Below are 72089 nucleotides of genomic sequence, written 5' to 3'. Positions count from 1 at the left end.
ACGGTTTTGTTTGAAGGATCTTGGAACCTTGAACTATTTTTTGGGTGTTGAAGTTTGTTATGACTCATGTGATATTGTGTTGAGTCAGCGAAAGTATATTACTGATTTGTTACAACACAGTGGTTTTGTTGGGGCTAGGAGTCTTCCTACTCCAATGGTGTCGAGTTGTAAGCTGTCGAGTAAGGGTGGATCCAACTTTGAAGATACAGCTTACTACAGAAGTGTTGTTGGTGCATTACAGTATGTTGTCGTTACTCGTCCTTATGTTGCATTTGCAGTTAATCGAGTATGTCAATTTATGCAAGAACCACTACTCATTTTCAGGCAGTGAAGCGAATTCTACACTATCTGAAGGGTATCATTGACTTTTGTTTGTGGTTTTCACCTTCCTCCAAATTAATGCTGACTGGATTTGCTGATGCCAACTGCGGATCGGATTGGATGATAGGCGTTCTACATCTGGTTATTGCATTTACTTTTCTGGAAACTTGGTTTCATAGAGCTCTCGTAAACAACAGGTGGTAGCTAGATCTACTGCTGAGGCTGAATATCGAAGTGTTGCCTGTGCTGCAGCTGACATGAGATGGCTTCTATCCTTACTTTCTGAGCTGCATGTTGTTTTGCATGGTACACCTACCTTATGGTGTGATAATTCAAGTGTTGTTGTTGTATGTTCCAATCCAGTTCTTCATTCTAAATTTAAACATGTGGAATTGGATTTGTTATTTGTTTGAGAAATGGTTACTGCTGGAAGACTGTAGGTTCATGAAGTCCCAACTATTGAGCAAGTTGCTGATGTTTTCACAAAGCCACTGTCTGCTCCTTTGTTTCTATAGCATAGACTATAGTTGCTAATTGTTCAACTCAAAGATAAGTCAATGATTCCTTCATTGTGCAGTAAAACCATGATTGAGGATGTTGATGAATGAAGATTTTGATATGATGGTTATGAGCTTTAAAGAGCTATCAAGTAGGGTGAATGTTGAAATATGAAATGCATTGCTAAGTTTCTTGTTGCATTGCTACGTTGTTGTTGCTTGTTGTGCATGAGTTTGTTAAGTAGCTGTTAAAAGTTTGTTATGAGTTTGCTTACGTGGCTTTGCTTACATTGCGTGCTAAGTTGGTAAAAGAGTCAGTTAGAATTGTTATTCAGCTTAGTATATAAGCACCTCATGCTCAATGTAAATGTAGTTCTTCTGTTTTTAATAAAATGAATAAGAAGTTTTCTTTTCCTCTTCTTTTTCTTTGCATTATATGATAGTTTGGTTACTATCATAACACAGGGGACGAAGGCAGCAGATTAAAAGAGGATAAGGAGATGTCGCTAGCTTGAGTTATAAAAAAGGGTACTCTTACAAAGCGGAGCCCTTCGTCACGAGCTGGACTCGAACCAGCACCTCTGGGTAAAAAAATACCTAGCCGAACTACCTTTCATCTGATCGTGACTTAAAAAATAGAAAAGAGAAAGAACTGCAAGTTGGCGCCTACATAACGAATTGCTTGCTAACCAAGCCATTCTGGCTTTCCACTCACTCGATCGAGACTGTTGGGGTATTTGATCTGTGCCCAGGGAGCAGCTTCACATTCGCTTTCTCTCCTTCCTAGGCAGGATTATAGGTTGGTTATATTAGCCTCCCTCACAATTAGGGATGGGCATCTAACCCGAACCCGACGGGTTCCAACCCGACCCGATTAGGTCGGATTTTTTTTTTAAAATTCAGGTTCGGGTCGGGTCGGGTTTTTTTTATGCGGTGTTCGGGTCCGGTCGGGTTCGGGTTTAGGGTGAAAAAAATCCGACCCGACCCGAAAAATATAAAATTTTACCCTATATATTTAGGAATAATTACAATAATACCCCTCCATATATTATTTTTTCAATTTTGTCATTGTTTTTATTGAATAAAAATATTTTTTTTATTTCGGATCGGGTTTTTTAAACTATCTATCGGGTCGGGTGAAAAATTAATTTCGTCGGGTTGGGTCGGGTCACGGGTGGAGGTCCCCTTCTTCTCGGGTCTGGTCGGATGGACCAAAAATCCGACCCAACCCGACCCATGCCCATCCCTACCCACAATGTATTGACAGTTTGGAGTAGTAGGATACAATAATCACTCTGAATGCCGAGTTGCATTGAATATTATACCAACTAAACAAGAATAAGTCAAAAGAGAAAATGAAAGGCTTTCCTAATTAATTTTTTTTGAAATATCTAATTGTGCTTACACATTTGAAAATGATACAAAAGAAAATATATAAAAAGAGAAAAAGTATTTGCATGTAGTACTGAAAAGTATATGATACCAACTACCCGATAAGGAAGCAGATATTGAACAAATAAAGAAAAATATAAGATAACGAATTGGATAAGTCTGCACAAAATAATTGAAGAGAGTAAACGGCTTAGTTTTTAATTAATTTTTCGTAGCACCAAATCTGAATACATATATAATGACAACATTGATATTTTATTAATTGTTTCCGAATAATATTTTTTTAGTGTCTAATATATAATAATATTTATGTTTCATTTTCAACAAACATTTTTGAACTTATTGTCTTGTATCTGTTCTGTAACGTGGGCATATGTATGCACTACAAATCCGCTACAAATCCATTGAGTGCATAATATATTTTTTGTTCCCACCCGTTTTAAGGTTTTGCTCTGATTAATCTTGATCAATCTGGATTATACATAGTTTTAGTAGATGAATCTCTTAGTAGAGAATTTTTATATACATAAAAACTCGAATTTAAGACTTTATTTAAATTATATCAAATTATTTACTACGTGAACCGACCCTTAATTAAGTGCATAACTTTTGCCAAGTATGAGATCAAATGAGATGATCAAATATCACCACAGTAATTGGAGAGAAGGATTTTAATACATTATTTTATGAGTTCATCATTTATATATAATGATAGATTATTATGTGCAGCGGCGGTTCCAGATCTCCTTTAAAGATGGATAGCTGCATATTTTGAAATTTATTTATTTTAATGATGATGTCTATCGTAAAATATTATTTTTTATTAATCCCATTAAAAAATTATGTTATTAATATAATAACATCTGTGTACCTACTATAAAAATATTTTTGGATACATAATTAATTAAATGACAAGCACTAGTCGATGAGATCTTCCGTCTTAACACGATTGGTGTTGTCTCGCTTGACAACAAATGTTCGGATGGAGGAATTTTGAGAGACAATCATGGGGACATCTTCAACAAATTCTTTAGATATTCTTTTGTTTTGGAAGTCGAAATATGAGGCATTTTTTAAGGCTTAACTTAGTATGACACTATAATTTCGAGCGTGTCGTAGTGCAATCCAACAACAGTGATGTTACCAAATTATCATCTTCACCATTCTTAATCAGTATTTTCTCCCAAGTTAAACCAAATTTCGAGCGTGTCGTAGTGCAATCCTTTGTTTTTTTTAATTTTTATTTATTTCGTTGTTTTGAGCACAACTCAGATTTTATTAGGGTTTTTTAATGATGTGTGTAGACAATTATTTTCGTCTGACCATTTGCATATATTATTATTATATTACATTTATATTTATATGGTATATCATACACATTATATTGTGTAGTACGCATGATATTACACTATATAGTATTTATATTATATAATACCTATATTATATTAGATTAAAACTTTTTTATTTTTTATTTTATGCTAGGCTCCACCACTAAAAAACTACTACTCCACCACTAGTCCAACAACCCACCACCCCACCTACCTTTTTTTTCCTACGTACATCTCACAGCTTCACTTTCTCTGTCTCCATTTCCGTCTTCAAAAATGGGTTCCCAGAATCAGAACAACTTTCCATTTTTTCAGCATAACACTACTCTCACAACTACTTCCACTACCACCACAATCCCTTTTAAAAAGACGTACATGGCTGATGTGATGAGGGGGTATCTACACCGAACATCAACGGTACACACTACCACAACCACAAAACACATACCGAACAACAAAAATACCAACCAAGCACAAAACATCATACCAATCGAACCCAAAAAAAACATTACAAATACCAACAAGGACGAAAAAGTCGGGGCCTTTTCTCGTCAAAAGGAGCGAGGGATAGCATCAGAGGAGAAGCGCTGGAGAACGAAGCTTTTTCCCCCAAAAAGAATATGTTTTCAAATGGATCAAAGGTAAGTAATGCGAATTGGGTAATTTTAATTTTAATTTTAATTTCAAATTTTCGCAATTAAAGACAACCGACAAATTAATTGATACCAAAAGGGCAGTTCAAGGGTTTTAATCCTTCCTTGACAGTAACCGACTCCCGAACCCGACATATTTCTGGTAAAACGCAGATCATGTAAGATGGTGTCCGACCCGCCTAAATTCGTTTTAAAATGGTCGGTGGCGACTCTAACCCAATTATCCAAGTCGAAGCCGAATTCCGGGCCCAACCGAAAGACGGTTCTGACAGCTTGCCGAATCTGCAGGGGACAGGTAAGTGAGTCAGACCGAAATTAGTTTTCGGTTGCCTTTTTATGCGAAAATAATAAATTTAAATTTATTTATTCGATTCCAATTGTTTACCTTTGATTATTTTTCAAGTAAATAGTTGTACTGACATTTTTCTCAATGATTTCAGATTTTCAAAATTCTCATTCTCAAACTCTATACCCGAGCTTCAAACCCTATTTAAGTGGGGGTGAAAGTGATGCCTTCGTGTGAATTTATTCACCGCACAGACCTAGCAAGTAGCCTTCGGGATTCAAATACCTTATGTCTTCATGTGAATTTATTCACCGTACAGACATAAGGGAATGTTTCCTCTCGAGTTTAACTTAGTCCACACAAGCTTGTAATGGGCTTAGGACTAAGGGTATGGCAAGCCCAAGGGGCACCAGCAAGGAGAACGCGGGTACCCCTTTTTTTAGAACCTAAACTGGGAGACTATGGAGAATTAGAGCCCACCCCAAAACCTCATTTCAAACCCTATGATGCCTGAATTATTCCCTGCTTTACTTTCTGTTCAAAGCATGCGAACTAGACAAATATGCGGTTAGGATTTGTTTGAAATTAGCATGCGGGATAGAGATCATGTCCAGGTAGAAATAATAAGCATGTGGGGTAGATATCATGTGGGATAAGATTTTTCATTTTTATTATTGTTTTGATTTACCTCACTAACTCTTTTTATTTTTGTTCTCTTTTATTTTTTTTTCATCATTTGTATCATTTAAAAGAGGTGTTGATCCACCAAAAACGTGTTTGTTAAACATGAATAATCTTCATTAATGGGCAAAGGGGTTATAATACAAGAGATAGAAAGCTCAGAAGTATAGCTATGGTTAGAGAATACTCAGGATAGACCGTGATTTACATTATGCACATCAAAAGTCAACTTTTTGAGCTGATAAAGGTTGCAGGGGCAAGACGAGGAAAACGTTACTGACCCGGATGGTCCTTTCAAAAACTACGAGAACAAGATGGTGAAACCCTAGCTAAGCTGGAGACCATTATTGACGAATTCAAGAAACAAGCCGATAAACTTCGGATAGAGGGCTCCAATGGCACTTTCGTTAGAAACAAGCTCGACAGAGAGTGAAAGTCGAAGATGCAGTCATTCGAGACATTTTTTTGGGGCAAACAGCTCGTCACTTGCACAAGTTTAGCCAAAGGAGCCGGAACGGTTCGACAGGATATTCAACCGGTGACAAAAAGACGGAAGATGAATCAACTTGTCAGGGGTTGTTCGGGGTCTATACTTTTAAAATGTTTTTGTCTCTTAAGACGTAACATTTTTGTCCCTAATAAGGATTATTTACAATAACAAACACATTTTTTGGATCAATGGCTCAAACATTTCATGAATCGTACATTCTTGCATATTTCACATTATTTTTTTCTTTTATGTACTTTTCTTTTTTAATTACATTAACTAACAAGAGATGTCTCATGTAAAGGGATGAAAACAAGAACACTCCTGAAGAAGAAATTTGTGTGTCTGAGAGTACATCAAAAGGAGACCCGACAAGTGAAACAGTTGAAAAATGGGGAGCAAGTGCGGATGAAGGCCCTAATCCTCGACATTCTGGAAATAATGGGTATCCTAATAAGGCTTTATTCCATTTTGCAACGTCCTGTTTGGACTTTTTTTAAGCTTCTCATAGTTCTTTTTTGTTTTTGAACTTTGACATATTTCTTTTTATGAGGACATTTCAATGAATTTGTGCTGAGTATTGAGTTAAATTTACAACTTGCAATTCTTTGAATATCAGCTGAATTAAAAAACTATATAAATGATTCAGAGTTACAAATCTTTGACAAAGTAACACGATTAAAAGCCGATAAAATCAAGGACTTGGACCTTACCCAGAATATACACTCAAACACCGTACCATGCTCTTGCAATTAACCAATATAACCTTTTCCTTTCATAAGGTGCAGACAACATGAGGCATCCTTTTGCATATGACATTACTATGATTTTTATTTAAGATTTTCAATGATGATAATGATCTTCACAGATGGAATAGTAGAGTAGTTCTATTTAGGTCAGTTGCTTGGAAATTGAACTCTAAAGATGAGATTCCTTGACTTCCAACAACACATAGACTATAACAGGTTCTTCTTGAAAATCTTAAGAAATTAAATCCGTAAAGCTGAGCTATTCCACTATGGCAATTGGTTATAGAGGAAACTTGAAAGCCCTGTCCTTATGAATAGATTACATTCAAACCATGACATTGCTCGAACACTTGGCAATTCGATGCTTACTCCACTGTTATTATCCGGCCGAAGACTTTGTGATGAGATGAACCCTTCAGTTAACTTGATAAAAGTGATTATAATGTTAAGTTGTCCCTCTAAAGCAATTGGTTAAACGCCCGGCTTTATGGATTCAGCTAGCCAGATAACGGCAAATTAAATCAAATTTATCTAAGCAAGAAATTTTCAGTAATGATGGACTAAGGGAGTTAAGAAACACCTGTTATAGTCAAATTCACACGAGCACTAAAGAATTTTATTTTTAGACTGATATTTATGCACTACCTTTGTCAGAGGAGCTTACAAAACTTGAACAAATAGAGGATTTTAGAGAATCGAAATAGAGGGTCTAGTAATTGATAATGCTAGTTATGTCATATTGTCCGCATCCAATTAAAATATCAAACCAAAGAAAAACATGTTGCAATGACCGAAAAAATGACATTTTTATGGCTGAAACCTTAGATCAACCTAAAGCCAACTCATACACTTGAATATTTGTCAAAGAGCTATAACTCCGAAAACATTAAAAGAGCTATTGATTACTTTGATATTCTTTGAACTCATGTTCATAATATGATTCGAGTTGATTGTGAGCCTAAATTAAGGGGCAATGTTTTACAAAATTCTTCTATTTTCATTTCCTTTTTTTCCCTCCTAAATAAGAGAAAGGAAAAAACATTTTCAAACAGGACAGTCTCAAGTGTGAAAAGTCCTGGAAGCTATTAAGGCTCATTTTGGCTCTTTTGAAGAAATAATGAACAATGCCAAATTTTGAGCATTTCATAAAACAATCAGTTCGAGAGACTAGATAGAATTTGTGACGTCAACCTGAGAAGAAAAGGGGGCATGGTCGATTCCAAGGATAAGACCAGCAGACATGAGGCTCCATCCAAGAATTAATTCATGTTGTATGCATCTTAGATATACTTAAGAGCATCACATTTATCATATTTAGCATACATAATTTTTTACAGCTTTTAGAGTCAAGTTTCAACTTCAAGATGAAAGATACTCGATTCAAAAGAACATTCAAAAGTTGATGGTGGTTGCTCGATCTCAAAGCGAAGGGGCGACCGTCTGACGACAAAACAATTTTCTGAGTCTCATTCAGAGTCAATTTCAACTTCACAGCGAAGGATATTGAACTCGAAGCGACACAATTTACTCGATATTGGATTTCAACTTCACGATGAAGGATATCCAATTCAAGGCTCAACTTCACAGCGAAGGGGCCATCCACAATTTCAACTTCACTACGAATGATATCGTTCTCACAAGCAACATTGGATTTCAACTTCACAACTAAGGATATCCAATTCAAAGCTCAACTTCACGGCGAAGGGGCTTCCTAGTTTTATTCAAAACCAATTTCAACTTCACGGCGAAGGATATTGGACTCGAAACAATACAAGCTTGGATTTCAACTTCAATACGAAGGATATTCAAGTCAAGGCTCAACTTCACAATAAAGGGGCCATCCACGATTTCAACTTCACAACGAAGGATATCATGCCAACTCTAGATTGGATTTCAACTTCATGACAAAGGATATCCAATTCAAAGCTCAACTTCACGACGAAGGGGCTTCTCAGTTTCACTCAGAGCCAATTTCAACTTCACGGCGAATGATATTGGACTCGAAGCAACATTCATCTTTAGATTGGATTTCAACTTCACGAAGAAGGATATCAAATTCCCGGCTCAACTTCACAACGAAGAGGCCATCCACGGTTTCAACTTCACGACGAAGGGAATCGTGCTCAACAGTAACATTCATCTTTAGATTAGATTTCAACTTCACGACGGAGGATATCCAATTCAAGGCTCAACTTCACAACGAATGAGCCATTCATGGTTTTAACTTTACAACGAAGGGAAACGTGCTCACCAGCAACATTCATCTTCATATTGGATTTCAACTTCACGACGAAGGATATCGTGTTCATTTGCAACATAGCTCAAGGCAAGAAGGGCTATTTGCCAACAAAAGACCTTCGAGTTCGACTACACTCAGCTTCGAGGGAACATCATTTATAACATAACTCAAGGCTAGAAGGGTTATCTGTCAACAAAGACCTTTGAGTTCGACTATGCTCAGCTCCAATGCACATCATTTCCAACATAGCTCAAGGTTATAAGGGCTATTTGCTAACAAAGACCTTGAGTTCGACTACGTTTAGCTCCAAGGCACATTATTTGCAGCATAGCTCAAGGCTAGAAGGGCTATCTGCCACCAAAATACCTTCGAGTTCGATTTCATTCAACTCAAGGGCATGTCAACTTCACAGTATAGCTCAAGGCGATGAGGGCTATCTGTCAATAAGATTGTCGAGTTTGGTTCTATTCAGCTCGATGACACATCAATCTCACTACTTTTCGGTTACAGTCGGGGTTTCCAAGTCGAGAAGAAGACCGAAGTTGACTACAATTTGGCAACGAGAAGCCATATTCCAATTCCGAACTACGGCTTCAATTCCAGATCATTTCAAGATTGACTCGACTTCACGAATGAGAAGTCATCCGCAACTCAGGGGTTATTCTTAATTGAAATATCAGAATTAATTTTCAACTCCCCCGAACGAAAATTTGTGTCCTTTATTATATTATTATTATATTACATTTATATTTATATGGTATATCATAGACATTATATTGTGTAGTACGCATGATATTACACTATATAATATTTATATTATATAATACCTATATTATATTATATTAAAACTTTATTCTTTTTTGTTTTGTGCTAGGCCCCACCACTAAAAACTACTATTCCACCACTAGTCCAACAACCCACCATTATCACCTCTAATAACCCACCACCCCACCTATCTTTTTTTCCCACGCACATCTCACAGCTTCACTTTCTCTCTCTCCATTTTTGTCTTCAAAAATGGGTTCCCAGAATCAGAACAACTCTCCATTTTTTCAGTATAACACTACTCTCACAACTACTTCCACTACCACCACAATCCCTTTTAAAAAGACGTACATGGCTGATGCGATGAGGGGGCTCTACACCGAACATCAACGGTACACACTACCACAACCACAAAACAGAGATCAAACAAAAAAATACCAACCAAGCACAAAACATCATACCAATCGAACCCAAAAAAAACATTACAAATACCAACAAGGACGAAAAAGTCGGGGCCTTTTCTCGACAAAAGGAGCGGGGGATAGCATCGGAGGAGAAACGCTGGAGAACGAAGCTCCCCCCCCCCAAAAAAAAGGGTATGTTTTCAAATGGATCAAAGGTAAGCAATGCAAATTGGGTAATTTTAATTTTATTTTCAAATTTTCGCAATTAAAGACAACCGATAAATTAATTGGTACCGAAAGGGCGGTTCAAGGGTGTTAATCATTCCTTGATAGTAACCGACTCCCGAACCCGGCGTATTTATGGTAAAACGTAGATCAGGTAAGATGGTGTCCAACCTGCCTAAATTCGTTTTAAAATGGTCGGTGGCGACTCTAACCCAATTATCCAAGTCGAACCCCAATTCTGGGCCCAACCGAAAGATGGTTCCGATAATGTGTTAAGATACTAAGCTTGGAATTCTCAACTGGGTATTCTTTTCCCTCCTCTTTGGGTTTGTTCTTTTTTGGGTTGTCTTTTCTTTCGATTTCTAATGTTTGAAACTTGAAAAAAAATTGTGTTTTTCTTTTGTTCCATTGCTGATTATGTTTTGATTAATCCAAATGGGAAAGTTGGTTTTTGGAAAAACTTGGTTTGACATTGTATCAAAAAAAGAGGAAAACTTTGTTGGATTTTGACATTGGGTTTGGGAGAGTTGTTTTCTTTCACTTTTCCCTGTCTCATTTTCTGGCTGTCTAGAAGATATAAAATTTGAAGATTTTGATTTTCCTTGGTTTGTAGATCCAATTCAAAATCGTGTATTTGATCCTAATTGGAGGAAGTTTTGTTCTGTATGTTATTCTTGTCTCGTATATTGGTTTCTTTTGGTGTTCATTTTGCATAAAAAGATTAAAGATAGTTCTTTCCTGCATTATTCAGCTTTATATTTAATTGAAATAGGTAGTATAGGAATGTTTCTTGCTTTCTGAGGTGAGGTAGTTTTTAGCAAACCTGGGCTCTATTTGATTTGTGTCCCTTCCTTTTGTTTCCTTAAAGATAACAAATATTGTTATAATGGCGTTCCTCCAAGGAATTAGCAAATTGTGTTATAAGCGCATTCATTGAAGGAATTCGATTTTAATGCATGTATGTTCTTGTTGTGCATGGTGTCTGAACTGTTTGTTTGGTGGAAGATTGATCCATTTTATTATGCATTTGCTTCTTGTTTTTCTGCAGGATGAAAATGTCCAACATGGAAATCATTTGATCTTGTTTTCGTAGGATATACTCCCCCGTGTTGGAATTCAGAACAGGAAAGATTGAAAACAGTTATTTTGTATTAGGACGTTGCTTGTCATCTGTTCTGGCTGTTTATATATTAGTTTAACTGATTGCAGTTTAGGAGGAATCTAAACTTTGTTTTCATCTTTTGGAAATTTGAAGATCAAGACATAATAAATAGGAAGAAGGCTTCTTACATGAACATTGAGGTGTTGTAGGTGGAACATTTATATCCTATCATTTCCATGGATATTGAGTGGCCCCGGTGGGATATAATAAGATTTTTTCATTGACAGAGTACAATTGAAAACGATACCTGATAATTTTTTGGTTTTTATTGCAATACGAAGAACGATGTTAGGAACCCTTCATGGAGTTTAGCCACCAATAAAAGAATCTATTTGGATCTGGTTATCAAAATACTTGTTTTGCGCCTTGCTTGACTTATTTTCTCCTGGATGTTCTACTGCATATGATTCAGGAATATGCTTTCAGAGTGATATGTTTAAAATAGGTTGTCCTTCCTGTTGACATCTAACTTTTATCCTGTATGACAGGGAAATAGAGAGCGAAGCCACTTAAAAGTAGATAAATATAAAATAATTGCAGCAGTTGTCGTTTCGAGTAGCAATGGCTTCTAGAGGCAGTGCTTGCAAAGATGGTGTTGAATCTCATTCCCCTGTTGCAGATTATGGCATTGCTTCCACAAAATCTGAGAATAATAATACAACGATGAAAAATGCTGTTAGTTATGTTGAAAAAAATGGAATTCATTCAAACAATGATGTTTACGAGCTCCTTGAGTGTCCTGTATGTACAAATTTGATGTATCCACCAATTCACCAGGTTTGTTCTCCTTGCATAACACTTCTTTGGCAATCCTGTAAAGATATAGTTTTGTAGTAGCATTTTGTTTTTCCATTCAAAATTTTGATATGTTGCAATCAATCTTCTATTTCAGTGTCCAAATGGACACACAATCTGTTCCAACTGTTGCCCCACTTGCCGGTACGATCTTGGAAATATAAGGTGTAGCTCTGGAGAAAGTTGCAGAATCCTTGGAACTCCCTTGTAAATACCAGAATCTAGATTGCCACGATATCTTCCCCTATTACAGCAAGCTTAAGCAAGAGCAACATTGTCGATTCCGTCCCTACAATTGCCCTTATGCTGGGTCTGAGTGCTCTGTCACTGGTGACATACCCAGGGCCGGCTCAGGGCAGGGGCAAGAGTGGCACCCGCCCAGGGCTCATAATTTTAATTTATATTAATTTATTATATTTTAATAGACTAAATTAAAAATAGGACTCATAAATATTAATATACTATTTTCTTATATTAATGCAAGTGTCGAAACGATTTTTAAACGAGGGGAGGCGAGATTTGGAAAAATCGCATCATTTTTAATTATTCTCTTTATGTTTGATTTTTAATTAAAAACAATGTAATTTTAGAAAATCTCTCGTTTCAAAAATTTGGAAATTCCTTTACAATAAAAACATATGGTTCGAGGAGTCGCCACCAATCTTTGATTAGAGTGTGATTGGGCACCCAAAAACATTGTCATTTTATAAAAAAAATAATTTTAATTAAAACGACAAATTTGCGGTCTACATTACCAAAATCCGGGTTCGGGAGTCGGTTACGTGTGGGGAAGGATTAGCACCCCCACAACGCCCTAAATCGGTACCTCATCAATTAATTAATGTCTTTGCAATGAAATTTACAAATTCGAATTTAATTTGGTTTATGATCCCCGACAAAACAACAACGAATTTTACGACATTCAAAAACACCAAAATAGATTAAATTAAAATTACCAGACCTTTAGAAAGATAAAGAATATTCGATTATTTACAAGTATCGAGACCAGATCTTAGATAAGTTCTAACTATCTTTTCTCGATAAGTTTAAATAGCCGAATATTTCTTTTTCTTCCGTTCCCAAATTTTAAAAGCGATAAATTAATTTCTTAGGTGTCACTGATAGAATATACTTTTAATTTAAAATCATCAAAAGCGGATATCTAATCAGTTAAGACAACCCACTTAAAATAATTTTAAATTAAAAAGATATTACCTTTAATTAAATTATGTAAATACATTGAGTTTATGCACGTGAGGCTAACATGCAAATCATACTAAAATGATGTCACGTAAAAATTAATTAAACCAATATTTTAAAATATCATGCAATGTGACATTTCCATAAAAATTATATACACATTTTATAACTAAAAATATATACTATATACATAGTTATATTTAATGAACAAATATGACCTAAACAAAACAAACGAAAACATAATACAACAAATTATAATTTTCAGAAAATAAATATATTTATTAAAACGAGGACTAAATGATATCAAATAAAACTTTAATAACCTAATTATAAATAAAATACGAATTAAGGTATAAATGCTAGTATTATACCATATTAAATACTAAGAACTGAAATGAAACTATTCCTATTGCAGGGGACTAAAAACAGAATAAATCCCAACATACTCATGACTAAAGTGCAACATGCAAAAATATGAAGGTCAAATATCTAAACAACAGAAAATAAACAAATCAACACTAGGACGAAAATTAAATGAACCATAAAATAAATAGACAGAATTAGAAACCTGCAAACTTCGACCTAGGGACTAAAATGAAACATGTGAAAATTAACAGTTCAATGTATAAAGAACAGAAGCAAAATACAATACCACTCAGGACTAAAATTGAATACGCGTAAAATATGGAGACGAAATCAGAAACACAAAAACACCTATTTAAGGACTAAAATGTATTAAGCTGCAAATGAAAATGACTCATATGGAGAATGACCCAAGCGCAAAACATGAACCTTAAGGATTAAAATGGTAAAAACAGAAAATAAAAGGTTAAAATAAAATAACAGAAATTAAAGTGTCAAAATCAGGAAAGATACAAAGATAACCGTCCGAATGTATTTTCTTTGATCTGCCGTCATCCACCGTCCGATCGTCCTGATTTTTCAATAGTTTGTTCGTGTTGGCATCACACAACTTTTCACCATTCGGAATATTGATCGAAGATTCCGATCACCAGCAAGAGGCTAAAAATCGTCCGGATATGTTTTCTCCGATCCGTCACCGTCCACCGTCCGATCGTCTTGAATTTTCAATATGTTGTTCGTGATGGCCTTCCGCAACTTTTGACCGTTCGGAATGTTGATCAGAGATCCCGATCTCCGGCGAGAATCCGACAGATTACAAGAAGTGTTGTTTTCTATTTTTTTCTTTTCTCCCCTCTCACACGTTTTGGCCTCCCAGTATGTCTATGGTCTCCTCCAGTGTTTTCAATCTTTTTTTTTTCCCCTGAAAAACCGAGCCCCTCTCCATTTTATCAATACTTTCTTTACCGAATACTTTGTCTGCATGTTGATTTTCTCTGTGTTTGGTGATATTTGGTTGAGCAAGTATTGACTTTTATGCAATTTTTGGTGACTAATTAATTTTTCCTTGATTCCGTGCATTATTGACTTTGTGCAGAATATGGACACTTAACAAAACATGGGTGGCCAGCAAATATTAGTGGTGGCAGTATAATAGAGTTAGTGCTCCATTAATAGACTGCTAGTGCAGAAACAACATGGTGTGGGCTGGCGTGAGGTACTGTGCGGCCACATGTGCTGATGAGTGCTTGTCTCCTAGCTGGAACATGTTTTTCCAACGTGTATATGTCTCCATGTTCATAAAAAATCTGTTCCCAACGTGTATATTGTGCAAAGTAAAAACAATTTTTTGTTGAAATTCGTAAATCCCGTATTCAGCTTGCACAGTCTTTATCTATCTGAGTGTATCTCGAGCTACCGTTATCGGATTGATGCGATTCAAAGTGCGTTGGAAATCTAAGAGATAATGGAATAATTGTTAAGAAGACTTCAACATCCAAATATGTTTGGAACATGTTCAAAATTGGCGATACATCTGAATGTCGTGATCTGCCCACTGGACAATTTCCAGCCTGAACTGTCTTCATTAATTTAACCATATCTCGAGCTCCAAATATCGGATTGATGCGGTTAAAAGTACGTTGGAAAGATAAGAGATAATTGAATAACTGTTACGAAGACTTCAGAAACCGAAGATGCTTAGAACATGTTCAAAATTGGCAATCTCCATGGCTGTCGTGCACTGTTTGTAATTTGGGACCTGAATTGTGCTTGGCTTACCTTGGCCTGCAAAATGATAACATAAACAACTTTAACATTATTATTAATAATAAAATAATATAATAATAATAATAATGATAGTATCCTGGACAAAACGGGTGTCTACAGCTGCCCCTCTTTGTTCATCCTTGTGTTAACAAGGATAGGGCAAAGATAAAAAGACAACGCGTTTTTGTCCAAATTCATCTTCGCTTTGAAACTTGATAAGGGATTTGTCCCATTCCTCCTTCAAGGTAAGTGAGACTTGAAAAATCTTCTGCAAACGGGTTCGCTCTCTTTTTCTTCAGGGAGTATAGAACTCGAACAATCTTCTTTTTACGGGTTCGCTCTCTATTTCTTCAGGGAGTAGAACTCGAACGATAATCTTCCTACGAGACTGCCCAATTTTCTTCAGGGACTAGAACTCGAACAATAATCTTCCTACGGGTCTGTCCAATTTTCTTCAGGGACTAGAACTCGAACAATAATCTTCCTACGAGACTGCCCAATTTTCTTCAGGGACTAGAACTCGAACAATAATCTTCCTACGAGACTGTCCAATTTTCTTCAGGGACTAGAACTTGAAAAATAATCTTCCTACGGGTCTGCCCAATTTTCTTCAAGGACTAGAACTCGAACAATAATCTTCCTACGGGTCTGCCCAATTTTCTTCAGGGACTATAACTCGAACAATAATCTTCCTACGAGACTGCCCAATTTTCTTCAGGGACTAGAACTCGAACAATAATCTTCCTACGGGTCTGCCCAATTTCTTCAGGGACTAGAACTCGAACAATAACTTCCTACGAGACTGCCCAATTTTCTTTAGGGACTAGAACTCGAACAATAATCTTCCTACGGGTCTGCCCAATTTTCTTCAGGGACTAGAACTCGAAAAATAATCTTCCTACGGGTCTGCCCAATTTTCTTCAAGGACTAGAACTCGAACAATAATCTTCCTACGGGTCTGCCCAATTTTCTTCAGGGACTAGAACTCGAACAATAATCTTCCTACGAGAATGCCCAATTTTCTTCAGGGACTAGAACTCGAACAATAATCTTCCTACGGGTCTGCCCAATTTTCTTCAGGGACTAGAACTCGAACAATAATCTCCAACGATCGCGTCTGCCCCCTATTTCTTCAGAGAGTATAAGACTCGAACAATCTTCAACAATCGCGTCTGCCCCCTATTTATTCAGAGAGTATAAGACTCGAACAATCTTCAACGATCGCGTCTGCCCCCTATTTCTTCAGAGAGTATAAGATCCACAATCTTCATCAATCGCGTCTGCCCCCTATTTCTTCAGAGAGTATAAGACTCGAATAATCTTCAACGATCGCGTCGGCCCCCCTATTTCTTCAGAGAGTATAAGACTCGAACAATCTTCTTTTGCTTCACTACTTTTTGTGAAGGCTTTAGTTTGGTTTGTTTCAAAGGTCGAACCTGAAAATCAAACATTATCAATCATTAATGTATGTTTGAAAATATTATACTCGAACATTCTGAGTTCGAGAAAATTTCTGAAAATTCATCTTCATCGCGAAAACTCGTCAGAAAGCCCTTAGATACATGGATCTATTCTGGCTCAATTGTTGTCACCATTCTTTTTAGGAGTTCAAAACTAGTCATCATCATCTTGATGCTTCAATATATTCAATCTTCCACTATCATTGGGAAACCTGTAGACATTTAAGTCACCATGCAATGTCATGATCCTATTCATGCCTAAAATGTATGCGATTACGCAATTCAACACATTTTTTCTTCGAAGGAACATCATCTTCTTTGATTCTGATGAACCTCAATTTCGTCTTGGGCACCGACATTTGACCAATTCACCCCAGTTAACAATCTCAATGTCATATCTCTCAACTTGACGGGACTTTGACTTCTTTCTTTCTTGAAACCCGCCAGTACCCATGACCATCCTGATGAATGACAATCTCTTTGGGTCATATATTAATGGTTGGAATTTTATATGAATACCATGATTTCTGCTTCCCGCAGCCATACAAACATACATGCTAAAACCAACGTTAGCTTCAGAATACTTTCCTTTTCAACATCTTTTGCATAACAATACAAAATGATCTAATGTACCACAAGCTAAGCTATATGTTTTAACTTTTTCAAAATCAAATGCTTGTAAAAGGGGAATTGGAAAGGAAAAATATCTCTTTATTTATAAATGCAAAGAATTTTTAGCAACTATATGAAAAACTTTTAACTGAAAAAAGAACAAAAGGATAGGCATATTCAAATATCAATAACACAAATGCTTTTGAACTGGCACGCCGTTAGAATGACCCGAGCATAACTTCTGTCAAAAGGAATTCCAAAATTGTGATGACACCTAAGAGTGCAAAGCTACTTCTGAACCCTAAAATCTCCCATTATTGGATGCCGTAAACCAGTATTGAATCTCATGTGCATTCAATTTCTCCTCTGGTTGCTTTCATAGAGACTCGTTAATCTTTAGTCTCAATCCTGATCACCAACTATCATTGACACTACTCATGTCATGAGCTCTTTCCACTTCCAAAAATAATTCAGAACCTCCACCATGCACGAATTCTGAATTTAACTCAAGTCGCCCTCTGCGGGTTTTCAACTTGATCTCATTTGGTTTCAAAATGCCCTTTTCGAGTTTGCATCTTGAACCCCCCTTTTATTTTTTTTGTTTTTTTTCTTCTTCTTTTTTTCTTCTTTTTTTTTATTTTTTCCATTTTTTCTATTTCATTTTTTCATTTTTTTTCATTTTTTTCATTTTTCATTTTTTTATCTTTAAGCAAAACCCCTCTTAGTTGCGTCGGATTTCACTGGATAAGGTAATTCGGACTCATCCATCTCAATCAAGACTAGAGCTCCCCAAAAAAGGCTTTCTTGACAACATAGGATATTTCCCACTTGGGCATTCAATTCCCTCGGAAATCTTTTGGAACGAGCAATATCTTCCTGAGCATCAGATCCCCTTCATGGACTTCTCGAGGGAGAACTTTCTTACCATGTGCTCGTATCATCCGCTTCTGGTATATCTGACCATGACAAATAGCTTTCAATCTATTTTCTTCAATTAAATTCAGTTGGTCATATCTGGCCTGTACCCATTCTGCCTCCTTTAGCTTCACCTCTGACAAGATCCGAAGTGAAGGAAATTCACCTCAATAGGTAGGACAATTTTCATCCCATAAACCAAAGAAAACAGTTGCCCAGTTAACGTCTGCACAGAAGTACGATAGACAAACAGAGCAAATGACAACTTCTCGTGCCAATCTTTATAAGTTTCAGTCATCTTCTCAATAAGCCTCTTAATGTTCTCATTAGCTGTCTATACTGCCTCAATCATCTCCGGGCGATAAGTAGGGGAATTATGATGCTCTCTTTTGAATTGCTCATAGACAGACTTCATCATCTTGACGTTTAAATTCTATGCATTGTCAGAAGTAATCCTCTCCGGTAAGCCATATCTACAGATGATTTTCTTCTTCAAGAACTTACATACCGTTGACTGGGTAACACTCCCATAGGAAGCTGCGTCTTCCCACTTGGTGAGGTAATCAATTGCTACCAGAATAAAGCGATGATCATTTGACGCTTTCGGCAAAATAACATCCATGCCCCCACATAGAAAACGGCAACGGGGCTGTCATCACATGCAACTAATGAGGAGGGGTGTGCATTCTATCTCCGTAATTCCATTAGCATGGGTGCCATATACTCCTTCATGTACTTCAAGAACGGTCTTGGCATCTTCAATGTCCACACACTTTAATAGGACTTGATTCAAGTTTTTCTCGTATAGGGTCTCCTCATTGGGCACATATCCCGCTGTCATTCTTGGTCGCCTACTCAGGATAACTTTGATACCTTATATATTGCAAGATACCCTAGTACCAAGGCCTTCTATCTTCTTCTTCTTCTTCTTCTTCTTCTTCAATACTAAAGCAGTGGGGTGAACACTCATAAGCTTTTATCTCAATAGGCATCATATTTGCATGCTCGTTCATCTTAAAGGCTGCTGCCAGAGGAGCCAATGCATCTGCCACTTGATTTTCTTCTCTGGGGAGGTAATTGAAAGTCACTTCTTCAAATTCTTCAATAAGTTCCAAGACTAATTTACGATATTCCACCAGTTTGGGATCTTTTGTTTCCCATTCTCTTCTGAGTTGGTAGATTACGAGAGCTGAATCGCCATATACCTTGGGCATTTTCACCTTGAGTTCAATAGCAGCTCTAAGACCCATGACACAAGCTTCCTACTCGGCCATATTGTTTGTACAATCAAAATTGAGCCGACTGGTAAAATGATAATGCTCTTCATCTGGTGAGACCAAGATTGCCCCAATTTCATGCCCCAAGGCATTTGAAGCGCCATCAAAGTTCATCTTCCAGTATTTCCTAGTGGATACAATTGTTTCTTCCATCGAGATAGCCATTAAATCATCATCTGGGAAATCAAAATTCAACGGTTCATATTGTTCGGAAGCCCTACTTACAATGAATTCTGCTATGGCACTCCTTTTAACCGTTTTCTGGTTTACAAACTGGATATCAAATTCAGGCAACAGGATTTGCCAACGGGCTAATCTTCCATACAATGCAGGTGCCCCCATTAGTGACAAACGTCATTTTCTTTATATCTTCAAAGTGCATTTTAATTTGATTGTAGCTAGGGAGACCACCCACAAATGAGAATAAAGAATTTCCAACGGTATCATCCTTATGTGGCAAAGGAAAATTATCCTTTGGACTCGCTCTGCTGAGATCTCTGTCGTTGATACACATTCGAACTTTCTCATCCCTCCTTGGCACTGGGACAATATTCGCCACCCACTCAGGATATTTGGCCACTGCGAGAAAACTGACATCAAATTGTTTCTTCACTTCTTTAATTTTGAGCAGCATCTCAGGTCTCATTCTTCTCAGTTTCTGTTGTACGGGCTTACCATTAGGCATTATCGGTAATTTATAGACAACCAGTCTTGTATCCAGACCTGGCATATCTTCGTATGACCAAGCAAATACATCTTTAAATTCTTGAAGAAACTCCATCAAGCTATGTCTTCCTTCTAGCAGACAGGGTGGTACCAATCTTTACTTCTTTCTTTCCTCATTTGTACCCAGATTCAAGATCTCTGTAAGCTCTTCGTGAGGCAGAATTTGTTTATCTTCCTGTTCCACCATCTTTAGTAATTCCAAAGGTAGTTCACATCCCTCATTGTCATCACAACCTTTGACTTCCCCTTGACATATGGGCATCTCGAAATCAATCTCCGGGTCAGAATCATTAGCATTTGTATCATTGATATCTGAGTTCCTGAAAGAATACCGGAAGAGAATATACATACATATATATATATGGGAGAATCTTTTCCCATATAAGTAAGTAGAAAGAAATAATATATACATTATACAACCAAAAATGAAATGCATGGGAGAATGTTTGCCATTTTGGACCAATGGAATGCATCATTTATTAAAAGCAAGTAAAAACACACAGCTTAACCCTTTATATCAGATCACCTATTGCCCCAGGGTATGGACAATAGAAAAAAGTTATAGCGCGCTCCTCTACAAAATATTTATAAACTACAGGCAGCTTCTCCACAGTCCGATTGTTCAATACAAAACTCATCCTTTTCCTTCAGCGATTGCGTTAATTCCAGTTCCTGCATGGTTTGGCAATGGATTTTGGGATATACTTGGTTGTCCACTGTCACCAAAATTTATAACATTCCTCCTTCTCAAAGCTTGGACGACCCTTTTGAATGCAGTGCAATTTTCAATAGAATGTCCGGGATTCCCACCATGGTAATCACACTTAACATTAGCATCGTACCATTTTGGATAAGGAGGTTGTATGGGTACCACATGATAAGGAGAGACTAGATGTCAATCGTATAAATCACGAAATAACTCCTTATAAGTCATAGGAATTGGATCAAATTGAGGCCTCCCTCTCCTCGGGTCCCTTGCCCCTTGTCTATTGTCATTTTGAGGTGGTGCTACCGTTCAATGAGATTGGGACATTGTGATGTTATTGGAATTGTACTGGCTCACGTTGGTGACTTCATTTTCCTTTTCCCTCTTTAGCGGCTTGTTGCTGGACTCTCCTCCCTCGAGCTTCCCGCTTTTAATTGCCATTTCGATCATTTCTCCTGTCGTAACTACATCAGAAAAACTTCGGGAAGGATTACCGATAAGGTGAGAGATAAAAGGAGCCTTCAAAGTACTAATGAAAAGCATATTCGTTTCCTCCTCTTCTAATGGTGGGTGCACTTGCACTGCTACCTCCCTCCATCTCTGAGCATATTGTCTGAAACTTTCACTGTGCTTCTTCTTCATTCCTTGCAACACCAATCTGTTAGGCCTGACATCTTTCACATGTTCATACTGGTCGAGAAAGGATTTAGCAAGGTTTTTCCATGACCTAATATCAGCTCTTTTTAGTTGGTTATACCATCGTAAAGCTGAGCCTGTCAAGCTTTCTTGGAAACAGTGGATCAAAAGCTGATCGTCCCCTATGTACCCAGTCATTTTTCTGCAGAACATTGTAATATGGGCAGAAGGGTATCTAGTACCGTCAAATTTCTCGAAGTCGGGAGTTTTGAATTTTGGAGGCAGGACCAAATCAGGAACTAAACTAAACTCTTTAGCGTCCATTCGATACATACTGGTGCATTCCTTCATAATCTGGACTTCACTTGCTAATTGTTCGAATTGTTCCCGAAATTGTTTGTTTTCATTCTTTTTGGCCTCTTCATCAAGGTCCGGGACTTGGTGACATGGACTTTCTTTGGGGTGCGAACTAGGTTCCGGTTGAAGATTTACAGCAACGCCAACGGGATTGATGTGCACTTTGGTAGGGACAGACATTCCTTAGACATTTTGAGACTGTACTGGGGTAAACCCTGGAGGATAAAGTGGTTCTCCAGTTATTTGCTCAGGGGCCTTTCCATGTTCTGGGTTTCTCCCTTCCGACAAACTTGTCAACTTAGACAGCATATCTTCTTGAGCCTTAAGCATGTCCTCTTGCATTTTCCTTAGATCATCTTACAACTGCAGTTGAATTTTTTCAATTTGAGCAATCCTATCTTCCATGGCTCTCTCCCTTGTATTATAGTGATGCTTGGACTTTCCCAATATTTCTCTGCCACAGTTCCTTCACGAGTTACTCTCATGTTTTCATGATTGATGCATGTAAAAATGCTTAAATTAAAGCAATGCGAATGCAAATGTGGATGCCAAATGCAAATGCAAAAGGTGTTAATCCCAACAGTGACCACTATAGAACAACCTTCATTTAGACAACAAGATTTCTTTACACCATGTAATCAAAATACAATTGTGATTCTTCATTTACTTGAACCGTACTCTTCATAGAATCTAGCATTGCATCTCCAAAATGGTCGGCGTATTTTATCACATTTGATGAATCTGTTGTCCTTGGATTGAATCTTGGGATCTACATCTCCACTTTCAATGGAAAGTGCTTTTCACGTCTTTGTGAAGGGTCTTCTCGTCTTTGGCATTACTGCATCTATGGAACATCTTCAGGATGTCTTTCTTTGTGGATCGGTCTTCAATCAGGTTCAAATTTCTTCATTCATCAGATATCCTTCTTCATAAATCATCTGAACGCCTCCGGATCTTCGATTTTGATTACATGGTTAAGAATTTCTTGCCTCATTATGACCAGCCTTCTTATTAGTCAATCACTTGCGAATTAACACCTTTGGATGACATGAATATGCAAATGCAATAAATTAAAAATAAAATAGACATAAAACCAAAATGGGTTAGTACACATAATATAAACAACAAAATAATGAGTATCGTAACAAATAAAACCTACCCTCACATGCTGACTACCCAATCATGCTTAGTAAATCCTATCCGACATGATATTTACCTCCATGCTTTTGTTATTTGCAAATAATCCTAACCGCATGATATCTAATTCGCATGTTTGTTCGAGAAAATAAACCTAACCGCATGATTTCTAGTTCGCATGCATTTATTCACAAAAACGAAAATAAATGTCCCAAAAAGCTTTTCCTTGTGTACACTCTTCACGGGATTCTTAAGGTTCGGGTTAGGCTCGACCTAAGTTCAGGCTCTATGTTTACTATATGCTGGGTTCGGTTCTAAAGTAATAGGTTCTCGAATTGTCCTTGCCAGTGCCCCCTTGGGCTGTCGAACCCTCAATGCTGGCCCATCATAGGCTTTAGGGGATCGAGTTCAATTTCGAGGGAACACACTTCCTTATGTCCATGCGGAGGTGAATACCATCACGAGGACCATAAGGCGTGAGCTCCAAGAGTGATCCACTATCCCATACGGAGGTGAAAACCACACGAGGGAGTAGTCTCTCACTCCTACTTAATTAGGACGGAGCAGGGTTTTAGCTCATGTTATGCAAATGCAACTGTGTAGTGTGTGAGGAAAAGCGAAAATAAAACAACCCATATTCTCAAAATACTTAAAAGATCAATCCTCTTTCAACACAATTAATCTAAAACCATTAACAAACAAATCAGTACAACTATTTATTGATTAATCAAATTAAAATCAAACAGGGGATCAAAAACCAAATTAGAACGAATTTATAACTTTCAATTGCAAAGACAATCAATTAATTGACTATAGGCCTGACTCACTAAAAAGTCCCCAGCGGAGTCGCCAAGATGTCGAAACGATTTTTAAACGAGGGGAGGCGAGATTTGGAAAAACCGCATCATTTTTAATTATTCTCTTTATGTTTGATTTTTAGAAAATGTGATTTTAGAAAATCTCTCGTTTCGAAAATTTGGAAATTCCTTTACAATAAAAACATATGGTTCGAGGAGTCGCCACCAATCTTTGATTAGGGTGTGATTGGGCACCCAAAAACATTGTCATTTTATAAAAAAATAATTTTAATTAAAACGACAAATTTGCGATCTACATTACCAAAATCCAGGTTCGGGAGTCGGTTACGCGTGGGGAAGGATTAGCACCCCCACAACGCCCTAAATCGGTACCTCATCAATTAATTAATGTCTTTGCAATGAAATTTACAAATTCGAATTTAATTTGGTTTATGATCCCCGACAAAACAATAACGAATTTTACGACATTCAAAAACACCAAAATAGATTAAATTAAAATTACCAGACCTTTAGAAAGATAAAGAATATTCGATTATTTACAAGTATCGAGACCAGATCTTAGATAAGTTCTAACTATCTTTTCTCGATAAGTTTAAATAGCCGAATATTTCTTTTTCTTCCGTTCCCAAATTTTAAAAGCGATAAATTAATTTCTTAGGTGTCACTGATAGGATATACTTTTAATTTAAAATCATCAAAAGCGGATATCTAATCAGTTAAGACAACCCACTTAAAATAATTTTAAATTAAAAAGATATTACCTTTAATTAAATTATGTAAATACATTGAGTTTATGCACGTGAGGCTAACATGCAAATCATACTAAAATGATGTCATGTAAAAATTAATTAAACCAATATTTTAAAATATCATGCAATGTGACATTTCCATAAAAATTATATACACATTTTATAACTAAAAATATATACTATATACATAGTTATATTTAATGAACAAATATGACCTAAACAAAACAAACGAAAACATAATACAACAAATTATAATTTTCAGAAAATAAATATTTATTAAAACGAGGACTAAATGATATCAAATAAAACTTTAATAACCTAATTATAAATAAAATACGAATTAAGGTAGAAATGCTAGTATTATACCATATTAAATACTAAGAACTGAAATGAAACTATTCCTATTGCAGGGGACTAAAAACAGAATAAATCCCAACATACTCATGACTAAAGTGCAACATGCAAAAATATGAAGGTCAAATATCTAAACAACAGAAAATAAACAAATCAACACTAGGACGAAAATTAAATGAACCATAAAATAAATAGACAGAATTAGAAACCTGCAAACTTCGACCTAGGGACTAAAATGAAACATGTGAAAATTAACAGTTCAATGTATAAAGAACAGAAGCAAAATACAATACCACTCAGGACTAAAATTGAATACGCGTAAAATATGGAGACGAAATCAGAAACACAAAAACACCTATTTAAGGACTAAAATGTATTAAGCTGCAAATGAAAATGACTCATATGGAGAATGACCCAAGCGCAAAACATGAACCTTAAGGATTAAAATGGTAAAAACAGAAAATAAAAGGTTAAAATAAAATAACAGAAATTAAAGTGTCAAAATCAGGAAAGATACAAAGATAACCGTCCGAATGTATTTTCTTTGATCTGCCGTCATCCACCGTCCGATCGTCCTGATTTTTCAATAGGTTGTTCGTGTTGGCATCACACAACTTTTCACCATTCGGAATATTGATCGAAGATTCCGATCACCAGCAAGAGGCTAAAAACCGTCCGGATATGTTTTCTCCGATCCGTCACCGTCCACCGTCCGATCGTCTTGAATTTTCAATATGTTGTTCGTGATGGCCTTCCGCAACTTTTGACCGTTCGGAATGTTGATCAGAGATCCCGATCTCCGGCGAGAATCCGACAGATTACAAGAAGTGTTGTTTTCTATTTTTTTCTTTTCTCCCCTCTCACACGTTTTGGCCTCCCAGTATGTCTATGGTCTCCTCCAGTGTTTTCAATCTTTTTTTTCCCCTGAAAAACCGAGCCCCTCTCCATTTTATCAATACTTTCTTTACCGAATACTTTGTCTGCATGTTGATTTTCTCTGTGTTTGGTGATATTTGGTTGAGCAAGTATTGACTTTTATGCAATTTTTGGTGACTAATTAATTTTTCCTTGATTCCGTGCATTATTGATTTTGTGCAGAATATGGACACTTAACAAAACATGGGTGGCCAACAAATATTAGTGGTGGCAGTATAATAGAGTTAGTGCTCCATTAATAGACTGCTAGTGCAGAAACAACATGGTGTGGGCTGGCGTGAGGTACTGTGCGGCCACATGTGCTGGTGAGTGCTTGTCTCCTAGCTGGAACATGTTTTTCCAACGTGTATATGTCTCCATGTTCATAAAAAATCTGTTCCCAACGTGTATATTGTGCAAAGTAAAAACAATTTTTTGTTGAAATTCGTAAATCCCGTATTCAGCTTGCACAGTCTTTATCTATCTGAGCGTATCTCGAGCTACCGATATCGGATTGATGCGATTCAAAGTGCGTTGGAAAGCTAAGAGATAATGGAATAATTGTTAAGAAGACTTCAACATCCAAATATGTTTGGAACATGTTCAAAATTGGCGATACATCTGAATGTCGTGATCTGCCCACTGGACAATTTCCAGCCTGCACTGTCTTCATTAATTTAACCATATCTCGAGCTCCAAATATCGGATTGATGCGGTTCAAAGTACGTTGGAAAGCTAAGAGATAATTGAATAACTGTTACGAAGACTTCAGAAACCGAAGATGCTTAGAACATGTTCAAAATTGGCAATCTCCATGGCTGTCGTGCACTGTTTGTAATTTGGGACCTGAATTGTGCTTGGCGTACCTTGGCCTGCAAAATGATAACATAAACAACTTTAACATTATTATTAATAATAAAATAATATAATAATAATAATAATGATAGTATCCCGGACAAAACGGGTGTCTACAGCAAGATGACTTATAAACTTATTTCTTATTGACTTATTATTCTCATCATAACGTTAAAAACTATATTAATATACTAAATTAAAAGCAGGGCCCATAAATATTAATAAACTAAATTAAAAGTAGGGCCCATAAACTTATTTCTTATTGGCTTATTAAAAGAATGTTGTAATAATTTTAAGATTATTTTTTCTCATAATAATTTGTCGGATGTTGATACAGATGATTTTTTTCCTTCTGAAAATAAACTGTTGCAATTGACTTTGTCAAATGTATTCATGTCAGCGCTTGAAGTTCTTGAGTTTGTTAAAGCTAGAGATTGTTATCCTAATATTTAAATTTCTTATCAAATCTTATTAACAATGTCGGTAACGGTAGCATCCGCGAAAAGAAGTTTTTCAAAGTTGAAATTATTGAAGAATTACTTGAGGTCAACAATGTCACAAGAAAGATTGAATGTGCTAGCTATGTTATATTGAGAAAAATATGTTGGAAAGCATTGATGTTGACACTATCATCAATGATTTTGCATCAAGAAATGCTCGAATGCAATGTTTTTTATAAGTATTTATATACTGAAATATGTTTTGACATTTTTGATATTGTAATGAATTAATATTTATTTAATTTAATAAAAAAATTAATTAAAATTTTATATTGCATATTTTTTAATATTCTTTTAAATTAGGGTCTAATTTTTTTAATTTTATCCCGGGCCAAGAAAAATTCAGAACCGGCCCTGGACATACCTGCCCTCGTTGCTCATCTCAAGGATGATCACAAGGTTGACATGCATGATGGATGTACCTTCAACCATCGGTATGTCAAAACAAATCCACACGAAGCTGAAAATGCCACATGGATGCTTACTGTAAGTTCATTTTATGCTACAGCACATATAAATCCAGTGTTCTATGCAGGGCCGGTTTTGGGTTTCTGCGGGCTGCCCAACCCCACAGGGTCTAGTTTTTGTAAGGACCTCCAAAATTTTTGAAGTCTTTCGTATATGTATTTAGGATGTTTGACACAAGAATTTTCAAGTCCAAGGCCCACATTATTTAGAGAATAACTTACTTTGTATTTCACTTTATTACATGAAGATTTTTTTACCACCATTTAACGTTTTCTTATAGTTATAATAAATTTTGAAATATTAGTGAACTTTATATATCTAATATTTTAGTTTTAAAATGTCTATTTTACTGTTATGGCATAGGTCTACCAAAATTTACAAGACGCCCTGGTTCTATGCTTCACTTCTTGCCGTTTTTGAGTGTGTTTAAATCACTTGAAACTCCAAACCATAAGCTTAAGAAAAGATTTTTTTCGACTATTGTTTTTTGAATTCTGATATTTTGTGTAGGTTTTTAATTGTTTCGGAAGACAGTTCTGCTTGCATTTCGAAGCTTTCCAGCTTGGGATGGCACCTGCTACATGGCCTTTTTACGTTTTATGGGTGCCAATAATGAAGCAAAAAAGTTTAAGTTACAGTCTGGAAGTTGGTACCAACGGCCGGAAGCTAATATGGCAAGGTATTCCCAGGAGCATCCGCGATAGTCATAGGAAAGTTCGTGACAGTCGGGATGGACTGGTGATACAAAGGAACCTAGCTCTATACTTTTCTGGTGGCGATAGGCAAGAAGTGAAGTTGAGGATAACCGGCCGTATATGGAGAGAAAACGACTGAATAAGGTTGAAAAGCATGGCGAATCGAGGCGATTTTTTGTACAGTTTCGGAAAACTTGAGTCATTTGGCTAACGAATGAAAGCTTTTGTTTTGTAAATTTAGTGATGTGTTGTATTTGTAACTGGGAAATGTCCACTCTAATCCCTCTGCTGACCGCCGCCTTCTGCAGAATGTTTAGGGTAGGAAATGATTTATACGAGTCTACTTGGAATTTGAATCCTTTGGATGCAACCTCCGCGGGCTTCCTGTATGAAACCATGTTCATTATCAACCTCTGCTTTTCTCATTTTCTCTCAATACTTGCCTAAACTTTGACAGGCACATTAATGAGATGAGAGGATTACTTTATCACAAAGCTCACTTTCTTCAGTTTGCGAGGTGATTCGCATCCACCTCGTCATTGGGTTTTCATGAAAATCTGCATATATCTTTGCCCTGTTTTTTGGTTTTTATTATAAAAATAAGGGTAAACTACAAGTTTAGTACTTAAGCTATTAGTTTTGTTTCATTTTTAGTACCTAAACTTTCATTTATTCCAAAACCATACCTAATCTTTATTTTTTTTGTTTCATTTTATTATCGTATATTTTTTATGGGTAAATTATATTATTCGTCACTTAGTTATTTTTTCACTCCTATTTTGATCACTAATGTTTAAAAATTTTCAATTTAATTACTCAACTTTCAAATTGTTCATATTTTAATTTCTAATTTATTCTATTAATAGTTTTTGTAACATGACATTTTTTTATTATTTTATTAATATATAATTAAAATAAAAAAATTAAATTTGAAAGTTAGAGTTAATAAATTATGAATAATTTGAAAGTTAAGTAATTAAATTAAGGGTAAAGTATATAAATAGTCCCCAAACTTTTAGGATACTTGCATTTTGGTTACCCAACTTTTGAAACTGCCCAACACCCCAATCCAATTAAGCTTCCGATGGTGATGCGAACTAGTCATTATCAGTTCCACCATTCACCAATCCATTTTACATAAAAATTAAAATAAAAATTCCCAAATGGCACCGTATTACATTTGGGAAAAATCTTCTCCAGCACCTCCATCACCTTTCTTCATCACCTACCCCCACTGCCCACAACTCCAAACCAATTAATCCTCCGATGGTGATGCGAACTAGTCATTATCAGTTCCACCATTCACCAATCCATTTTACATAGAAGTGATGGTATTATCCAAACAATTGTTAACCAATTAATTGGTTAGGGGTTGTGGATGGGTGATGAAGAAAAGTGATGGAGGTGCTGGAGAAGAGAGTCCAGAGGATTAACTTTTCCTAAATGTAATACGACGTCGTTTGAGAATTTTTATTTTAATTTTTATAGCTGAAAACGGGACACTAATGTGCCACGTCATTTTCTACTAATGACAGGTAACAAACGACAACGACAAGATCATATTGTAAACGAATTAAAAGTTCAATCACTGTACTGTAAGTTTTAAAAGCTTAGTGACCAAAGTGAAAGCACCCTAAAAGTTTGGGGTCTATTTATATACTTTACCATTAAATTTAAAAAATTAAATTTTGTGACCAAAATAGGGGAGAAGATAGTTGAGTGGTGAATGATGCAGTTTACCCATAAAAAAGGTACCACGTCCAACAATTTCGTTAAGTTTTTAACCGCAGTGTACTAAAATGAAACAAAAAGTAAACCTTAGATATAATTTTGATACAAATGAAAGTTTAAGTACTAAAACGAAATCAAATTCGAATTAATAGTTTAGATACTAAATGTGTATTTTACCCTTATAATAATAATGTTAATTTAATTATATATTAAATTTGTAAGATTTAAAAATATATTATCATTAACAAAATATTTAATTCCAAATTCATCATAGTTTGACTCGCTTTAAAATTAGTTTTAGATTTATAGATAAATCTATTTAAAGTTTAAACTCTCTATCACTTTAAACTCAAAGGCTAATATAATATTTTTTTATTAATATATAATGATTATAAGATAGTATATGTTTAAAAGATTCTCAATCATTTGATAATGAATGTTCAAACATCCATACAGATGTCTTGCTCGAACTCACAACCTCTAAAGATAACATTCATTTAACCATTGATGTCACTTTGACTTATATGTTTTTAAAAAATTGAATAAAAAATTGGATCAAAATAATATACTTGAGGGAAAAAATTAGACCCATTTAAAATATAAATTAATACAGGATCCAATAATTTTTAAAATAATTTTGTTTGAAATTTTAATAACAAAATATTATATATAAAATTATTAATATTAAACAAAATCTTTAATAAGTTATTGTTAATTATCAGGGAATAAAGGATAGATTTATACAAAATTTGAGACAAATATTTTTTTATGGTAAACTACAAAAATGATTAAAAATATTTTAATAATTATTTTGTTTTTCTCATTAAAGTTTTAAAAGTAACAAATTGGTCACTAACGTTATCGATTTGTAACAAATCGATCACTCGTCATTACTGACCATTATTACAGAAACAAAATGTTGATGTGGCATGTTAAACTAGTTGGCCAAGCCTTGTTTGACCATACAGGACACCCTTTGACTAATCATTTGATGCTAGCTCTTATGAGCGACCGAAATATGTCAAGAGGTGGGTGAATTTGCCTTTTAAAAAGTTTGGTGGAAGCAATCGAAAAATAGAACTTTTTGCACAACGATTTAGAGTGGTTCGACTTCTAAACCAAGTCTACATCCACTACCTTAACATCCACTATATTTGCTTACCTTTAAGGACAAGGTGTAACCTTACAAACACTTCAAGGTTTATACCCCAAAACATTGAGTACACACTCTCCCAAAGAGTAAATACAAATTTAGCAAACAAAAGAGAAAACCTCACAGGACAAATATGTTTGCACTAATTAAGCCCTCACCTAATACACACTTGAGAAAAATAAACAATGTAGCTCACAAGTGTGTTACAATAAATTATTTGCCAAATTAAGCACAAAACAAAACTTTGATGTTAGCAGGTTGGTTCAATATGATTCATGTTCACCTTGGGAAGTTTTGACCTTTAATTTATATATTCTCTATCAATTCTAGCTATTTGAAGCCATTGGGGATCATTATAGTCGTTACTTACAACCAAAAATAACATTTAATGCACAAGGGACTAATCCTTTTGTGAAAGGGATTGATTCTTTTTTCAAATAATTCGATCATTGCAAGAAATGGATCGATTCTTTAAGGGAAATGGATATATCCTTTTCATCGAGGGATCGATCATTTAGGAGAAAGGATTGATCATTTTCCTTGAGGGATCGATCCTTTTTGTAAAGGGATACGATTCTAAAATGTATGATTATCCCAGTTAATCTTCGGTAAAATTGGTCCATTAGGCCAGACAATATAATTAATTGGCCCATTAGGCCACATAGAATTTTATTTTGGTATCTATGGTAAATGCTACAGTGCAAGACAAACTCATCTAATCGATGTGTTGAGTTTACCCAAATATTATTTTTAAATGGACCCAGATAAGTAGGACTAGTGTGGTCTTATGTTTTAATATATTTTTAGGAACTCATCACGTCGATGTGACAAGTGTGTTTAAATAATATTTTTTTCTTTTTGAAAAATAAGTAAATAATTTTTAATTTATAATAATTAAAAAATAGCAGAACGCATCATGTTGTTTGTACAAGTTTATTTGGAATTTAAATTAACTAGTCGTTTATAGTCATTAGGCAACAAATAGAAGTAACGATCATTTTGAAACTCTTCATCTCGAGGTGACAAGTTTCATGAAATTTTTGAAAGTTCTAGCCGTTTATAGTTGTTGAGTTTAGTGTTATATATAGGGCTTTGGGGTTTATGGTTTTTATTGTGTAATGTTAAGCAGAAAAATAAATTCTTGAGAAAAAATTGTTTTTTTAAGAATTCTTATTAAAATGTCTACCCGAGATGAAATTGTATGCTTTGATGTTGTCTATATTTCCTCGGTTGAACTCTCTCCAGTAAAAAAAAATCTTATATTTTTAATAGTTTAAATTATTAATTTTGTTGTTTTGAAAATATGATTAATTGGTTGAAATTGACATTGTAAGAAGAAGAACATGGTATTCATCAGCAAGGAATGAAACTTAAAAATCCACATGAGCAAACTATTATATATCAACAACAATATGGGTTGTTTCTAGTCAAATTTCTTTGTGGTTTTAAGGTGAACCATGCACTGATTTCGGCGTTGATTGAACGTTGGAGGCCCGAAACGTATATTTTTTTTATTTTTTGAGTGGTGAAACTACTATTACATTGGAAGATGCTGCTTACCAACTCGATGTTCCAATAAATGACGTGACACTTGTGAGACACAACAATTACAACTGATTCGATATTGTTAAGCAAGATTTGGGAAAGAGGCCACCACCAAATATCGTAGATGGGATGTAGATACGAATGACTTAGTTGGAGTCTAAATTACAAGTGAATGAAGACTCTACCGATGATGAGGTCAAATTTACATCCTGATTGTATATTCTCTAATTGATTGGAAGGATATTGTTATAAGATAAATCCGAGAATTTGGCCCACACTCAGTATTTTCTGATATTGAATAATTTCATTAAGTTTCGTAACACTGGTTGGGGTTCAGTGATTTTGAAATTTTTATATCGGAACTTTGCAAAGCTACAATCATTGAAAGGAGTCAAAAAGTCGATGTAGCGGGTTGTCTAGTCTTGTTACAGTCTTAGGCATGGTATCGGTTCTCGGTTTTTATGCCAATCACATCAACTTCAGTTGGTTTTCCTCTCGTTGGAAGGTAATATTTAACTTTATTTTGTACAAAGATTTTAAATTTATTTTGTATCCTTATTTTTAAATTTTTATTTATTATATTGTTTAGATGACGACATAAAATTATAGAGATAATGTCATCGGGTTCAACAAAAATTGATCAACAAATAAGGATTGATATCGTCGATCAAAATACGATAAATATTATTTTAGTAAATTATTTAAATTTTTATTTATTTATTTATAATTTATACTAATTTTTATAATTTAATTAGGGTTTATAGTTTTATTGGATTATGTATTATGAGCCGGAGACTACCGGTTACTGCCACCGATATTTTTTGAAGGCTCAAGGTTGTGATGTGTTGTAACGCCTTTGCTTCATTTTACGATTGCCGAGATGCATGCAGTAGACAGAATATTGCCTCAGTTTATGTCACATCAGCATATTCTTATACAAATATTTGAGATATACGAGCTATATAGAATTGATACATGTAGGAAGCATAGAGAGAATTGATCGAGGAAACATGATGTATACATTTAGTAATGGAATGAGTGGCATCTATATGTGCCTATGCGTTTCAAGATTACAACTGCTGGTTTTGATTTCGAAATATCTTTCTACCTCTGAAATTATGAAACAAATGGGAAACTATATTTAACAACACCGAGAGATAGTTCCGAATGGAAATAAACGAAGGCCAATTATGCAAAGAGAAATCATCATCATCATCATCTTCTTATGGTTCTGTTTCTGCGGAATATTTTGCATCTCAAACCAATTATGATTTTTTTCCTCTATATCATGTTTCAATGGAGAGCTGATCAAATTAGGTTGGAGGTTCATAGGATACAATGCAAGGTTGTAGAACTTATATTTTGATATAACAAATAAGGGCAAAATGTTTGTTGGACTAAATTGAATTTAATCAAAGTTTTCAAAATTAATTTAAAGTCCAATCAAAACCTTAAAATGAGTATTTTGACTACACGTTTTGAAACTTCTACAAGAGTTTCAAAACTTTTCAAGACATTTTCCCAAAATGTTTTGATACTTGTCAAGAGTTTTAAAACTATAACAAGAATTTTGAAGCTTTCCTTAAAGTTTCGATACTTTGGCTCTAATGGTCATATTTTCCAACGGCCCTTTCGAAGAGCTTCAAAACTTTCCCATAGTTTTGAAACTTTGTGGTAGAAAGTCTTCCAATGACTTCAAACCTTCCCAAACAGCTAGAAATGACTAGTAACTCATTCCAACATATAAAAACAAGTTCGAGACACTTGAAGAAGTAGACTAACACCTATCTAAGAATTTATACATAAGAAAAAAGTTTTTCAATCCTTATTTTCTTTCTCTTGTAAATATTTGTGTTTTGATCTTAATTGTATATCCTTAGGTTTTATTTTTGTGAGCTAAATCTTTGTAAACACCAACATAGAGATGTCTTGTTTACACATTTCTTATCCTTTGTAAAAGGGTTTTGGTTCTAGTTTAGTCAAGTGAAAAACTAAGGAGTTGTAAAGGTTACTCTTGAAACTTGAAAAAGAAAGAACAAATTAGTGAATTTGTTGGAAAATCCTAAGTGAGGAACTTAGGTAGTAGATGTAGACTTGTTTGAGAAAGTTGAACCATTATAAATCATGGTGCAAAATTTCTTATCTTTATACTCCTTACTCCCTAAATTTCAAAAAGCCAATTCACCCCTATTAACATATTACATTTGATCGATCGAGTTTAAACAAACTCAACAATTGGTATCAGAGTGGGTTATAAATTGAAGGTCTAACAACCTTTTAAAGATCATTGAAGCTCTATATTAATTTGCTAAAACAATCGAGAAGATGACTTTTTCCTCTAGCGCTTACTACATCAAAGATTCTTAACTGGTTAACAAGCTACCCTATTTCAATGGAGAAAATTATGCTTATTGGAAAAATATAATGTTGCTCTTCATTCAAGCTACCGATCTAAATGCTTGGAGCTCTATCTTGACGGGTCACTATCCTCCAACTAGAGCTATGGCAGAATGGAGTGAAAGATAGAAGAAAAAGTTTCAACTCAATGCAAAGGCCATGCACATTTTGTTCCATGTATTAGACCCACATGAATATAGAAGAGTCTCATATTGTTCAAATGCCAAGGAGATTTGGGACAACTCAAAGTCATCCATGAAGGAATCGATGAAGTGAGGGAAATGAAAATCGATCTTCTCAATTATAGCTTTGAAAAATTCAAGATAAAAACTGATGAATACATCAAAGCTATGACATATAGATTTTTCGTGATTGTCAATGGTCTCAAGGGATATGGAGAGATTATCCCTAATGAGAAGCTTGTTAGGAATATGATATATTCTCTTCCAAAATCTTTGCAATCGAAGAAGACAATGATTATTAAAGCGAAGAACTTAAAAACTCTACCGCTTGATGAACTTATTGGCTCAATTCTCACTCATAAGATGATGGAAAAAGAGGAAGAACAAGAAGAAGAGAAGAAATAAGAAAATAAAGAAAAAGGTTTTGCCTTGAAATCCTCTACTCAAAATGAAATCACCTCAAGTGAAGAAGAGGATGAAGAAGAATAAATGGCCAAGTACTTCAAGAAATTCAAATGATTCACGACATCCAAGAAAGACAAGAAGCATGAATCGAGCAAAAAGGAAGATCCCCCGATATTATTTGAGTGCCAAAGGATGGGACATGTCAAGTATGAGTGTTCTCTCCTAAATATGAAGGGATTAAGAAAAAAGAAGGCATTTGTGGCGGATTAAAGCGATGAAGAAAACTATGATGATGATAAAGTAGTCAATTTATGCCTCATAGCCATCGAAGAGGATTCAATGAAAATTTCTAACTCTCGTGATTTAAATTCTTATTCATTTAAAGAGTTACAAAATGCCTATGATGAGTTGTATTTGGAATTTGAGATCATGAATTCCAAATATAAGATGATTTGATTTTGAAAAACAAAATGAAACTTTGAAAATGATTTAGAGCTTTCAAAAATCAAAATCAATGATTTAGAAAAAGAAAATTTTGATTTGAAAGTTAAGCTTGAAACCTTAACAAAAGAAAAAGAATTAATTTCTAAAAACAACTCATTATGTTAAAAATGGAAAAATGCTCACATTTCCATTTTCTTGGTCATTTAGAACATACTTGTCCTTTAAAGAAAGGAAAACATTTTAAAATTAAACAATTATGGGTTCCTAAGGGAACAAGGGGTATTGAAACTAACGTTCAATGATCCAAAGCAATTTGGATACCAAAATACAATTAAATGTCTCTTGTAGGTGTGTGGGAGCAATAGTGATGAAAGTGAAGATATTCAAATGCTCTAGCCACACTTGATATGAAATGGGTAACCTCTAAGCTTATTTTAATTATCTTGCATAATTGGTTGCTCATTTGGTTTAAGCATGCATGAGTTTTGATTTTAAATGATTTTATGTTTTCTATCTCATATATGTTAAAAACAATTGTGATAAACATTTTCTAAAGTTTTAATGATTTTTCTTGAATGTTTGTTCATCATAATGAATTTTAGTGTCTTGTCAATCTTGTCGAGGTCCACCTTATCTTCGAGCATCATTTCATGAGTGAGGAGTGACCCAATTAGCTCTTCAAGAGTTAAGGACGTTAAGTCCTTAGACTCGATGATTGCCGTCTTCTTTGATTGCCACGATTTTGGGAGGGAGTAGACTAACTTCCTCACAAGCTTTTCATTTGAAATTATCTCTCCATATAATTTGAGACCATTGACAATCGTTGAAAATCTATCAGTCATAGCTTTGATATCTTCATTTGGTTTCATCCTGAAATTTTCATAGCTATGCGTTAGAATACTAATTTTAGATTTCTTTACCTCATCGGTACCTTCATGAGTGACTTGAAGTTTGTCCCAAATTTCTTTGGCGGTTGTACACGATGAAACTCTTCCGTATTCATCTGGTCCAAGAGCACAAAAAATGATATGGATGGCTTTGGAGTTGAGCTGGAACATTTTTGTCTCTCCTTCACTCTACAACCTTGGATGAGTGAGAGGTTTGATGTATCCTTCTTCTACGGCATTCCATGCTCCCATGTCACTTGCTTGAATGAAGTACATCATTCTATTCTTCCAATAGGCATAGTTAGCTCCATTGAAGAAGGAGGCTTGTTGACGGGCATCGAATCGAGACCGGAGTCGAAGTTTGAAGCGGAGGCCATTGATGACTTTGATTATCGATATAACTCTTCCCGAATCGACTCAAGAGGCAATTAAACCTTCAAATGAGTTAGGCTCTGATACCAATTGTTGAGTTAATCAATTGACTGAATCGGCCAAGAGGGGGTGAATTGGCAATAAAAATTTTGGTGGAAGCTTTTCCAGAAAATTGAAAGAAATTGCACAGCGATTTAGAGTGGTTCGACTTTATCAATCAAAGTCTACGTCCACTACCTTAGCTATCCACACTAAGGATTTTCCAACAAATTCACTAATTTGTTCTTTATTTTGAGGCCAAAGAGATAACCTTACAACTCCCTCAAGAATATACCCCAATTCTTGAGAACACTATTTTCTCAAAGAGAAATACAAATTTGCAAACTTACAAGAAAAACCTCACAAGGAAAATATGTTTGCACAATTCTAGAACAAAGAAAGAACACTCAAGAATAAATACAATTGAGCACAATAAGTGTTCTTGAAAGTAAAATGAATATTGAATGAAAAATAGGCTTGAAATGCTCAAACTTGAGGTTTGATGCTTTCTCTTTGATTCTCTCTTGATTCTAATTGCTTGATGTTTCTTGTTATTGATCAATGGCTTCTAAGCTTGCTTAAATACACCTTGAATCACTTCTGATTGTTGGGGATGATTAGAGAAGATAATATAGCCGTTTTAGTGTGAAAACAATTAATAAAACAGCTTGGAGCGTGGGGGGAATCGGTACCCCCTATGGGGAATCGGTTCCCTAAGGGTAAAATTCAAATATTTTGACCGTTATACAAGGGGGGAATCGGTTCCCTGCGAGCATACTGGAATTCTCGGAGCCAAACCATTCAGGGGGGAATCGGTACCCCCTTGGGGGGGAATCGGTTCCCTCTGAGCAATCTGGAATTTTTGGCTTTGAAATGGTTCGAAATACTTTGTAAAATTATTTTGAAATTGTTTTAAGATTAAAACTTAATTTTACACTTGAGTAAGGATTAAAAATGATTTTTGAAAGATTTGAAGTAATGTTTTGATATTCGAATAGTTATATCGAATATACTTAGAAAATTATTTGGAAAATCTTAAAATTCATTTAACTTAATTTGTTATATCAAAAAATCAAAATGTTTTCAACAATCTCCCCATTTTTGATATAACAAAACATTTTAGTAATTTTAAGATTTTGAAATCAAGTTTTGAAATTACTCCCCCTTACTTTAACACTTCTCCCATTTATCATTTAAAATACATTTAACACTTCTCCCCCTTTTTGTTAAATCAAAAAGACATTTTAAAGAATTTAAACAAGGTTTTGAAATTATTTAGCCAATTGATTATATATAATATAAGCTGCTAAGATCACAAGCAAGAGAAACGTTAGCCATTAGTTTCATAATCAATATTCATAATTAATATGACATGGCAAAATTGGTCATACTGCTATAATGATGTAAATGATGCAATAAATTTAACTAAACCATCAAAAGAAAATATATAAATTCAAACAAACAAATCCAAAGTCACAAAATCAAACAATCCAAAAAGTTGAAGCAATAATCGTTTTAGTTCAAAGTTTTAAATTTAAGCACAGAATCACATATCCGGATCAGGAGGAGGAAAACGAGCTCGCATAGCGGCCATTTCGTGAGTGAGGTCATTAATACGCGCGTTGGTTGCTTCGTTGTTTGCACGCATCTCCCGAAGAATTTCTAATTGTTGAGCTCCCATTGTGGATAAGTGGGACTCTATAGAAGTAAAGCGTGAATCCATGGTAGCATATCAGAAATTGAATGTCTCCATAAAAGATTGAAAATATGGAGGCATTTGATGCGTTTGTTGTGCCTGCTCCTCGGGTTGCTCAGGCTCATCTTCGGCTTCATCGATGTCTCGCATTAATTGTTCAAGCTCGAGATCTTCGTCAGCTTCGGGTGGAGCTTGTGAAGAACTAGCTCCCGGAGTATTTGCAGAAGATCGAACCCATTCACCGGTTTCCTTATCCTTAATCCATCCCTTTCTCGTTAAGGAAAGAAGGTTAATTTGTTTCTTAAGGGAAAAATGACATCTAGACCGACTCTAAGCCCATCTTTGGAAAACAAATTACTCAAAATGCAACCGTAAACAAGAGATGAACAGAGTTTCTTGTTAGGAACAAGATTTACGGTTTCAACAATTTCAGCAAAAATAATCTGAGATAGGTTAATTTTAATATTGTTTTCGAAATAATGTAACCACCAAAGATCTAAGGCTCTAAGAGTAGAATAACGACCTCCGGATGGTCGAAACCACCAAGAAATCATTAGATGACGAAAACGTTCATGTAGGTCTAGGACACTCGCACTATATCTTCTTTTATAACGAGATCCTAAAACATGTTTTTCATTTGAAATACCATCGTTATCTAATCCGAATGTATTGGCTATGTAAGCCGAGTCAATATATAAGAATTGTCCTAGGAGGTAGGAACGAATTCCTATGGTTTCGGTTTCGGTTTGGTTTTTAACACAAACGACATTAGAATAGAAAATACGAATAAGTTGATAGTAAACGATGGGTTCAAGGTCAAAGAGTTTATCAAATTTCCACTCTTGTAAAAGAGGAAGATATTTAAAATTGATAGCTAACATAGCTTGACGAGAATGAATACGTTCTTCCCGGATTTTGTAAGAGTCGAAATATTGATAATACCAAAAACGATGATTTCTAGGACCAGGATGATTGAAACACGAATTTTGGATAGTCAAGTTAGGATCAATGGGATTAGGATTAGAAAATGGAATAGGAGGAGGATTTGGAGGTGGATTTGGTTGACGGTGTGAGCGACTAGATGATGACCTAGCACGTTTAGGATTGGACATGGTTTAGGAAATCGGAATAGAATGGATAACCTGCAATTTAAAACACATGTATGCAATCCAAAACTCAATTGAGTCCTCAATATTTCAAGGTTCTTTAAATCAATCCTAATGGGCAAAGTTTTTGAAAACTTTTGAAAAATATGGTTTTGAGAAACAATATATGTATAGTTTTCATAACAACAACATAATTTAATCAAAACACAATAATTTGAAAATTAACAATTTTTTTTAATTTCAAAAATTTAAAAAATTTTTGGAAAATTCTTGTGTTTTTGATGAAATTAGTTGTAATATCTAGTTTCTAATCACTAAACAATCAATGCCCGGTCTAAAGTTCATCCTAGAACTAATTTAAACTTGTTCTATGTTCAAAATCAATTAAATAGCGAGTTTAGAAAATTTTACCTTGAAGGATGAGATTGAGTAGATTTTGATGTTGTTTGCACGATTTTAATGATGATTGCAAGTTTAGGAGATGATATTTGAAGTGAATTCCGATTAAAATCGATGATTTGAGGCAATAATGGAGATATGGAGAGAGTTTGGCGGCAAGGAAGAAAATATAGGGTTTTTGAGGATTTTGAAGGGTTCTGCCCGTGTATAACCAGAACCCCAGGGGGGTATCGATTCCCCTGTGGGGGGAATCGGTTCCCCTTCGAAGGGGGAATCGGTTCCCTCATGGGGGGATCGATTCCCTCTGCACCAAAAATGCTAAAATCCGATTTTAAACACCCAAAATGCTAAATTAATTTCCTCTAGTGGTATTGGCAACTCATATATTGAAAATTAATCATGTTCAAACAATTAAATTAATCTTTAAACAATATTTGAACATAAAATTAATTTTTCATCAAGAATCATAAACTCCCCCTAACTAATAGCAATGAATGCAATCAAAAATTACTATTATAAGCATTTTTCATTTATTCTTAAAAGTGCCAAAATTATTTTAAACACTAAGTGAAGATAGGTTGGTCAAACCTAATTCTCTCCTAAGTGTCCAAAATCTTTCATTGTATAAGGGTTTTGTAAAGATATCCGCTAATTGGTGCAAAGTATCAACAAATTCTAGAACTACATCTTCCTTAGTGACATGATCTCTAATGAAGTGATGTCTTATTTCAATGTGCTTAGTTCTAGAGTGTTGGATGGGATTTTTAGTGAGACAAATAGTACTATTATTGTCACACTTGATAGGAATGGTACCTACTTCAATTCCATAATCAAAAAGTTATTGTTTCATCCATAAAACTTGTGCACAGCAACTACCAGCTAAAATGTATTCGGCTTCAATGGTAGATAATGCAACACTATTTTGTTTCTTTGAAAACCAAGAAATTAACATATTTCCAAGGAATTGGCAAGTACCGGAGGTGCTTTGCCTATCTAATTTGCATCCTCCATAATCCGCATCAGAAAAAACATGCAAGCTAAAGCTAGAGTCTCTAGGATACCAAAGTCCTAAACTAGTAGTGTCCTTAAAGTATCTAAAGGTATCTAGCACATAAGCAAACACTAAACATAATATCTGGTCTACTTGCAGTTAGATAAAGGAAAGAGCCAATCATTGACCTATATAATTTGACATCTACACATTTACCTCCTTCATCTAAGTCAAGCTTTGTTGAAGAGCTCATTGGAGTGTCATGAGGTTTCCCAGTTTCCAGTCCAAACTTCTTGAGCATATCTTTGACGTACTTAGCTTGATTGATGAAGATGCCATCTTTTCTTTGCTTGATTTGGAGTCCCAAGAAAAATGAGAGCTCCCCCATCATGCTCATTTCGAATTCACTTTGCATTAGCTTAGAAAATTCTTGGCAAAGAACATCATTAGTAGAACCAAATATTATATTATCAACATAAATTTGAACTACTAATAAATCTTTACCTTTATGCTTTAGAAACAATGTAGTGTCAACCTTCCCTTTTAAAAAACCTTTTTCAATTAAAAAATTTGACAATCTTTCATACCAAGCTCTAGGAGCTTGTTTTAAGCCATAAAGAGCTTTTGTCAATTTAAGAACATGGTCTGGAAATTTTGAATCTTCAAAACCTAGAGGTTGTTCCACATACACTTCTTTCTTTATAAAACCATTTAAAAATGCACTTTTAACATCCATTGTATATAATTTAAATTCATGAAAACATGCAAATGCTAGTAACATTCTAATTGATTCCATCCTAGCTATGGGAGCATATGTTTCATCATAGTATATGCCCTCTTCTTGAGTATACCCTTGAGCAACAAGTCTAGCCTTGTTTCTCACTATATTACCACTCTCATCAAGCTTATTCCTAAATATCCATCTAGTACCTACAGTAGATTTACTACTAGGCCTTTCAACTAATGTCCATACTTTACTTCTCTCAAATTGATTTAACTCTTCTTGCATAGCCATAATCCAATGTTCATCATTTAATGCTTCTTTAATATTCTTAGGCTCTATGCATGAGATAAATGCAACATAATTACAAATATTTCTAAGAGAAGATCGAGTTGTTACCCCTTTGGATGGATCACCTATAATTTCACCATCCTTGACATAGTTGTACTCTCTTGGATAAGATATTTCCCTTTCTTCAATGGTTGGATTCTCAAGAGGATCATGAGTTTCCTCATTTTTCGTTTCTTCCTTTGATGATGGTTCTCCAACGTCATGTCTAACATCATTTGTATTTATAACACCTACATCATCATTCACACAAAAATCCTTCCTCGGAAGGGGATTATCATCGAAAACAACATGTATAGACTCTTCTACAACTAAAGTTCTTTTATTAAATACACGATAAGCTTTAGAATTTAAGGAATAACCCAGAAAAATTCCTTCATCACTTTTAGCATCAAATTTGCCAAGGTTTTCTTTACCGTTGTTTAAAACAAAACATTTACATCCAAAAGGATGAAAATAACTAATGTTAGGCTTTTTATTTTTGAAAATTTCATATGGAGTTTTCTTTAAAATTGGCCTAATCATTACTCGATTTATAACATAACAAGCGGTATTTGTGGCTTCCGCCCAAAAATATTTTGGCAAATTATTTTCACAAAGCATGGTTCTAGCCATTTCTTCTAAAGTTCGATTTTTTCTCTCAACAACTTCATTTTGTTGAGGGGTTCTAGGTGCTGAAAAATTATGGCTAATACCGTTAGAGTTACAAAATTCAGTAAATCCAAGATTTTCAAATTCAGTTCCATGATCACTCCTAACACTAGTTATAGAGTAACCTTTTTCATTTTGGATTACTTTTGAAAACGTGATGAATTGTTCTAATGCTTCATCTTTAGTACTTAAAAATAGAACCCAAGTATATCTAGAATAGTTATCTACCAAGACAAATGCATATTGTTTTCCACCCAAGCTAGTAGTTCTAGTTGGCCCAAAAAGATCTAAATGGATCAATTGTAAAAATCTACTAGTTGATACATCATTAATGGATTTAAAAGAAACTCGCTTTTGTTTTCCTTTAGCACAAGCATCACATATTTTATCATTATCAAATTTAAGCTTAGGCAACCCTCTTACTAGGTCTCCTTGAATTAACCGTTGCAAAACACTCATACTAGCATGTCCTAGTCTCCTATGCCATAACCAACTATCATGCTCATCCTTAGCAACTAGGCATATATTAGTTATATCAAAAGAATCTAAATGCACCATGTATATGTTTCCTATTCTATGACCAACAAGCATAATCCGATTAGATGCAATGTAAATGACTTTACAACCATTAATTTTAAATAAGACATTGAATCCTTTATCGTATAATTGACTAGTACTCAATAGATTATGCTTTAATCCATTCACATAGAAAACATTTTTAATTTGTATGGAAGAGGTATTACCTATTGTACCATTACCTTCAATGTGACCTTTTGAATTGTCTCCAAAAGTCACTTCTCCTCCATTTTTGGCGTTAAGCTCAATGAACCGGCTTTTGTCTCCGGTCATGTGTCTTGAGCATCCACTATCAAGGTACCATGAATTTGAATTTGTTTCCCGTGCCTTGTAGCAATGCTTCTTTCCCTACAAATATAGATTAATTTTTGATTTTTGGTACCCAAATTCTTTTGGGTCCATATTCATTAGTTTCCAAAATCCTAGTCCCCTTAGGTATCCATTTGTGTAGGATATTTTTATCTTTAGTAGTAATGAGTTCTTTAGGAACCCACATACTTCTAACGATTTTTCTATTAGAGGTTCTTTGGGGACCTCTATGATTGTAGTTTCTAAAACTTTTTCTAACAAAGTTGGATTTTGAATTTCCACATTTTTCAAAATGTTTTGTTCCAACTTTATCAAAAGAAGTTTTAAGATCATCAATTTTCTTTTGATGATCATCATTGATCTTTGAAAGTAAATTTTGCAAATCTAAATTTTTCTTTTCAAACTCTTCTAGTTTGATTTGAAAATCTTTGATTTTACTTTCAAGATCGTTGTTGGTTTTGGATATGAGTTTGTTTTCATTTTTCAATTTTGAAACATCATTTTTATATTTTAAAAATAATTTCTCATAATCCGAAGCCAACCCATTATATTCCTCTAATAACTCATCATAGGATAAATCATCAAAATCGGATGAGTTAGAGGTTACCTTAGAATCTTCCCCGAATGCCATCAAGCACAAGTTAGCTACTTTTTGTTCCTCTTCATCAGAACTTTCTTCATCGCTCCATGTAGCCACATGAGCCCTGTGCTTATTCTTTGATTGACCCTTTTTCTTCAATTATGGGCAATCATATTTGACATGCCCTGCTTTTTGCATTCGTAGCAAATGATTGGGTCCTTCTCTTTCGGTTCATTTTTGAGGCCTTCATTTCGTTTGAATTTTCTTCCTCGATAAGGTCTCATCATTTTTCTGAACCGTTTGGCAAACAATGCCATTTCCTCGTCATCATCATCGTCATTCGAATCACTCTCATCTTTTGTGGATTTGAGAGCAACTCCAATGTTTTTCTTCTTCTCCTTCTCTTTTGGTGTCTCGTCAATCTTGTCGAGGTCCACCTCATCTTCGAGCATCATTTCATGAGTGAGGAGTGACCCAATTAGCTCTTCAAGAGTTAAGGACGTTAAGTCCTTAGACTCGATGATTGTCGTCTTCTTTGATTGCCACGATTTTGGGAGGGAGTAGATTAACTTCCTCACAAGCTTTTCATTTGAAATGATCTCTCCATATAATTTGAGACCATTAACAATCGTTGAAAATCTATCCGTCATAGCTTTGATATCTTCATTTGGTTTGATCCTGAAATTTTCATAGCTATGCGTTAGAATACTAATTTTAGATTTCTTTACCTCATCGGTACCTTCATGAGTGACTTGAAGTTTGTCCCATATTTCTTTGGCGGTTGTCCACGATGAAACTCTTCCGTATTCATCTGGTCCAAGAGCATAAAAAATGATATGGATGACTTTGGAGTTGAGCTGGAACATTCTTGTCTCTCCTTCACTCCACAACCTTGGATGAGTGAGAGGTTTGATGTATCCTTCTTCTACGGCATTCCATGCTCCCATGTCAATTGCTTGAATGAAGTACATCATTCTATTCTTCCAATGGGCATAGTTAGCTCCATTGAAGAAAGGAGGCTTGTTGAAGGGCATTGAATCGAGACCGGAGTCGAAGTTTGAAGCGGAGGCCATTGATGACTTTGATTATCGATATAACTCTTCCCGAATCGAATCAAGAGGCAATTAAACCTTCAAATGAGTTAGGCTCTGATACCAATTGTTGAGTTAATCAATTGACTGAATCGGCCAAGAGGGGGTGAATTGGCAATAAAAATTTTGGTGGAAGCTTTTCCAGAAAATTGAAAGAAATTGCACAACGATTTAGAGTGGTTCGACTTTATCAACCAAAGTCTACGTCCACTACCTTAGCTATCCACACTAAGGATTTTTCAACAAATTCACTAATTTGTTCTTTCTTTCGAGGCCAAAGAGATAACCTTACAACTCCCTCAAGAATATACCCCAATTCTTGAGAACACTATTTTCTCAAAGAGAAATACAAATTTGCAAACTTACAAGAAAAACCTCACAAGGCAAATATGTTTGCACAATTCTAGAACAAAGAAAGAACACTCAAGAATAAATACAATTGAGCACAATAAGTGTTCTTGAAAGAAAAATGAATATTGAATGAAAAATAGGCTTGAAATGCTCAAACTTGAGGTTTGATGCTTTCTCTTCGATTCTCTCTTGATTCTAATTGCTTGATGTTTCTTGTTATTGATCAATGGCTTCTAAGCTTGCTTAAATACACCTTGAATCACTTCTGAACGTTGGGGATGATTAGAGAAGATAATATAGCCGTTTTAGTGTGAAAACAATTAATAAAACAGCTTGGAGCGTGGGGGGAATCGGTACCCCCTATGGGGAATCGGTTCCCTAAGTGTACAATTCAAATATTTTGACTGTTATACAAGGGGGAATCGGTATCCCATGGGGGGGAATCGGTTCCTTCCGAGCATACTGGAATTCTCGGAGCCAAACCATTCAGGGGGGAATCAATACCCCCTTGGGGGGGAATCGATTCCCTCTGAGCAATCTGGAATTTTTGGCTTTGAAATGGTTCGATATACTTTGTAAAATTATTTTGAAATTGTTTTAAGATTAAAACTTAATTTTACACTTGAGTAAGGATTAAAAATGATTTTTGAAAGATTTGGAGTAATGTTTTTATATTCGAATAGTTATATCGAATATACTTAGAAAATTATTTGGAAAATCTTAAAATTCATTTAACTTAATTTGTTTTATCGAAACATCAAAATGTTTTCAACAGAACTACTATAAATCATTGTGCAAATTTCCCTATCTTTATACTCCTTACTCCCTAAATTTCAAAAAGCCAATTCACCCCCTCTTGGCATATTTCATATGATCGATTGAGCTTCAACGAACTCAACCATCTTCGATAGAACCTGTGGGTGAATGAGATCATATTCTATATTGTCAATGAGGTATTGATTTTTGTACACAATTCTAGTCAATGACGTCAATTATGTCATCAAATACCTTAAATACTACATCATCGTATTTCGAAGGTGAAAATCAAAGTGGAGTGATATTCAGTACACCTACTATTGAAGAAGAAACAAACGCAAATAAAGATGATTAAGGCATATAATCACTAAGAAATCAACGAGACCCACACCATTATTATTGGACCATTCATCAGCATCGTCAAGAACTAAGGAAATATAAGTAAATTATTTTATTTTTAGTGATGATATTAGTTTAATTTTTTTATTATTAATTTGTAATAAATTATTTCGGAATTTTTTTTAAATTTTTTGACTAAACTCGTCACATTGTTCCAATTTTCTATATTTTTTAAAATTAAAAAATATGCATATTGCCCAACAACTAGTTCATTTTGAATTCACTTGGAACTTGTCGTCGACGTGGTGAGTTCTTTTATTTTTTAAGTTAATTTAAATTAAAAAATAATTTCTTAATTTTATAAAAATATATTTTATCAAAACTTAACATATCGACGTGACGAATTTCTATAAGTATATTAAAATATTAGACCTTACGGGTCCTACTTATATAAATTTAATTAAAAATATTATTTGAACAAATTCGACAGGTCGAAGGATGAATTTGTTGTAACATTTTCCGTATATACCAAAATAAAATTCTGAGTGACCTAATGGGCGAATTTATTATACCATCTGACCTAATGAGGCAATTTTACGGTTAACTTTACTTCCGAAACAAACGGCACATTGAACAAGAAACCACAGACTGGGGTCAATGTTTTGTTTCACCCTTGATTGCAGGCCAATTAATTCTGGTTATATGTTATAGGATCTTAACAGTTATAGCAAAAAGCTCCCATATTTTTATAGGAGCGTAGAAGCCTCTAAAAAGATTAGAAAAATTATTTTTTTATTTACGATTTAATTCTTGAATTATTTTTTTCTCTTCGATATTAATTAAAATGTTTAAATTAATTTAATATTTAAGTTTTATCGTTTTCCTGTTTAAAATAATTAATAGCGTTAAAAAAATTGATAATATTAACAAACAATAATGCATCACATGTTTATCCTTTTGTTTGTCAGGTCACGTTTTTAATGTATGATATTATCAATTTTTATACTATATTTTTTGATAAATTAAAAATGTTGAATGATTTTATTAATTTAAAATGATTTAAATTTGATAGAAAATATTAAGTGAATAACTAAAAATGGTAAGGGCTGATGAGTCATACATAGTCACTCATAGCACAATTGAAACTATTATTGTATAAAATAAAGAAGAAGAATTACAAAATAGGCCTAATGATACTATTAAACTCGAAAATGAAATTTTAGTCCTTGGATTTTCATTAAACCAAATTTACCCCGGTCGGCAAACTAGAGACCGGCTTAGAAGTTGGATCCCCCGAGAAAGAAAAACCCAAAAAAGAACCGAAGCCCAACCCAAAAACTAACCGGCAAAAAGAATAGGAAACCCTAAGATGCGGCTATAAAACAATCACGATTAGGGTTTTGAATGTACGTAAATCTCATCGCCACATTCCTCCTTCAAGCGGGCGAGAGAGAAAAAAAGAGATAACCTAAGAGGGGAAAGATGCCAGCTGGTCACGGTGTCCGTTCTCGAACGAGGGATTCGTTCTCCAGGCCCTTTAGAAAGAAGGGTTACATTCCCTTGACTACTTACCTCAGGACCTATAAGATCGGCGACTTTGTCGATGTTAAGGTAAACGGCGCCGTTCATAAGGGTATGCCCCACAAGTTCTATCACGGCCGCACTGGTCGCGTTTGGAATGTCACAAAACGCGCCATCGGCGTTGAAGTTAACAAGCAGGTATATCAAATGCATTTGTATTCTTTTCAAATGTCTATTTTTTTTCTTTATATTTGGTAATGAAGCGCTTTTATTTCTTGGTTTCTGTTTTATGGGGTTGCAGTGTGTTGTTTTTGGGGTTTTCATATCGCATTGCTTGTATTATTTGAATTTTTTGTCTTGCTGTGAATCTCTGTTTAATTTCGTGTTTTAAAATGTTGATTACTAATGCTTAGTTTTTATGAGAATTCGATTATAGTTGTTTATTAACATGTATTATACTGTTCTGCTATATGTACTTGCGTTCTCCAGTGTCGCTATATTAAGTTCTTTTATTATAAGATTAGATTAGATTTGCGTGTTTATGCTGCTCTCTGATTATCAAAACTGACTCTTGTGGATGAGTTAAAATTATAGACTTAAGATTATTTACATTTAGTTGCCGTTTTAATGAACTGGCTCTATTGTGCCAACATATGTAAGGTTTGTTTGCCATCAATTTAGCGTCTGTAGTACTATTTATTTAATGTAGAATGAGGAGTCAATGTGAATAACTTTGTATTACTATTGCATTTGAAGCACTTCAGTGGTATAGTTTGTCTGATATGTTGCCTGGCTGATATTATAAGCTTGTGGCCTGCTCTCATGTGATCGTGAATATGGAAATTTTGGTAATTTGAATGTTTATGCTTGTGAATATTAGGTGGGAAACAGGATTATCAGGAAGAGGATTCATGTGCGGGTTGAGCATGTTCAGCCTTCGAGGTGTGCTGAAGAATTCAAGCTGAGGAAGGCGAAGAATGATCAACTCAAGGCAGAGGCCAAGGCAAAGGGTGAGATAATAAGCACAAAGAGGCAGCCAGAGGGCCCTAAACCTGGTTTCATGGTGGAGGGTGCTACGCTTGAAACCGTAACACCCATCCCATATGATGTCGTTAATGATCTCAAGGGTGGCTACTAGATCTACTCTGTTTTTATATTTTTGGTCTTGCTGTTTTGGATTTCTTTTCGGCAAAACATAAGTTAACTGAATTAAATATTTGCAAGTGCTGTTTCATTTAGTATATTTTGAAGATTACTTATTTCCCAGAGATTTTAATGTTATCAATCATTTTAGAGGTTATGCATTGTGCTTGTTTATTCATTGTGAGAATTTGGTATAGTGCTTTTTATTATTTATTGTACAAAAGATGTATATTTTGTCTGTTTTAGTTCATTTGCGCATTGAAGATACAAGGTAAACAATATTACTGGTAAATATTGAATTGTGCAAGTAATATGTCGCCATTAAAAATAGTAAAGTGATGCACAACCAAGAAAAGTGGCGGTAATTGAACACCTATAAATTCTACCTTGACAATATATTGATAGTAACATGATTACGGTAAATATGAGGAACATTTGCAATGTCACGAGGAGGACCTACCAGAACTTGGTCAGATTTGTGAAGGCATTAGCATCAAGTTCATGGACAAATAAAGTGCAATTGTTGGACATATCCAATGAATTTATGGATGCTATCCTATTGTTGAGCAAGTTTAAAAGAGCGTGTTAGGATAATTTTAATTTTGTTATGTTTTAATTTGGTAAAAGCATGCTTTAATTAAGTAAATTTGTTAATTTTATCATCTTCTCACTATTTATCATCTTGTTTAGTTAATCTCCGTCGTAGAATTGTTAATTTTGGTTATTCGTTTAAATCAAAAGAGATGAACCGTTTACCATTGTCATAGTCCATTTTACCCATGAATGGAGCATGATTAATGCATGGTAACACCAGTGTTGCAGTGATGTTTCAGTTCTCAATAGAGCAGACTTTCGGTGAAAAATATTCCCATAGAAAATAGTTTAAGAAGAAAAGTGGGAAACAGACGAAACATTAGTATAAACATCACTGCTTGTATACTAAAGACTCATTTCCTCTTCTTTTTGTTTTGGTTATTTGATAGACGAAGAAAGATTGGATCTTGATTACCATGTCCAGCTTCTGTCAGCAAGTTACCCTGGTTTTATATTTCATCTCCAACAAGCAAGCCCTTCTGTACTTTTCCAGTGATTTTCCGATTGATTTGTGCCATATTGCATCAGTAACCGTGTACATATTCTACCTTCAACATTCTGATTATGCTATCAAAACAAAATATGCTTTTAGCCACTTGTATTTTCCCTTGGTTTACCGTGTTCTAAATTTATGCAGAACCCGGATCAGGAAACCCGAATTTCAAAGAGACTAAATCCTAGAGTCACTACTTCGTTAACGAAACAAGGTTGTTGTTTGCCACAGTTGGCTCGGAAAATGCTTGTATTTTCCCTGTTTCAGCCAATGTTCATGTCATAAGAAATCAATCAAAAACCAACCTTTCTTCTTGTTTCAAATCTGTTGAGATCACTCATCTATCCGAGAATAAGAAGCATTCCTTTCATTTGCAAAATACTATATGAAGATACTAATTTTTTTCATCCATTTGTTTTTATTATTATATTATTATTGTTATTATTATTTTATTTATTACTATTATTATTTTATAATTATATTATTATTATTATTTACATTACAGACCCAACAGACTTACCCAAACCTAAAAAAACCCTAAAAACCCATTTAGGGTTTGAGCTCAGCTCTAGCCGCCTTTCAATCTCAGCCGTTGGACCAGATCCAACGGTCCAGAAGCCTCCAGATGAAACCCTAGGGTTTCATAACCCTAGGTTACCACGAGACCGCCGTTGCATCCAAGACCATTCCAGCCGCCTCTGATGCACCAGGTGGCTGCTGATTCCACTGCCATTTGGTTCGAGCCGAGCATTGTGGTGGCTATAAAAGCCACCACCGAACCTGAAAATAGAGAAAACAACGAGCAAGAACCCGAGAAAAAAAAACAGAGAAGAACTCGGGAGAAGACAACAACCAATAACCAGAGATATCAAGCACGAACCCACAACAACCATCAACAGAACACAAAAAAAAAAGAGAGAAAAAACGAGGAAGGAACTTACCACCGAGGAGCTTCCAAAACCACCGGAAAGCCGAAGAGTCGAAGGTAAAAAAAACTAGATCTACAACGTTTGGTAGAGTTTTAGGTTAAAGTAATCTTGGATTTGGCTTTAGGGGAAACTAGGCTTTAATTTGGGGGTAGGTTTGAAATTTCCGGCCACTGACAGCGGTGGCCGACGACGGTGATCGGAGTCGACAGCGGTGGGCGGTCGGTGATTTTTCCCTCCGATGAAGAAATCGAAGAGAGAGTTGAGAGAAAATTTAAACTTCTCTCTTAGAGAGAGAAGTGAAATGAAAAAAATAAGAGATGATGGCCCTTAAGGGCCGGCTTTTTGGGTTTAAATATCCTCCCCAAACGACGTCGTTTTGGGGGAGGGACTACTATGTAATTTCATAGAGGTAAAACCCAGTCCTCCACCCTTCATAGTTTGTAAACTGTCATTTTAGTCACTGAAATCAGTTTATATTCCTTTTAATTTCGAATTTCAATTTTACTTTATTCTATTTTAGTCACTGCACCGTAGTTATAAATATTTAGGGTAAATTCTCTATTTAGTCCTTTATAATTTAAATTAAATTTGTTTTAATCTCGTGTTAATTATTAGGGTAAATTACACTTTTAATCACTTATATTTCATAATATTTTTGAATAAAAGCTTTTAATTTTAATATATTATAATTTAATCACTATTTTAAATATTTTAAATATTTATTTATTTTTTAATATTAGGGAAATGACTGTCTTAAAGTAACTAGAAATCTTTTTCTGATATTTCTAAATAATTAAATATTCTACTTTTATAAATTATTATTTTTAGAGAAATATTTTATTAATATTTATTTATTTTTTAATATCAAGAAAGGGGTTGTCTTAAAGCACCTAGAAGTTCTTTTCATATATTTCTAAGTAAATAAATATCTTATATATATATAAATTAATAGATTTTCTTAAAATTATATTAATAAATTTGAAATAATAGGATTATGAATTAAATATATTTTTGAATTTTTAAATTTCCCATAATAGAGACAATTTATAATTAATGAGTACTAATTTTGAGCGTTGTGGGGGTGCTAATCCTTCCCCAAACGTAATCGACCACAAATCACTTTTTATTATTAAAAAGAACAAATTTTTTGTTAAATCGCAAACCAGTTTATCTTTTAACTATTATTTTCTTAAAAACTCTTTTAAAAAATAATTTTTAGGTATTCGACCTACCTGACCCAAAAGGCCGATGGCGACTCCCAAAACATTTTAAAACCCATTTATTCACATCACTTTTCCCACCAAGTAAAAAAAAATTTCGTTCCCGAGAAAAAATCGGTTACGACACTATATATTAAAGAAAAAATATAATATTAAGGGGTAGACCAAGAATAGAAAGGCAAAATTAGTGGGGGAAAAAAGGCGTTGGGTTGACAAACTTCAGATGAATGGAAAAATTAACAGCTGTAGGACTTAAAACCATGACCTTTCGGACCAGAGCGTAAATCTGGCGCCTTAGACCACTCGGCCAAATTGTCTTGATGTATAAAATTCTAAATATTTTTATAAATAGCTATAGATTCATATCTACCTGCATTTAACTCATGAAAACTGTTGGTTAGATTAGACTTGTTTTAAGAATTTTTGGGGAATACTCATTCCAAATTCCTTGTGGTACGTATAATATATAGGTTCATTATCTTATTCCAACAACGTAGCGCAAATTGATAAGGATTCATTGTCTTCTTTCCCTCAAGAACATATATGCATTTGATTCATGTTATAAATTTTGTAGTAAAAGAACAGAGAGAGTTGAAGGGACTGCAAATTGATGCCTTATTGTACCTCGAACCCGAAGCAGCCGCAAGGAGAAGGCGATAGTGCACACATTGTGTGTAAGTTGTTCTGTAATTTACTTCAAACATGTTTACCTCCCCATCTGTAACATGCAGGCTGCAGCTTGTCCTTCCAATGGCTATGAAGACAACATGACCCGCAGCTTAATCTTGCAAAGAAGCACGAGATATTCGCTATATCTAATTCCAGTGATCGGAATCGTACCGATCCAGCAAGTTTCTTTGATAGACACATATGATGTCTCACAGCTTTTCAGATATATGGATTTTGATCCAGCAATTTTTGTTGTTGCAAAAAACAAGAAGTATCTATTATCTAAATTTATTTTATTTTTAAAAATAATAGATTTAGATATCATAGCATTTACTTATTTTATAGTTTTAATCATATATATACAATACATTCATTTTTTTAATTTAAATATACAACAAATCATATGCATATTCAAATAATAATACACATTTGCTAAAATTAATATGCTCAAATTTAATATAAATGAAGAATAAATTTAAACTTCTTAAAATTGGAGCAATATGAGAATTGCATGTATCAAAAGGTATGAAAAGAAGTAAATAATGGGACGTTACACGAGAGGCCAATATGGGAAGGGAGAATTTAATCAGAACGTAAAGAAGCCGCGTGCGGTGCGGTGTGCCTCTTATTTACCCCCAAACGACCTTCGACTTCATATCTTTTGACCTATACACGTGTTGGATCTATTCCCCAAATAAAATACTAATTCCAAAATTTACTTTTTTTGTTTATATTCTAAATTAAATTCGTCCAATAAAGAATTTCATCACGGCATAGACTTTTAATTTTTAAATGTAAAATATCACGAGTATTTATAATTAAACAAAAATCAAATTGTTAATTAAAAATTGTAGTTAAAAAGAGAATTTATAATTAAACAAAAACCAATTTGTTAATTGAAAGTTATTAAGTTAAAAATAAGACGACTCTGAAATATAAATGATCACTATGTTTTATTAAGATTGAATGCTTTTATATTTAATATACGTAGATGTCAACAAAGTGATTGATGATCATAGATAATCTATTATTTTTAATTTAGGAAAAGAGTCGCAGTCGACGTTCTAACGATTATCGACAGCTAATTTTGATGATGAAGATATGAAGAATGAGAAATCTTTTAGGGCTAGAACAATCAAGGATGAAGAGGAAGCTGAAGAAAAAAAAATATCCTCACCCTTTAACTTCTTATAGGGGTTTATATAGTGATATTTTATGCATGTTAGTATCATTGGCGGATCCAAAAATCTAAAAAGAATGTGGTTTAAAATTTTATTTAAAAAAAATAATCGTATGTAATTTTTTTCTTTTTTATTCAATATATTATATTAGATTTAATCATGTTTTCAAAATAATGGGGATGTATTTGGTCTTATAAAAAAATTTAGTGCATTTGTCCATAGTTAGTGTTAGATTTAAAGTCATATTTCACTACAAAAAATCCAGACAAAATAGATTAAAAATAACCAATGGCGAATCCAGAAAAATTTTATAGGCTAGACCAATATAAACATAATAAAAATTTTAACTTAAAAAATTCATATATATTTTGATCACCTACTGTTAAAAAATAACAAGGATGTTAACATGATATTTTTAATTATTTTTCAATCATGACATGATATTATATTATGATAATACATCACATCACTGCTAATTTGTTTTAAGATGAGAGACCAAAACATAACCAAAATGTAACATTAAGTGTGATTTAAAATAAATAATAGTTAAGTGGAAAAATAAAAACTAAATAATAAATGGGTGACTTAATAAGTAATTTACCCGTTTTTGGCATAGGGTTGTCATGGCCTAGGCCTAGATACGCCCCTGATTATATCGATAATTAATTTAATAATGAAGTGATCACTATTTATTTTGCGAGGTTAAGTGAAAACTCGATGGATCCTTTTACCAAAATTCTTACTAGAGAGAGAAAATCTCATGAGGGATGTGACTCAAGCTTATTGATTAAAGTTACCCATGATGGAAACTCAACTCAATGCTTGATATAACGCCGAGTCTTGAGTTTAATAAGATAAATTGCATCATCAAAATACGACTCGTAGCACTATAAAATAATTCCATCCCAAGAAAAAAAAAGTTAATAGTTCCCGTGATGATAAGGGAATGATGATAAGGGAATGATGAGTTAATAGACTCGCAACATAAATATGTTATAGTGTTAATAATCATGAAAATACTCTTGATGGAATCTAGTTTTTTGAGTGTGAAGTATGGCTGCTCTTAAGAGCTCAATCGTTTGGCTTTAACAACACTCATTGCCATAATAGGGCCGATATTCTAAGTCCTCTAGGGTCAAGTGTATCCCCATTATTTTAAAAAATGATTAAATTTAATATAATGTATTAAGAAAAAATTAAAAAAATACATACCCATTAATTTTAATAAAAGAAAATTAAAATTTTGGACTTATTTTTATTTTTTAGATTTGTTACTGGCATAATAATATAATAATTTACTTAAATTCTGTGCATTGATTGTTTTTGAAATTATTGTGTGAAAGGTAGGACAACAGTGTGGGAACATAATGCTGTTATTAATAGAAGAAGATAGCACGCTTGGCATTTCGTGAACCTTTGTTTCCGAGAAAGAATTCAAAAGCACTTGAAAGTTCAACGAAATATTCAAAAGTGTTGGTCCTTTTTTTTTTCTAATAAAATCTACCGCGCTTCTATCCACAAAGTTCTCACCTCTCTTCACAAATCACAACTTAAATAGAATTCCTTTTTTAACATATTTCATAGTCTTAAATATATAAAAGGATCAACGTATGCCTTTGGTTTCAGTTTAGTGTCTAACATTTATTTTGTTTCAGTTTGGTGACTACCGTTTTATTTTGTAACTCAAATTGAGTCAAGTCATGACGTATCATCAATTTTGGCCGTTAACTCATTAAAAATGTCACATGACATATTTTTTAATAGGCTTAAATACATTTAACCCCCTGAACTATACTTTTTTTCCTTCACTGTAACCCTCCCACCTCTATTATAAACCAAACCCCCCTAAACACCTCCATTTTTCTTCATCTTTCTCTAGCACCAAACCCTCCCTTTCCCTAATAGAGCACCAAACTCCTCTTCTTCTCACCAATCTCCAACATAAAAAAGACACATCACAAACAACAAGACAAAAAAAAAAAACAACAACCAAGAAGAAACATACATTTTCTCTAACTTTCTTCTCATATTTTATAGAGAAACAAACACTTTACATAGAAGAAAATATCAAACCTTTCAACCAAAAGATAATTTCTGTACTAAAGCACAAAAAATCAGACTTGTTAACACCAATCATACAACCAAATCAACGAAGCCAGTGTCAAAGACAACTAAAAAAAACCCAAAAAAGAATAGAGAAAAATACTATTAGTAGAATCAGTGTTGCATTGAGCATGAGTGAAACTAGAGATTAACCCAAGTAAGACCAACTCAATAATTAAGGAACAAGTCATAGAAAGAGATAATCTTCTATTAATGCAATCCATTTTCTTTTCTTGTAGTAACAATAGTATGTACTATATGGTAAGTTTACGGGTGCTTTTTGGCAGAGTTTAGAGGTGAGAAAAAGATTAGGTGAGTAGAAAATGAAAAAGAAAAATGGACGTGCAAGCAGAGGTGAAGAAGGAGTAGGAGGAGAATGTGAAGTAGAGGGAGTTGTTGGGAAGATTAGTAGTTGGAGACATCACCATTAATGGAAAAGAAAGGAGAAATAGAAAAAAAAAGATTCTAGGTGTTAGAGAGAGATGAAGAAAAATGGGGATGTTTGGGGGGTGTTGGTTTAAGGTGGAGGTGGGGGTTACGGTAGAGGTAAAAAAGGTATAGTTCAGGGGGTAAAATATATTTAAGCCTATTAAAAAATATGCTACGTGTCATTTTTAATGGGTTAATGAACAAAATTAACAGTCCATCACAACCTGACCCAATTTGAGTTACAGAATGAAACGTTAGGCACCAAACTGGAATGAAATAAACGTTAAGACACTAAACTAAAACTAAAGACATATGTTGGACACCTTTTGTATATTTAAGCCTATTTCATAAATATGTATAACTCATGTAACATTTTTTATAATATTTAGTAAATTATCAACAAAATAATTTATTTTCATAAATAATAATTAAATACAATCACATGTTTTCTCATTTACATATATTTAATTTTCTGTTTTTATTACATAACATTTCACTAATTCAATTATGTTTGTGAAGCTTTTAATCTTTACTAGAAGTGCATGAAATGATTTTCATTTTTGTAATAGTTTTATACATCTTAACAATCTTTTATAAGATTAACATTTATTTAATTCTTCATTATATTTTATTTTTTACCTGTTTAGTTATATATGTTGATTTTTAAATAATATTAAAATATTATATATATTTAATAAATGTAAAATACTTTTAACCATTTTCTAATAAAAAAATACTTTCAACCCTTATATATAGATCCATTTTTTGGTTAAGTACATAAACTTAATCTAATCTAGGTCTATGTTTTCCAACCTAATAACATCTTGCACCATCTCGGTGATTCATTAGATTCATATAGACTCGTTGGGAGTGATCATGCAAACTTAGCTAGAATACTGGTTGCCTTATTTCCTACTCTCAGGGTATGCTTCATGAGAACTCTTCAGCCCATGCTCATGGACCGATCTATGTATTGAAGGATCATCAAGTGACCCCCTTCGCTCATTCTGTTATGAATCAGATTAACTACCTCATTGTTGTCCATCTCTGCTATAACTTGTTTCCCCTAAGATTCTAGGCTATCCAGAGGCCTTCATACACTCCCCATAACTCTACCTCAAGTATTGAGCAAAAATATTTTTTTCTTTGTGTATCCTATTCTCCACACCTCTTCCTTGTCTCTAATCAGCCCACCATAGGTGATTTCTCCCATGGACATATTATTCGCTCCAACGGAGTTAACTTTGCATCAATGATCCTCCGGTGGCTTTCATTTTGAGATGCAAGAGTTAATAACTCTCAAATTGTCTGGGATAAACTCTAGCCTTTAAAAATATCTAGGGAGATCCTTAGCCCTTCATCGATAATTGATTTTATTTATATTTTTAGGGTTAAACAAGGTTCTATTCATTCTTTTCCATAATGCCCAGAGAATTGCACTAAAAAAGTTACATATTCAGTTACTTCATTCCTGGTCAGACTTTTGTTCTCTAAACTTTTAATGATCTAAGCTTGAATATCTCCGTTTAAGAACTCCTCTAAACCGTTACAAGGGATAAGATGCTTCCAGAATGAAAAGACGACCAGGCAGGTCCTTAGAACATGGTTGATTTCTTAATGGGAGATTAGTAACATCCCAAAAACCAAGCTAGTGACTAAAGTGTAAGATTTTAAAATTTTGTGGTCAATTTAGATAAATTGAAAAGTTTAGGGAGTTAATTGGATTTTTTTTGTAGGATTGAATATCAAAGATTGAAAGGGGAAGGGACATAATGGTTATTTAGCAAGGAAATGAATTTAAAATTCATAAGTGGTGTATTATATACAAAAGGAGAATGAAAGAAAAAGTTAAAGGATATTCAAAAATTTCTTCATCTTTCTTCCTCCTCTCCACCGTGACTCCATAGCTAAGGTAAGAGATCTTTAAGGGTGTTATTTCTTGTAATTTATGATTGGTTTTGATTCTTGGAGTGTTAAGAAATATTTAGAAAGCTTAAAGAGAAGTAGAAACTAAAAGATGGATAAGTTATGGGTGATTAAGTAAAAGGGGTTTTTGAGTGAATTGATGAGAAAGAGTAATATAATGGATTTTGAAGTCGTATTTGACTTGTCATAAGTTGGAATAAGAAATCTAAAGTGTTAGAAATGGATTTGGGGCATGTTGATAAATTGGTATGATTTTTAGATTTCAAGTGATTATGTGGGATTTTGGATGTCTAAGTGTATTAAAATGATATAATTTAGTTTTAATAAGTGTATTTGAGTTTAAAGGCCAGAAAGAAGTTAAAAGAGTGGGATTTAAGTAAGTTTGGGTTAATTTTTCGAAATAAAGAAGGTAATTTCTAGGCAAGTGTATCGGTACTGGATGAATAGTAGCGATACTTCAAAGTTAAAATGGGTGAAATCTGGGTTTGGGTATCGATACTGGAAGAACAATATCGATACCAATAGGTAAAATCTGATGAATCCTTAAAAGAGTATCGATACTGAAGGAGTAGAATTGATACCAAGGGTATCGATACTAATGGACAAGTATCAGTACAATTTTTTGATATGAAATTCCAGAAGGTAGAATGGGTATCGATACTGAAGAATATTATCGATACCATAGTGATGAAGTATCGGCACTTGGCCTGGGGTACCAATATCTAACTATGTGATCATATGAATCTGTGATAAAGAGCTATGCGAAAGAACTATGTGATATGAATGTGTAATAAGATAAAAGATAATGCCCATGATACGAGTCATGAGAGCTATAGGTATAGTTGGCATGCCAAGAGTCGAGGACAGTTTACCTATGTCCTTCGAGACATATTGACAGTTTACATATGTTCTTTGGAACATATGGATAGGTCCTTCGGGACACAGATTTCATATGCCACTTAGTGGATTTTATACGAACTATGGTGACAGCATATGTGTGCACAACCTCATAGTACTCGCATACCTTGAGTTCTCAATAATGTACATAGGCTAATAAAGAGATAACACTGAATACAATGTATGTAATATATGCATGATGTGCAATATGAATTGTATGAAATGATATATGTATGATATGGGTTATTGCAGTTGTTTTAAGAATGAGTTATAAGATATATGATATGAACATAAGAGATTATATGAACAAGAGATAAGAAATATGAATGATAATAGTGTATGAGTATGATAGAACATAAATGATGACATGTATGTATATATATGTATGTATTTGTTTAATGAAAAGTATGAGTTGCATGATTTGATAGCATAAAATAGTCATGCATGGTTAGTGAATATAAATTATCTTAGATGTGTTTTTATGTCTCACTAAGTCATAGACTTAGGGTGTGATTGTTTCACACGTAGGTTCCGGAAATCGAGAAGAAAATCTAAGAAGAGCAAGACAAGTCAGCATTTTCCTTACGAAGTTCAGATTAGAAAAGTAATAATTAATATGTATTTTATTCTTTGAATATAGTTGGCATGTACTATTAGATTTGAATTGAATATGCTCTGATAAGTTTTGTAAACCTAATTGATTATAATTAAAGTAAGTATTCATTTTCCTAAATGATAAATTTAAGATTTTGCTAATTGTAAAGAAAAGTGTTTTGAAAAGTCAATGTGACACCTCAGATTCGGATCCGGGTAGGATATGGGTTGGGGGTGTTACATTTAATGGTATCAGAGCTAAGGTTTAGCCGATTCTAGGCTTAAACCGAAGGTAAAAGAGTTTTAAAAATGTGTACATGCCAACATAGAATGAAAATTTTTGATCTGATAGTGTAAGGAGTATGTTATCTTGCTAATAGAATTAGATTGTTAAGTTATAATAGAAGTATGATTATTATAATTTTGAAATGAAGTGAGAGGCGATATTCATGATTGTGATAGTAATTCACCTGCCCTGGCCAGGCAGGATGAATAGCGGACACCTCAGGAAGTATCTCATAAGATCAAATGTTGACTTCAGAAAGTTGAAATCATATTAGAATCGTGATAGAAAGTTTTCACTGTTTTGAATCGAAAAATGATATGGAGTAGTTTTTTATTATACGGATAAAATAGAATATGGTGAACAAGTGTCACCATAAGAGCGTTAAAAGAGCAAATGATGTGGTGAGAATTTGTAGAAGAGTTCAAGAATAAGTGCATCAATGATAAGTTTATAAGATAAATGAAACTAGAGTTAAGAAATTGAAACAAAGGGATAATACTGTGCATAAGCAAGATTGTAGATATGATAAGGGCTTGCATTCTAGATGAAAAGAGTTAGCGTTGGATAACAAGAGTATGTGATGGGAATATACTAGAATTATAAGATTATAAGATATTGTCAGGTTAAGATAAACAAATATGAAATGGATCTAAATACAAGCTAAGGATTTATAAGAAGTGTTTAAGAATGGATACATTGGTGATCAATTTATAAGAGAAAGGAAGTTAGAATGTTGAATTTGAATAATGGAAATTACTTGGTGTATGAGGATCAATGTGGATTTGATAAAGTTAAATTAAACAAGTATGATATGGATCTGGATGTGGTTGTGTATTATGATCATATGGATATGATGTAGGCAAGCAAATAAGTGGTTATATATTTTAAAGGGAGCCTTGAGGAAAGAAAATACAAGTACAAGAGATGGTAAAGAATGAGGTTCTATATAAGTGAAGTTGATTATCAAAGTTATGAAGAGGTGATAAAGATCGGTAATCAGAGATGAGTATAAATGATAGGAAAAGAGTATGTGAGCATGAAAGAAAAGATATGATTTGTGTATAAGGAGATTTTGATTTTTAATGAATAAAGGAATAATGGGATAAGGAAATGAAAGGATGAAGTTTAAAGGATTAGATATGATAAAGGTTATATGGAAGTGTAGATGATAAATTCAATATAGAAGTAAGAAAAAAAATGTGTAAGGTGATTTGAAAAGATTTTTTGATTCCGTAAAGTATATTTTTAATTACATTTGAAGAAGATTTAAGGTTGTGTGCTTGGTCAAATGATGATGGAATAAGAGTTTGGTTATTGTTATAAGGTAGTTAGAGATGGATTTATGATGTTGAGTGATGAAAATGGATGTTACTGTGTACGTGAAGAGAGACATTATATGGATTTTAGAAAGGTCAAAAGAAAATGCAGAATCAAAGGAAAGAAAAGACAGAAATGGATGGAGGTTACTGGTTATTGTGTATATGATAAGCGACAATATATGAATGTATAAATGAAATATTAAGTAAAGGAGGCAACATGAGAACATTAGAAGATATGTTCTTATTAATGTGTGCAATGAAAATTTGAGGACAAATTTTCTTAAAAGGATGGGAGATTTGTAATATTCCAAAATCAGGGCTAGTGACTAAAATGTAAATTTTGGAATCTTTGAGCTCAATTTTGAAATAAGTTAAAAGTACATGGATTTAATTGGAAATTAAGTGAGTATGATTGATTAATTAATATGGAAAGATAGAAGGATAAAATGGTTATTTGACAAAAAAGATTTTTATCTTTCTTTTATTGGCTATAAAATCGTGGGATTAAGAGGAAAAAGGAGAGATTTCTCCAGAAACTTTCTTCTTCTTCTTCAGCCGTAGACTTCAAGAGTAATAGGTGAGTTAATTTCAGCTGGTTAATTCTTAGATTTTTAAGTTGGGTTTCATTCCTTGGTTGCTATATAAGCTTAGGGAAAGCTTGTATAAGCTTAAAATGTCAAGAATGAAGATATAAAAAGGAAATTATATTAAGTGTTTAGGAATGAACTTTTGATATAAAGAGGTTTTTGAAGTTCTAATGATGAATTTCACTTGTCAAGGGTTAAATTAAGAGATATGAAGTGATAGAAGTAAATTTAGAACAAGTGGGAAAAATTGTATAATTCTTGAAACCCATGTAGATGATAGGATTTTGATATTAGAGATGTGAGAAATTGGTATTAATGAGTTTGAGCATGTGTATGTGAATTAGGAATATGAAAGAAGATGAAATATAAAGTATTTGAGTGGAAATAAAGTGATTTTCGGGTTGAAAATGGCCATTTTGGGCCTAGTGTATCGGTACCCTTAGGAGAGGTATCGATACCTCATGAGTTGAACATGCGTATTTGTATGAGTATGTATCGGTACACTGAGGAGTGTATCGATACCCTCAAAACATCAAATGTCATTTGTGTATTGGTACACTGAGAAGTGTATCGATACCCTCAAAACATTGAATGCCATTTGTGTATCGGTACACTGAGGAGTGTATCGATACCCTCAAAACATCAAATGCTATTTATGTATCGGTACACTGAGGAGTGTATCGATACCCTCAAAACATCGAGTGCTATTTGTGTATCTGTACACTAGGGAGTGTATCGATACCCCCAAGTATGAATTAAAATAAAGGGTTCTTGTATATCAAGATATTATGATTCGATATAATTGAGATGAGATTGATATTAATTCTAGATTGTTTGTGTAGTGACTAAACACAAGTGAATTTCCAGTTAGCTTGGTAATTCGAATATCGACATTCATTAAATTTCGCATTCGTGTAGATATCGATCGGAAGAAAAGTTCTGATAGGTCGTTAGAGTAAGTTTCGCAAGAGAGAACAAGAACTTGGTAGTATCCATTGAGATCCAGGTGAGTACATGATATGAAGTGTAGTTATGTTAAGGAATTATGACTTGCGAGAAGTCTAATTCTGATATTAGATTATATGAGTAACCAAATATAAGCATGTAGTGATATGATGCCTAGAGATATAAGAGTCCATGCATATGTCTAGATGAAAGTGCATTGATATGTTTGTGATATATATAAATGCATGTATGCATGTTAATTATATGATTATGTGTAAAATGAGATAAGCTATATGACTACAAGAAAATATGAACATGAGACATGATATGAAAAGAGTATAAGTATATGTGATAAGATATGCGAAAGTGAAATTATATACAAATATGCTATGTGTAGGTGAACCATGTGATCATATGAAATCAAGAACATGTGATATGAAATACATGATAAGAGAATATGAAACTCTATAAGAGTATTACATGATATGTGACTATGTGATCATATGAATCTGTGATAAAGAGCTATGCGAAAGAACTATGTGATATGAATGTGTAATAAGATAAAAGATAATCCCCATGATATGAGTCATAAGAGCTATAGGTATAGTTGGCATGCCAAGAGTCGAGGGACAATTTACCTATGTCCTTCGAGACATATGGACAATTTACATATGTTCTTTGGAACATATGGATAGGTCTTTCAGGACACAGATTTCATATACCACTTAGTAGATTTTATACGAGCTGTAGTGACAGTATATGTGTGCACAACCTCATAGTACTCGCATACCTTGAGTTCTCAATAATGTACATGGGCTAATAAAGAGATAACACTGAATACAATGTATGTAATATATGCATGATGTGCAATATGAATTGTATGAAATGATATATGTGTGATATGGGTTATTGCAGCTGTTATAAGAATGAATTATAAGATATATGATATGAACATAAGAGATTATACGAACAAGAGATAAGAAATATGAATGATAATAGTGTATGAGTATGATAGAACATAAATGATGACATGTATGTATATATATGTATGTATTTGTTACATGAAAAGTATGAGTTGCATGATTTGATATCATAAAATAGTCATGCATGGTTAGTGAATATAAATTATCTTAGATGTGTTTTTATGTCTCACTAAGTCATAGACTTAGCGTGTGATTGTTTCACACGTAAGTTCCGGAAATTGAGAAGAAAAGCTAAGAGGAGCAAGACAAGTCAGCATTTTCCTTACGAAGTTCAGATTAGAAAAGTAATAATTAATATGTATTTTGTTCTTTGAATATAGTTGGCATGTACTATTATATTTGAATTGAATATGCTCTGATAAGTTTTGTAAACCTAATTGATTATAATTAAATTAAAGTATTCATTTTCCTAAATGATAAATTTAAGATTTTGCTAATTGTAAAGAAAAGTGTTTTGAAAAGTCAATGTGACACCTCGGACTCGGATTCGGGTCGAATACGGGTTTGGGGTGTTACAATATCTATGTGGTCCTTCGGGATATTTCTACGTGGCACTTCAGTGCATATTCTACGCGACACTTCGGTGCAATTTATATGAGTTGTGGTGACAACATTAGTGCACAACCTCAATGCACTCATATACCTTAAGTTCTCAATGATGTATCATGGGCTATTAAAAGAAATGATATAAATAAACAATGCATAATGATGATATATATGAACAGTGCATGATGCTGATAATGATGATGATATATATATGCTTTTGGTCCTATGATGTGTTCTATGGTTTCTTCATATGATTTAATTAAATGCTTAGAATATGATTAAGTATTTTAATATTTTATTACACACTTTATATGCCTCACTAAGTCGATGACTTAACGTGTGAGTGTTTCACATTTAGGTACAAAGAAGCTGGAAGAACATAGCTAGGATCAGTCAAGATAACATATTTCTACAAGAAGATCAGATCAGAAACGAATTACACAGTAGGTTATTTTGTTGTATTAAATGTGTTGACATGTAATTAAATGTTTAAATCGTATATGTTCTGATCGGTTTTTGTAAATTTATTTTATTGAATATATGTAAATTATTAAGTTTTTATTTTCAATTTTAATTTTAATTTTTGTAATTACTTTCATTGAAGGGTTTCACCATTTTGAAATAATTAAAAGTTTTAAATTTCTTACTACTTTTTAAAAAAATAAAAGATTTGAAAAGTTAATGTGACACATCGGAATGTTGTATTTCCTCTAATTAGAACTTGTTCAATATCCTCTAATTTCTAGAGTGGTGTAAAGCGTAAATCTTGTTTCGAGGCTCTTTCACTATCTTTAGTTGTACTTGGCTTAGTCTGTTTTCTATTCCTACTAGGTCTAGTTGTCATAATCATCCACGGGCGGTATAGATCTTTATATTCAGTACTAAATGTTGGTATACTAGCGGATCTTGGAATGCTAGTAATTTTTTACTATGTTATTATCTTCGTTATTTCTGCAGCTTTCCTTCGAGTGACCAGACAAACCACATTCGAAGCAAACTTAATGTAAACCTTCATATTCAAGTTTTTAGGTCAAGTAATCGATGCCAATACAGGGACGGAGGGGTTTGTTGAGATTAACGATGATGGCTAGTCTCATAAACTTACCTCCCTCTCCAACATTGGTGTTGTAATCTACCCTTATCACTTTACCGATGTTATGATATGGTATTGAAAAGTATCTTGGTATAATATCGATATGGCAAACCCGGAAGTCAGACCCAGACTATGACTTTCGAAGGATGTTGTTCAGCTGTAGAGAATTTTCTACTCCATGGTTGAACCGTGAGGTAGCTGCCATAAATGGTCCAGGGCCCTTTTGAAAGAACTATAATGTAGTCATCTTACTCTTTGAACCTAACTAGAAAGTATTCGTTATCAAGATCGACAACTTGATTTTCGTCTGTAGTATGCCATAACGTAAGGATCCTGTTAAGGAATGCCATGTATCCTATTTTTCCCCAATAGTCATACTATGACCGTTTGCCTCATTTTATGATCAATGATTACACGAACTCTTTCCAAGAATCCGATTCTTGGAAAAGATCCAGTGTTTTCTATAGAGACATCTCTTTCTTGAAAAACAATATCCTAGTCTATTGCAGATCGAGAGTTGTTATTTCTTTTACTTGTGGTGCTTACTGCCACAACTGCGTAGGATAGCTCCCTCCGGTGATTGGGTTCTTATCGATGCTGTTGGAATCTTTTACATTTCCTTCAGCCTCCTTCATGCACGAATCCTCGAAGGTTTCTTGAACTTTCTGTACAGAGCTATCCTTCTTCGTTTATGGATCTTCCCCATTGTTCTTGACTTTCTTGGTGGCTTTTTGATCCTCTTGGAAATAACAAGATGAGGAGGTGCAATCGTACTTCCTCTCGGCGTAGTAGATTCTCTCGTAGTAGTGTTTTTCATAATTTTTGTAACACCCCACATTTAATGAAATTAGGGACTAAATTGAAAGATTGAAAACTTTGCTGCCTAGATTTGAACTTTTAGGGAGTTAGAGGCTAAACTTGGAATTATCCCATTTTTTTGGTCTGCTGAAAAAAAATGGAAATTGGGTTTCTAAAGACACTTGAACCTGTGACCTAAGGGATAGTTACCCATGCCAAAGCCATCTAGCCTAAGTCACTATTTGAGAGTAAATTAATTAAAAATATATTTGATATTTTTGGCCCGGATTTTATATTTTAAAACCCCAAATCAAATTTGAAACCCTAAATTTCCCAAACCCCAAACTAAGCATATTCGTCGCCCTTCTCGGTTCCTCCTCCTCCGATCGGTAGTATGTGTTATTACCACCTCCAGTGAAGACGCCGTCGTCATTCGACTAAAATCCCTCTGCCAATTTGTCAAAAGGACCCGTCGTTTTCCATGGAGACGTTAAAGAAGTTTAGTCGAAAACCCTCACCCCGCCGCTCGATTTTTTGACAATTCCGACCACTTCTCTCATCGATCCGCCTCACCGCCCCGAGCACCAGAATCCCCAGCTCCGTGCGACCAAAACCCGACAGAGTTTGTCGGCAAAAAATCGTCCCGTCGTTTACCGCCGTCTTTGGTAAGCCCCGGTTATATTTCAGATATTTTTGGCATGGTTTTGGCTGATATTTGGCTTTATCCGATTGTAATTGGTTAATTGAAGTCGTAAGAGTAATAGAAAGTTGTCCCCTGACACCTCGCCGTCGCCATACATCACTGTGTAGGCGTGGGGCTCGTCCACAACTCTGGTTCCATCTAGAACCGGTCCAAGAGGCCTGAACCGGCTAACCCGGTCTGAACCGGGTGTGTTTGTCCCGAATTGAGTCAACCCAACTTGACCCATTGAATTTAACCTGACCCATTGACTTTGACCGTTAACTTTGACCCAAAAAGTCAAAATTTATGAAAAGTCGTGTTTTATGTTTTTTGATGTCCTGAGTCTGAATCTGAAGTTTGTTTCCCCAAATTCAAACATGATAAGATATTTTTCAACATTTTACCTTCCGTCTCGATTCGTTTTCCGCAATTAATCATCGTTTCTGATATAATTTATGTTTATATGTATCTTAGATATTATTGGACGTTGGATTCAAGTTCGAGAGTGATCGAATGGAGTTTAAATGTTTGATTGTTGGAGCACGAAAATCAAGGTAATACATTACTACCTTATGCATGCTTTATGGAACATGTTGGTATTGGTAAATGCATGGATGAATATGTTTGGTCTCATCTGTATAGTTAATTATTTCTAAAATCGATCCGAATATGGTAAAAAGTCGGTAACTGAATATGACTCAGATGACTCGTATAAGAAATTGGGAGACCGATAGGAATGAAATTACAAGTTCTGTGATTAAGTGGTAAATCAATCATCCTAAGGATCTGTAAATTCTAATTTATCTCTTTAAAGGTTAAATGCCAAAGGTACTTGGATAAGAAATTGTAAAAATACTTCTGTTAGGTAAAATTTCAAAAACACCCTTATGGGGAAAAATTATGAAAATACCCTTATATTGTAAAAAGTCAAGAATTGTCCCTAAAAGTAGAAAAATAACTCTGAAAAGACATATTGATCCGATGAAACTACTGATGTACATGGAAAATGCTAGTTTTACTTAGAAAATCCTGGATAACCGATTTTAACCTCAAAGATGGCAAAAGATTTAGAATTTTTGGTTTTTGGATAAAACAACGTGATAAATAAATTACTAGAATGATTCATACGTTTGAATTAAAGAAAATAACTTAATACCCTTAAACTATAAAACGACCAAAAATGCCCCTGAAGGGTAAATAACCTAAGAATACCCCCAAGTCATGGAATGACAGAATACATGTTCGTCTCCTCGAGGTTTGTTCAACGATAATTCTGAAAGTGCTCAACTCAACTCTATGACGCAATTAGTACTAAGAAATGAATATTCGTGAGACTACTCTACCCGCAAACTCGGTAAGTACCACATTATTTGGATTTGATAAGTTATACTAGATTTGGAAGCTGGATAAGACACCTGAAATCTGAAATACTGTAAATCACTGTTTACCTTTATTAAACTGAATTACCAAAATTTCTTAGGAATTTAAATGACAATAATGCCCTTACGTGTGTATTATTTATAGAATCATCACACGAATATCCAAATCTTAAATAAATATGATGTAGCAGTTTCTGACACATCCTAGGGTTATATATGGATATTATATGATATTAATGTATCCCTATCCTAATGACTGACCAGTCTGTTAGTAATCCAACTTTTTTTAAAAAAGGGATCTCATTCCTTAAGTTCGATCGATTGAAGAAGTTTCATGTTCACCTCACTTGATAATTACCAAGTACATTCATAAAATAATTGGATCTTCTAGTGTGCTCCCTATGTGTTATATAATTGTTTTATAATTTTTAAAATGTGTTTTATCGAGATTTCTTAGTCACTAAAGTTTTAAGCATGCATGTATGATTCATGATCTCTGGATACCGTTTCTACTGAATTGATATGTATGGACTCTGATTTATTGCTACCACTGGTTACTATATGAAAAATATTTTTCTTCGGGGTACTATGGGATCTGATATGAAGTCTCTGCAGGTTCAGTTCTGATCAAGCTGGTAATTCTTTATATATGTTCAATATCAATCAACTGGTAATTCCTTATTACAGGTTCAGCTTCGGTCAAACTGGTAATTCCTTATATAGGTTTAGACAGATCGAGCTGGTAATTCCTTATGGACCTAAGATGACCCTTGGGTGGGCTCCTATGCCCAATGTCCTAGTGGTAAGACCTTATGGACCCTAAGGTACTCCCTTAGGCTGGATCCTCTACTGTGTGCATTGGTTAAGTCCTTATGGGCTTGAGGGCACTCCCCTTAGGTGGGCACCTATGTTTCAGCTAGGGTAAGACCTTATGGACCCAAGGTGCTCCCTTAGGTTGGCACCTACGCCCAATGGGCCTAAGTAAGTCTTTATGGATGCAGTTCTGGGGAACTGCATATTGGTGTTCGGTTGGAGGGTTTGACTGTGGTCTTAAAAATATGTTTTAAAGTGTTATTGTTTTAAAAAGATATGTACCTTTTCAATGGTTTTGGTTAGAACACACTAGACATCCTATTTCGATCTCCTGAACTTGGTCCTCGAATGTTTCCTCTTAACCGAAATCTTCATGTCTTTTACTCAAAGAAATATATGTGGAACCTCAGCTCATCCCGAAAACATGTAGACGTCTGATTCAATAAGGAAAATTTATGCTTTTCCATTTATCTGCATGTCTTTCAGCATTATTTGGTAGTTCTGTATTACTGAGCTTTCCAAAGCTCACTCTTTTATTCATCGTTTCAGGTTAAAAGAATTGATCCACTTCAGCTATCAACCTCTGAAATTGGAGTTCCTTTGGTTGTGTTGGTAGAGTACTGTACAAGTGTAATTAGGGAGTATGTATGTCACATTTGATTTTTTTATATATACTGAGTATGAACTTGTATTTTATCCATAAATTATTTTGCAGTTTTAAATGGATCAACAAAAAGTTTAAATTTTCCTAAATTTTTATTGTGGGTCGTTCTGGTGGCACAAATGTGACACATCGGATCAGATCGGGTCACCTGTATCAGTACGAGGGTGTTGCAATTTTTTCTCTAAATATAGATATTTTTATTTGTATGAAAATATAGTTATTTTTTTGTACTAAATTAACTATAGATTTGTTAAAATTTAAATTATATTCGAGGTTATAGAAATGTCTAATAATTTAGTTTTGGACTAATATAAGCGAATCACTATTCTTAGTATTGTTTATATTATTGATGCAAAATATTACAAAAAATGGATTTTTTTTATATCTAGGTTGTGGGTTAAAAATATTTTTAATTATTTAAATAATTATTATAGACCAAGTAGTATAGAATTTATATATATAAATTATATTAAATAATAATTCAGTTTTTGATTGAGAACTTTTTAACACCAACTCAATCAGAAACCTAATAATACCAATATATGAATTGACAGTATAGGAAGTGATAAAGTTCAAACCTATACACTAATTAAAATAATTATATTAATTTAATATATATATATATATATATATATATTTAATTTATACAATTGAATCATAATAAAATAAAATTTTGTTTGTATAATTACATCAAATCAAAACTAAATATAAACTTAAAAAACTGAACCGCGA

At 34.1% G+C, this 72089-nt stretch overlaps 1 protein-coding gene and 1 pseudogene across 1 annotated transcript; both read left to right on the top strand.

Moving 5' to 3' along the window:
* The first annotated feature begins 11680 nt into the window (after positions 1-11680).
* On the top strand, positions 11681-28830 carry LOC120126080 (annotated as a pseudogene).
* Positions 28831-48962: 20132 nt separating this feature from the next.
* LOC120126058 (60S ribosomal protein L21-1-like) lies at positions 48963-50336 on the top strand. Its single transcript, XM_039144359.1, has 2 exons — positions 48963-49282; positions 49965-50336. Exons 1-2 carry the CDS (start codon positions 49046-49048, stop codon positions 50220-50222), a joined length of 495 nt encoding a protein of 164 aa, XP_039000290.1. The 5' UTR covers positions 48963-49045; the 3' UTR covers positions 50223-50336.
* Positions 50337-72089: the final 21753 nt, after the last annotated feature.

The sequence above is a fragment of the Hibiscus syriacus genome, unplaced genomic scaffold (assembly GCF_006381635.1).
Source record: "Hibiscus syriacus cultivar Baekdansim isolate YM2019G1 unplaced genomic scaffold, ASM638163v2 tig00110450_pilon, whole genome shotgun sequence".
NCBI lineage: Eukaryota > Viridiplantae > Streptophyta > Magnoliopsida > Malvales > Malvaceae > Hibiscus > Hibiscus syriacus.
The sequence above is the reverse complement of the archived record's forward strand: the minus strand, read 5'-3'. Positions and strand labels throughout refer to the sequence as shown.

Coding starts and splice junctions, on each gene's coding strand:
- LOC120126058 (XM_039144359.1), top strand. CDS start 49,046: ATGCCAGCTGGTCACGGTGTCCGTTCTCGAACGAGGGATTCGTTCTCC. Junction 49,283..49,964: donor GCGTTGAAGTTAACAAGCAG/GTATATCAAATG, acceptor TGTGAATATTAG/GTGGGAAACAGGATTATCAG.